At 41.0% G+C, this 72,089-nt stretch overlaps 1 protein-coding gene across 1 annotated transcript; it reads left to right on the top strand.

Moving 5' to 3' along the window:
* Window positions 1–17,997: 17,997 nt before the first annotated feature.
* THBS4 (thrombospondin 4) lies at window positions 17,998–68,031 on the top strand. Its single transcript, XM_079143566.1, has 22 exons — window positions 17,998–18,398; window positions 22,477–22,680; window positions 34,550–34,797; window positions 37,792–37,900; window positions 38,277–38,359; window positions 38,703–38,754; window positions 38,975–39,177; window positions 40,659–40,796; window positions 42,997–43,065; window positions 51,925–52,077; window positions 55,241–55,345; window positions 55,584–55,691; window positions 55,970–56,129; window positions 57,444–57,562; window positions 58,447–58,499; window positions 61,333–61,526; window positions 62,487–62,665; window positions 63,300–63,348; window positions 63,435–63,631; window positions 64,232–64,404; window positions 66,337–66,476; window positions 67,014–68,031. Exons 1-22 carry the CDS (start codon window positions 18,311–18,313, stop codon window positions 67,073–67,075), a joined length of 2,886 nt encoding a protein of 961 aa, XP_078999692.1. The 5' UTR covers window positions 17,998–18,310; the 3' UTR covers window positions 67,076–68,031.
* Window positions 68,032–72,089: the final 4,058 nt, after the last annotated feature.

Below are 72,089 nucleotides of genomic sequence, written 5' to 3'. Positions count from 1 at the left end.
TCCTTCCTGATTGACAGTCTTTCCTTAAATGTGTTAATATCTTAAATCAGGACAGGTTAATGTCAAGTCTCTGTGCTGTAGAAGATGTGTTCACCTACTGTTTTGACTCATTATGTGCGCTCAGTTGGCAAAGGGCTATTTTCTTTCATAGCCTAATTCTTGGGGTCACCCCATTGTTGCCTGCCTCCCATATAACACCTACACAGTAGTCTTAAAATGTCACTTTGTTTTATTTCATTTCACTTTTATTTTCTATGTTCTTTTGAATGTCTCCACTGATTTTTTGAGTGGGACTTCTCTGAGAAAGGATATTATTTTTAGCATAGATTGAATCAAGTGAGATGAAATCTTATAACAAATTCAACTGTTTCATTATATCAAAGGAAGGCAGGTTCTTTACCAATTATAATTTCTATTTGAGAGACAAAACTGTGTTCATCATAAAAGATGAGCAGAGAGAATACATTTATTATGGTTTAAAATTACTACCTGCCCTAAAAGTTGGTCAGTAAAGTATTGGCAGTGTGAGGTAATAAATTTTCATTTCTTTTTTTCATAATAGATTTTGCTTGTTTTGTTAGTGGTTTGCACCAATATCAGCTGCTAAAACCCAAGCATAGAGACAAACTGCTTGTAATTCCAACCTTGGACACGCTGATTCAAAAGGGGCATACCATACTGTCTGTACTGTCACTCATAAAGAAACCAAAGAACAAAAGAAAGAGCTGCTGCTTCCTAGATTTCAACCTTGCATTTGCTTTCATCATTTTATATTTATTTATTGATCCATTCAATTATAGTTTATTCTACAGAGTATTTAATACAAATGACCAGAGCACAAGATAAAAATTAATATGAGGAAAAATAAAAATAAATGTTATATGTTGAAGGGAGGAGAGTGAAGAATTAGAAAGAGATATAGGATACTAGTTCTTATATAATTCTTAAAGTAGAGGCCAGTGTTTGGACTGGCCTTCCTTATGACAAAGGCAAAAATGAAAACAATAGGTACAAAATTACCTACGATCCCTAGAGAAAAACTTCCAGAATGAGCAAAGCATTTCTTTGCACCTGGATCTGAAAGTATTTTCTTATGCATATTTTTATATAGGAAAAACTCAATGACACAACCCTACATTATAGTGTGACAGCATGCAATTCAAAACATTGTGTTTCTTTAGGAGATATTTTCATTGTTGGATTCACTCCTTCTACTGCTTTCTGAACATTATGTCCTGTTTATTTTCCTGAGGTTACCCTAAGTGTTTTAATATTTAATAAAACATAAGTTTAATCTTTTTATCTGCTCCTGAAAAATGTTAAGACTACATAAGTTGCTTCCCTCCCCACTGTAGATGCTATTTTGGTTAAGTACTTTAATTCTAAATTGTTTATTCATTTTACAAATTTTGTTAGTCAGCTTTTTATTGCTATGATCAAAAGTCCTGACACGAACAACTTAGAGGAGGAAGAGTTTATTTTGGATCAGGGTTTCAGAGGTTTAGTCCACAGTGGGCCACCTCCAGCACTGTGGGCCCAAAGTGAGGCAGAACATCATGGAGGGAGGGCATGGTGGAGGAGCACTGCTCCATTCATGGTGACCAGGAAGCAGAGAGAAAAGAGGAAAGGGGCCGTAGGGAAGATGAACCCTTCCAGAGAATGTCCCCCATGACCCTCCTCCTCTGACCTTGCCCCACCTGTCTACAGTTACCACCCAGTTAGTTCATTTAAACTAGGATGGACTGACTAGGTTACAGCTCTCATGGGCCATCATTTTACTTCCTTTAAGAGCTTTTGGGGACATCTCATATCCAAACCATAAAAAAATGGAAAATAAAATTAAAAGCAGTTATAAGTTAAACCACACATTAACAAAATTAAAGGCTAATTGGAGAAGTGTAAGATAAATCTAAAAAAATTATATAGAATATAGCACAAAAAATGAAAGTTAAAATATGAGAAGTTAAAAGAAAAGAAAAATAGAGTTCACATATCTAGTTGGAGTTCTAAAAGGAAATAGAATGAATAGAAAAAAAGACAATATTCAAAGGGGAAATGATAGATTTTTTAAAAATTGCTGAAAGATAATACACAATCCCTCCAAATTCCCAAGCACAATAAATAAAAAGAAAATCACTCTTTGTGATTATAGTGGAAGTTCAGAAAATCAAGGTCAGAAAGAGGGTTTTTTCTTCTTTTTTTTCTTTTTTCAGTGCTGGGGATCTAACCCCGGGCTTAGCACTTGCTAGCAAAGAGAGGATCTTAAAAGCAGTCAAAGATAAAAGACAAATCACCTCAAAGAAAAATAAAAATTAGAGTTACAGCAGTGTTTTCAACAGTATTAAAGGAAGCAAGGAAAACAATATTTTCAATGTGCTAAGAAAAAAATATCAATTTGAAATTCTAAAATTAGTAAAAAGATCTTTCAAATATGGGGTAAAATAAAAGACATTTTAAGACAAACAAAACATAATATAGACCCTCATAAAAGTAAATTCTAAAGAATATTCTACTTTAGACTCAAAGAAGATGAACCCAAATGGAAAGTCTGAAATGCAAGAAGAAATAGTGAGGAAAGCCATTTATAAATGAATATGTTTAAACATTGGTCACCTAAAAAAATAATGATTTTTGAATATGTTTAAACATTGGTCACCTAAAACAATAATAATGATTTTTAATTTGCTTTATGGTTTGGATGTGATGAGTTCCCCCAAATTCCTGTGTTAATGCAAGAATGTTGGATGGTGAAATTATTGGACTGTGAGAGCTGTAACCTAGTCAGTCCATCCTAGTTTAAATGAACTAACTGGGTGGTAACTGTAGGCAGGTGGGGCAAGGTCAGAGGAGGAGGGTCATGGGGGACATTCTCTGGAAAGGTTCATCTTCCCTACTGCCCCTTTCCTCTTCTCTCTCTGCTTCCTGGTCACCATGAATGGAGCAGTGCTCCTCCACCACGCCCTCCCTCCGTGATGTTCTGCCTCACTTTGCCCAGAGTGCTGGAGGTGGCCCACCGTGGACTCAACCTCTGAAACCCTGATCCAAAATAAACTCTTCCTCCTCTAAGATTTTTGTGTTGGATATTTTGGTCACAGCAATGAGAAGTCGACTAACATACTTAATAAAAGTCCCATTTCAAATATACATTCATGCTGGGGATACATTTTGAGAATGAGATGTGAGGTGATTCCAGCTCTATTCGAACATCAAAGAGCTATGCAAACTAAGACAGCCGCGACTTGCTGACAAGCATCACATGTGGGGTAGTCCACACTTTCCTGAAGCATCATGATGCAGCCCATGACTGTACTGCTTTTCTGGATACTTGTTTTTGTCCTTATTTTCAGACATCTGTTTTATTTCTCAAATCATGTTCATATATTTATTATGTAGTTTGTTTCTGGTACTTATGATACCTGAAAGTATCATGAGTGTGATTCTGTGGTCTGTTGTTTCTCCCAATTCTCATTTATTGTTATTTTTTCCTTGTGTACTTTGTCTTTTTTTCCTCACGGACTCATATTATTTGGAATATTATCTGTAGGATTTTTTTGACAACTGGGTTAAGTTTGTGTCCTCCAGAAAGGCTTTGCATTTACTTTATGTATGGGGCCACTACCATTTTCCTATTTTTTTTTCACATCATAGAGTAGCATGAATTTGGGACTGCAAATCTATAAGAAGCAACAATTAACTATAGGATATTCCTGAAAAAAATATTCATTCTGAATATAATTATTAGAAACAATTGGTCAAATTGAGAGTATGGAAGAGAATATAGGCACTCTATCTGACCTAAATTTTTCAGAAAAGTCATTTTCTGTCATATTCATTTGACATGCACAATTGTACTCTTTGAGATACACACAAAGCAAGGAATACTCTTCTAAATTAAAAGGGGCTAAAGAGACAAAACAATCAAATAACCAAATGCAGGGTATGTACTTGATTGTCTTCTACATTTGGGGGAGAGAGGAAAATTAGAATATGGACTGTATATTAAATGGCATTGTGGAATTAGTACTTCTCTTAAGTGAGATAATATTTAGGAGATGTCTTTATTCTAAGAGGTACCTGCTGAAGGGCAAAGTTTTCTATGCTTATATCTTACTTTCAAACAAACAAAAACCCTAGATATTTATCTTCACACACGCAGGGGTAGGTATAGGCATAGGTACAGGTACAGGTGTAAGAACAGTTATATAGGTATAGGACAGAAACCAGTGACTCTAAAAGAGTTATTGTGTTTTTCTTTTGACTTTTCTGTATGCTTAAAACTGCTTGAAATGTTCAAATTTTAAACTTTCATGGAAAAAAGTGCAAAAACAAATTTAAAAGCCTACATGAGTGACAGCTACAGTAACAGATAACCAAGGGGAGAGATTTCCTCCCCTATACCACAATCAAGATCCAGACAGGCAAGTATCCTTGCTCTGTCTTCCTAAGCAGTGGGTTTATTTCTAGTGTACCCTTACACTCAAGGTGTAACTCCTTGAGGTTTTTCTTCGGATGAGGGGAAGGAAGGTCCTGACAAACTCTTCACCCTAGAAGGGCCTTAGGATTTTAAAATAGACCCTTCATCCCCTGATGATGATAAGCAGAAGTTTAAGTTCCTGGTTTCACTGGATGCCTCAGGGTAAGAGCTGGCTCTGGAACTCCTCTACCAGGGTTATGCTCCTACTTTATGTCTGACCTCTATGGATTCCTTACTTTCTTTCCAGCTCAATAATTCATTTAATTTAAAAAATATTCTCTACCCTAAGTTTTAGTTGTTTCTACAAGGAGGATCATTTAGGGCATCTCCTCCCATTACCCTTCTAGAAATGGAAGTCTCAGGCAACAACAGTTTAAATAGAAGCTTAATCACAATTATTTTTCTTCCAATTCCTGCAGAGACTAAAATAGCAGTTACAAAAACAAGCAAGTTTTATTTTAAAAAAATTCCTTACTACATCACTTTTAAAAAGCCCTTGGCCCTAAGACATAAATCTAGCATATTTATCTTTAAACTATCCAGTAGAAAATATAGTTGTCTCAACACACGCAAGGTACTCTGTCTAGCCAGCCTTTCCCCCTACTTTATAAAGCTCATTTATTCAAATTATTATAATTTCACAATTCTATATCCCACACCAAAAAAATATAAATATAGGCTACATCATGAAAGAAAACCTTCCTAAAATTTCATAAATACCTTTTGTAACAAGAGTAGAAATAACAGCATTGATAAGTACCAAGCATCCCTTTTTTCATGCCTTTTTTATTTGCTAGGATTTTCTTATCTAAGGAGCAGATCACTAAAGTCATTGTTTTTGTTTTTCATGTTTTCTTTTCTTTTCTTTTCTTTTTTATTGTAGTAGGCTTAGGATTCTCAAAACCAGGCTACTAAATTCCCTTAACTCAAGCCTCCCCTTAGGATCTAGGGCAGACCCTTCCCCTACAAAACTGTTACCACCAGCTTCCTCAGTTACAGGAACACTGCCCTCCACTGATGACCAGGAACATGTTCCAAAGAAAAACAGGGCTGGGCGTGTTGTTCAGTGGCAGAGCACTTGCCTCACATTTGCGTAGCCCTGAATTCCATCCTCAACACCACAAAAATAAATAAATAAATGAAATTAAGTAAGTAGATTTTTAAAAAAAGAAAAGAAAAGAAGCAATAAGTATTCTGCAACAGGCAAATCTCGGAATCATAGCAGTCTATGATACCCCACGGCCTCTGATTATCATGGAATTTCCTAGTGTCAATTACAGGTTTAGATGGAAGACGATTTTTATCCTAGGACCTTCCTTGGCCTGAACCAACACCCTAAACTTTTTCTTTATTTTTCTCTATGTCAGTCAATAAATCTAGTTGTACCCCTTTACAGTGACCCAGGAGTGAGACAAATGTGTCACTATATGGGGTAACACAGCCTCCACCCAAGCTTGGAGCTCAGTTTTTCTTATAGGCTACAGTGGCAGCTAAAATCACTAATTTTACTTGCCACACCAACTGAAATTTCCGCTAAGCCCTAATGTCTTTCTTTTTACAAGAGGGTTGAGTTTCCCTTCCCTAAGAGAATATGTTCTACTAGTTCAAAGATTGCCATAGCAACCTATGGCTTGCCCAAATCCTCTCACTTACAAACTCTGGATAATAATATATTAATAAACACTATTACAAATGGAAATGTCTGAACCTCCACCCAAAAAAACACAATAATAGTGAAACAACCATGTGCCAGGCATTAAGTTAAAAGTGTATTCATTCTCTCAGCTGATGGCAGCCATTGGCATCTCCACTCAACTTAGGACAGGTAACACTAACATCCCCATCTTAGGAATGACACTGCAGGCTGGGGAACAGCATTAAAATGCTTCCCAGGGCCGCATAGGATGGAACCAGGATCAAATCCTGATGCACTCCCACCAGGACACTACCCCTACTTGCCTTCGTTGGCCCGTCTCAGAAACATTATCAAAACCACATGTCCAGAGTCAGTTGCAAGCCCCTGACATCAGAACCCCGAACTAGGAATAAACCCCCACCATCCATTGTGAGCTACAATAAGTCAGACCAGTCCTAGAGCTGGTTCTCAGACAACCCACAAAGTAGATATGAACCCTCCCTCCCAGTGAGGAGACTGAGACGCCCTCCCCCACTGAAAGCTTAAGCAACTTACCGATGGCTTGCAGTTAAAAGGTGGCTGGGTGGGGTCTTGGACCCAGGAGCGGCTCCCTTTGTGGCCTCTCTAGACCATAGGTAGCATGAGACAAGATGAGGCCACACTGTATTATGCTGCTGACCACAATGGGAACAGCCCTGTTGGCAAGTGCAATACATCCTTTCTTTTCATGCTTTTTTTAATTTGCTAGGATTTTTATTTTATTTTATTTGGCAATGGAATTTTAAAAGTATAGAGAAAGAAAAAGCAAATACTAGAAAACTGAGTTTGGGGTTGCACAAAATGTGTTAGAAGGAAGTAGATTATAATAACAAGACATTTGTTCTAATGACCTCAATGCACTTAGTCTACCCAGAAGCAGAGGTGTATGCACTGGCCACATGTTCATTCCCCCTAAGACAGTGCAGCAGAATGGAAGGGCACTGGGCCTGGAGACAGAAGATCTGAATTGGAGTCCAGACTCTGGAATATTCTTTGGAAAGTTTGTTCAACCTTCTTGACCTTTAGTTTTCTAATCTGTACAGTGGAAATTATAACTATGCTATCTATCTCACCTCATTGTTGTGAAGATCACGATATAAGACAGGTCAAATGTAAGGCAGGGCTCCTTATCTAAATGAGACTTTTAAGGTTGGTTATTATGATGTGGGTTGCTAATAGGTAAAAACGTACTGCATTCTACAGAAAAGGGAAGAGAATGAGTGTGTGTGTGTGTGTGTGTGTGTGTGTGTGTGTGTCCCTTCTCTGTTCTTCTCCCTAAGTCTTTTGCTGTGCTTCCTCTTTCTGGCTGTTCTGCTAAAACTTTATTGGATTTGCCACTCCTACTTTCCTTTCCCATTGGTCAATTTTTAAACATGGCAGCCAAAATAATGAACATCACTAGTAATTTTATCCATACTCAGAACTATTTTTGTGAAAAAGCATGGCAGAATTCCATAGGAAATCCCTTTCTGAGGATTATGTAAGTCACAAATTCATTTTTAACTGATGTGTGTGATGGAACACATGCTATATATCAAAGAAATTTCATGCTCAAATGGAATACTAAACTATGTTTGCAATTCACATTTCCCTGAATCCATAAAAGGAACCATATTTCCATTAGACAGATTTTTCAAGTCAGTGACCAGTTCCTTCCCACTACTTCTCTATTGATATGAAGCTGGTCTATTTTAATACCACTGGGAAAATATTATACTTACAGGAAGGAGAGGAATAGCTAATTCAATATTTATTTATGAGGAAGCAGAATGGAGAAATCTAATGCTCTGTGCCTTAATCCCTAGGTCTGAGCAGAAGACAGGAAAGTAAGGAATGACATCTCAAGAGGAGAAGCAGTCCTCTAATATCTGTTCACCCTTTCTTCCAAGGTTTACTCCTGCTTACTAATGGAGTCTGACATTAACAGACAAAGATTGCCTGGAAAATCCGTGGTCAGAAACTTTTTTCATACAGGACTAGAGATTAGATACGGCAGGCTCCTGCAGGCCATATGGACTCTGTTACAACGATCCAGCTTTGCCATTGTGCGACGAAAACAGTCGCAGACAAATGAGCCTGGCTCTGTTCCAACCAAACTTTACTTACAGACCTTGAAATTTGAATTTCACATAATTTCTGCATATCAAAAATATTGCTGTTCTTTTTATTTTGTCCCACCATTTAAAACTATAAAAAATATTCTTAGACTACTGACCCTAGAAAATAGCAAGTGGTCTCCATTTGACCTGTGGGTCATAGTTTGCCAATCCCCGGACTAGGAATTTTGTACATAAACAGCATTCTTCACGTTAAACCTTCCTCAATTAAATGACAGAAATCGAAGTCATTTTCTTTCTTTCTGTCCATCCACTTTTTACTTTTTACTTTTTTTTCTCCACACCTTTATCCCATTCTGATTTGCCAGTACATCACTTCTTTAGAGCTTCATCTACTTGTGAGCCTCACATACTTCAATTACATGAAATTATAATGTATTGCACTATAAACCTCACAGGAGAATTAGGATCAAATATTAGCCAAAGACCCACCTGTGGATACCCAGTTACTACAGCAGGCACTAAGGAATGAAAGAGCCTGTGGCTGCCCGTACTGACACAGTCAGTGACCCATTCCCTTCTCTCTTCCCACAGAGATCCACTTTCCATAATAGAACTGAAAACACTAGATTGTCACTTTTCTATCCTTCCTGGCAGACAAAGCCTGAGTATGACCCACTCCTGGACAATAAGACCTGAGGAAAAGTCTGAGAGAGGCTTTGAAAAAGAGAGAAGGAAAGAGAAAGAGAGGGAAAAAGGAAAAGCAGAAGTCCCATCCTCTCTTGGGACAGTATCATGTAAAGATATGATGTTTGGAGCTATAGCAGCCATCTTGCAACCATGAGGAAGGTTCAACAGCAGATTCAGATGCAAAATACTGTTAATTCACTGAAGAAGTTCTGAAACTCTTTCCCCCTAGACTTCATGTTATAAGAGAAATCCCCCCAGGATGGGAGTCATTATTATTTATTATATAGACAGTCTTCATTCTTGTAAAGTTTATACTGTTGAAGGGGTGATGCGATACAGGAAATGAAAAACCATAATAAAAAAAACAAAATATCAAATTTCATAGGCCACCAAATCATACTAATTATACTTTTAGGGCCTTTTGGTTAAGAAAAATTATGTATCAGTTACTCCCTCCCTGGTAGCAATATTCCACCTAAAACGTGTTCATTTATTTCTCTGATAGTTTCTCTGATAGTTTCCCTGTGCCCATCTTCCACTACACAGGCAAGCTTCTTGAGCATTAGCTACCAGGGCTGTCTCCACTGCCTACTCTGTATCCTCATTCCTCAGATGGCAATCTCTGTCTTTCTTTTCACCCACACTACTCCATCAAGCTGCTTTGGACACAGTCACCAATGACCTCTGTGTTGCTAAATCCAGAAAGAGCTTTCATTTTTTATTTACTTATTTATTTATTGGTTCTGGGGATTGAACCCAGGGCCTTGAACATGCTAAGAACATGCTCCACCACTGAGCTGCACTCCCAGCCCCTCAAGAAGAGTGTTTAATATAACCTTATGGTGATGGTACCACAGTATTTCACATTATTCGCCACACTTCCCGGACACCACTTTCCAGACTTTTCTCTTACCTCTTTCCATCTTGCTTGCTTGCTTCTTCTTCTACTGGTCTCTTAATGTTGGTGTTCCTCAGCATTCCACTCTAAACCCTCTTTTCACACACTCTTCTTAAGTGGTCTCATCTGTACTTACAGGTTTAGTTAGCACTTACGAATTAATGCTGCTCATCCCTGTAAACATCCCTCCTGAGCTACGAACCCCTGTAATGCAACGCCTCGTGGACAGCTCCATCTGAACATCTTGAAGATACCTCAAACTCAACACGGTGAGCCACATCATCAGCTCCGTTCGTGTCTCGGTGAATGGCGCTGTGATCCTCCAGGCTTCCCTGGTGGCTTTATACATATATATTAGTTGTAGAGGACACAATACTTTTATTTTACTCATTTATTTTTATGGGGTGCTGAGGATGGAACCCAGGGCTTCACGCGTGCTAGGCAAGTGCTCGACCACTGAGCCACAGCCACAGCCCCCCGGATGGCTTTATGTCGTTCCCCCTGTGGTCATGCACATTACCTGCATTCTCTTTGCTTGCAAGGCTCTCCCCAGATTTTTGTCACCTAGCACATGCTCATTTTTCCCAAGTGAAAAGCCAGCTCTTCTGGGAAGCCTTTTCTAACTCTGCAACTGCAAGTTGCTTTCTCCTCAGTACTCACTTACTTCTATGAAACATCTCCATTATGGCCTGTATCCTCTTATATACATCGCCTGTTTGCGTGAGGAGTCCATGAACAGGAGAATCCAAACTGTAGTTGGTTCATCATTGTCTGCCCATCGCCTGATGCAGTGCAGACTGTCAACAAGCATCATATCTGTTGAGAGATTAATGAATGGACACAGGGACTATTTGTGGGACAGTTGATCACAGTAAGGAGAAGAAACTCTAAAATTTCATGCTTGATAGGCCAAACGTCTTTCTGATGCAACACTCTTGTCAGTGACAAGACAGCAAAACTTAACTATCATTTTCCAGTTTAGAGTTGGAAAGAAGAGTAGGTAATCGAGTTCCGCTCCTTTATGAACTAGTGAGGGGTCATTTGTCATTAGCAGAACCAATTTTCCTGTTGACACTGAACTACTAGAATCCTTTATGTTAGTCCTTTTAGTAAGGTTAAACATACCTCCAGGTGTTCAAGTAATAGTATCCATTCAATATTATTTATTAAAATATTTACAAATTGTGAATAAAAGTTATCCCAGATCAAATCATATTAACCAAATTCTAAACTCCTTACTTCTAAATCATTGTGATATTAATGTATTTTTCAGGTTTGTTTTTGTCCTATTACTTTGTCCTCTGTATCACATTTTATTAGCAAATACATTATGACGTCTGGCACTAACTCTGTGGTCTTCCTGCACAGCAGTCGTTACAACCATTACATACTGCAGAACTCGCCAAGTGGATGGATGAGTGTATTGTCTGATGAAGGAGAGAATTAATTTAAGAGATGCGAATTATCAAAACCTTCTCTGGACTTCAGTTCAACAGACAAAATTACTAACTAATAAATATCCTCACAATTCTATTATGGTTTTTTTTTTCCCAAGGAGTTTTATATATTATTTAGTAAAGTATATTAAGGAAGCTTAATGAGAGATTTTTAATACTGAGATCCTTAGTGAGGTTGAAAATGAGTGATTTTACATACTTCTTTTCTTGCTTCACTAATCTTCAGTACCTAATTGCTAAAGCAAAATATCTTTTAAGTTTTGGGGAAAAAATTCTATTTCTAGTGGCATACAAATCGAATAACTCCTTCTTCATTTGTGTTAAGTAATTTCCAGAAAAGACATTTTCCTGTTGCTTAATCAAGCACCCATTGTTTACAGTAAACTAAACAGGAGTTCAAAGTCTGCATTTCCTAGTGCCATGGTACTAGGAAATACCTAGTAGAGAATTTCCTACTCAGAGTACGCACAGTAGAATGTTTGCCTACGCACAGTAGAATGTTTGCCATATTCCCTTCACCCATCTTTGAATGTTAATAACTATCCCCCATTTATGTTCCCTTCAAGCAGTAAGGTAAAAATTTGACATAACTAATGATAACTTTATAAATATATCAATGAACTTTATAAATATATGAATGAACAAATATAAATAAAAATTTCTACTCAGTTGTGCCCTATAGCAGTACGTGAAGAGTAACTCCTCCCATTTCTGAAGCATGGTGTTGAAGTCACCCCACAGGAGTAGGATGGAAACATCCTGTTATGGTCTGGATATGAGGTGTCCACCACCCCCTCCCCAGGCTCCTGCATTACTTCAGGAATGTGAAATGATTAGCTTGCAAGATCGGTAACCTCATCTGTCCATCCAAGTTTGAATGTGCATTCTAGTGTGCGTGGACTGGGTGGTAACTGTAGGCAGGCACATCTTCCCCACGCCACCATTCCCCCTCCCCACCCACCCTCCACCCCCTGTCTTTCTCTCTCTCTTCTTCCTCCCACAGCCAAGAGCTGGGCAGTAGTGGCCTTTGCTGGGCCCTTCCCCAATGTTGTGCTGAATTACCTAGGGCCCAAAGTAATGGAGTCAGTTGTCTGAAACCATGAGACCCAAATAAATTTTCCCTCCTCTAGTCATTCTTTTTGTTTTCTTCTTACTCATGAGTTATGCTTTATTCTGTTTTTAATTTATTCTAATTAGTTATACATGACAATAGAATGTACTTTGATACATCATACATAGATGGAGTATAATTTCTCATTCTGGTTGTACACAACGTAGAATCCCACCGGTTGTACAGTTATATATGCACATAGGGTAATAGTGTCTGATTCATTCTACTCTCGTTCCTACCTCCAGACCCCCTTCCCTCTCTTCACTCCACTCTACCTAATCTAAAGTAACTATTCTTCCCTAGACACCCCCACCACACACACACTTATTGTGAATTGACATTCACAGATCAGAGAAAACATTGGGCCTTTGGTTTTTTGGGATTGGCTTAGCACAATATTCTCCACCTCCATCCATTTACCAGCAAATGCCATAATTTCATTCTTCTTTAAGGCTGCGTAATAGTCCATCATACATGAAACATATTCTCGTCAGTGGTCACGGTGACACAAAAATTGACTAAAGCACTCCCACTCTCAAAACTGTGTTTAGGTGTCAAGATCATTGTTAATGACACAAAGGCAGCAAAAGGGTTTGAAACACTTACTGCTCACATAGTGAGGCTTTCTGGGAAGGGCAGAGTGGACTCCCAAGCTGGTCTGGAAATGGCTTGAGAGAGCAGGGAGAGGAGAATGGCTTTGGGGTCTTGTGGATGGTTGGGCCTTTGTTGAGGGCTCCCGTGAGAGGGCTAGGGTGTACACAGTTGGCACTTCCAGCAAGCACGGAAGGAAGAAGTACCCAGACATTATCAGTTTGCTCAGACATGGAGCTGAGAGGCAAGGGAGTAGCAGGGCTTGAAAGTTGTCAGCGATCAAACATCAAAAAATTAAAACGTGGGCTGGGATGTAGCTCAGTGGTAAAGCGCTTGTCTCACATACATGAAGCCCAGGGTTTGATCTCCAGTTTTAAAAAAGAAAAAACGAACAAACAAATACAAAACAAGTAAAACTAAATAAAGAAAGAAAGAAAGAAGAAGAAACAAAATTGAATCATGGGGCTGGAAGTATAGCTCAGTGGCAGAGTGCCTACCAGGATGCTGCTGCTCCACTCCATGTCTCTCTTCTTCCAGGAGGCTAGCACAGGAATGCTACCATGACAAAGGCAGAGGTATAAGAGTAATCAAGACCAATCACACAAGTACTTTTTAAGCCTCTGATTGTGAAATTTTTGTTAAAATTTCTTTGGGTAAGCAAGCCATTTTTCCAGCCTACCACACATACACACAGATTACTAACATCACAGCAACTTATCCAAGTTTACAGCACTAAGATGGAAGGTCAATATGATGATCTATTCACTCTCAAAGGTGAAGCACTGTCCTTGGAATTGGTGTTATGAAAATAAATGAGATAATCCTCAGGAGCTCAGTCTAATTTGGGGGAAAAATAAACAAATAATACTTTTTCTTCTAGTAGTCTCAGGGTCTCTGTTCTAGTGCCTAAGTCTTTGATCCACTGTGAGTTGAGTTTCATGCAGGGTGAGAGATAAGTGTTTAATTTCATTTTGTTGCATGTGGCTTTCCATTATTCCCAGCACCATTTGTTGAATGTTACCTTTTCTCCAGTAAATGTTTTTGACACCTTTGTCTAGTATGAGATACCTATATTTATGTAGGTTTGTCTCTGTGTCCTCTATTCTGTACCATTGATCTACATGTCTGTTTTGGTGCCAATACCATACTGCTTTCATTACTATAGCTTTGTAGTATAATTTGAGTTCTAGTATTGTGATGCCTCCTGCTTCACTTTTCTTGCTAAGGATTGCTTTGCCTATTCTGGGTCTCTTATTTCTCCAAATGAATTTTGTGATTGCTTTTTCTAGTTCTATGAAGAGTGTCATTGGGCTTTTAATAGGAATTGCATTAAATTTGTATAAAGCTTTTGGTAGTATGGCCATTTTGACAATATTAATTCTGCCTATCCAGGAGCATGGGAGGTCTTTCCATCTTCTAAGGTCTTCTTCAATTATTTCTTTTTTTAGTGTTCTGTAGTTTTCATTGTAGAGGTCTTTCACCTCTTTTGTTAGATTGATTCCCAAGTTGGCTTTTTTTTTTTTTTTTTTTTTTTTGAGGTGGATTGTGAATGGGGTAGTGTTCTTTATTTCTCTTTCAGTGGATTCATTACTGATGTATAGGAATGTGTTTGATTTATGGGTTTTGATTTTATATCCTGCTACTTTACTGAATTCATTTATTAGTTCTAGAAGATTTTTGGCAGAATTTTTGGATATATAAAGAACTCAAAAAAACTTAACACAAAAAACCAAAACACACAATAAATAAATGGGCTAAGGAACTGAACAGACACTTCACAGAAGATATACAAATGATTGATAAATATATGAAAAAATGTTCAACATCTCTAGCAATTAGAGAAATGCAAATCAAAACTAAGATTTCATCTCACTCGAATCATAATGGCAATTATTAAGAATACAGGCAACAATAAATGTTGGCAAGGATGTCGGGGAAAAGGTACACTCCTACATTGCTAGTGGGAGTGCAAACTGGTGCAACCATTATGGAAAGCAATATGGAGATTCCTCATAAAACTTGAAATGGAACCACTATTTGATCCAGCTATCCCACTCCTCAGCATATACCCAAAGAACTTAAAAATCAACATACTACAGTAATGTAGCCACATCAATGTTTATACCAGCTCATTTCACAATAGCTAAGCTATGGAACCAACCTAGATACCCTTCAACAGATGAATGGATAAAGAAAATGTGATACACACACACACACACACACACACACACACATATATATATCACATATATATATTACATATGATGAAATATTACTCAGCTTTAAAGAAGAATGAAATTCTGGCATTGCTGGTAAATGAATGGAATTAGAGAATGTCATGCTAAGTGAAATAAGTGAAACCCAAAAGATCAAAGGCTGAATATTTTCTCTGATATGCTAATTCACAATAAGAAAGGGGATAGGGAAGAATACTTTATACTTTCTACTTTATATTAGGTAGAAGAGAGTGAAGGGAGGGGAAGGGGTCTGGGGGAAGGAATGAGAGTAGAGTGAGACAGACATTATTACCTCATGTACATGTATGACTGCATGACTGATGTGATCCTATAATATGTATTATCAGAAAAATGAGATTACACTCTATTTATATGTAATCTATCAAAATGTATAAATTCATTCTACTGTCATGTACAGCAAACTAGAACAAATAAAATAAAATAATTTTTTTAAAAGATAAAATTCAGTGTAAGTACAACCACAGATATTTTAATGATGTGGCATAGAAATGGTATCTATCTTCAAATAACATGTAGTTTAGTCCTACTATACACATCAGGAAAACTGAAACAAATGTAGGTATTTTAAACAAAAGAAATTTAGTACAGGGAAATGGTTACGTAAGTGATAGAAGAGCTGACATGCCCAACAGGGAATCATGAGGTAGTATCTGGACCTAGGGCAGAAGGTAGGATCTGATCTTCAAGAGTCACGGTGATGCACTCATTCAGGTCAGAGAGGGTAATATTCTAGTTTCTATCTTCTATCTTCTTATCACTCTGGTCTCTCATCTCATCCAGACTGCTGGCTAGGATGCTGAGGAAGGGAGAATACTGGATGTGAGAAGAAACAGGCTACGTCTGGCACATGGTACAAGAACTCGAACAGGCATCTGTGAGACTTACTCAGTGACTCATTTAGGGAGTGGTCCTGTCTTATGTGTCAGAGTAAGCTAGAGTGCAAGATAGTATGCTAATTGTTCCTTTTGGTATTTGGTTTCCTTTGTTCCCTGTAGGCACCTAAGATGTGTTTTCTGCCCCCCCCCCCCACATTTTTAATTGGTGCATTTTAGTTATACATACTGATGAGATTTGGTTTACATATTGGTACATATACAACTAATAGGCATTTTCTTAAGCTCCCCAAGGAAATTTTGATAGACCCAATCAGTTGAGAGCCACTGAATAGTGGCTTTCAATCTTTTGAATATCCACTCTTCAAAGAAAATTTTATAAAAGTTCATTGTCTAAAACATATAAAAGCAAAGCTATTCTGCTTGAAGCACAGGACACCTGGTAACCTCCAACCCACTCAGGCTAGTCCTGGAGACACACTTTGAGGGCTTGAAGTTTCGCAAGTCTAATCCACTCTATCAGTTTATAGACACTGTATGTAGAAACACACACACCCTCTGCATCTTTTCAGGCTCTGTCAGACCTATGGTGACCCATTCCATCTAGTGACTTTAGTATAAAGTGCATTAAAATAAACCTGGAAACACCTGTTTGACCCCAAATGGAAGAGGGCTCTGAAGATAGCTCACAAAGCTCCAGATTTTTAGCTGCAAACAGAATCATAATTGGTGAGGTATTATTCTAGCATAGTTTGGGAAGATGATGGTGGGTTAACCTCCCATTTATAACAGGTAGCTTCTTCAACTTTGAAATGACATGCTTTTTAAAAGATGGGAATAGAAAAACTTCTCAGGATCCTCTCCATAATTAAGATATTACAGAGAGAAAAATTTCCTACTGGTTTTCAAATATTTTTTCCTCTAGTTAGTCCATATCATTCTTAGGAGGCTCTGTCTAGAAGAAACATTAATTACTTAGGCGCTTTCCATCTCTTATAGCTCTAGTGCCACACTTTTAAAATGTCACACAAAATCTTGAAGGAGAATGGAATAGAGGTGGGCAGACAGAGTGTTGGAAACTGGACTGAAAAGAAATTCTCCATTAAGCACTGCCCCACCATCCTATATATAGCTTTGTCTGGATGGGTTTCATGAGATGTGTTTTATTTCCATTAAAAACACAAAAACTCTCAAATGGTCACTGTTAGTGTCTCAAAACCTAGAAGAAGAAGAAAAAGAAAAAAAAAAAAAAAAAAAAAAAATCACCATTTGAAGTATTCAAGAAGAGCTTGAAGGGCCCGGCAGAGTGGCCCAGGCCTCTGATCCCAATGACTTGGTAGGATGAAGCAGGAGGATCACAAGTTCAAGGCCAGCCTCAGCAAATTAGCAACAATCTGTCTCAAAAATAAAATGTTAAAAGGGCTGGGAATGTAGCTCAGAGACAGAATGCTCCTGGGCTCAATCCCCAGCAAAACACACACATACACACACACACACACACACACCTTTAGGTAATATGAGAAACCAGTTGCTCTTCTTAAGGAGACAGAACTTTCCTGGAGAGCCTTCAGAATTATACAGAAGAGAACCCTGAAGGGCATAGGAAGCCTGTCCAAATGATACTCATTTTAGAAAACAGAAGGAATACAAGAGGAGGGGGAACCGGTGGTGCCCAAAACCAGCGGGCCAGAGTCACCGGCTTCCTCCCTCTAGCCCCTCTGCTCAGGGTCATCTCCAGCCTGTCCTACGCGAGCCTGCTCCCGCCGAGCTGCCACCTCTCCCTCCCTCCCTCCCTGCGCAGCCCCTACTGCCCACCCCGGTTCTTCCCACTCCTAAGCACGGGCGGTGCCTGCGCCCACCCCAGGACTCTGTGGGTTCGCATTCCTTCTCCTCCCACACCCACGCCTTTCCCTCTGCGGCCCACGATCCCCGCTCCGGCCGCCCCTACTCTTCCCGGCAAGAGGGGATCCTGGCCAAGGGGGCCGCCCCCGCTTCGTCCTCCCCCGCCCCGGACCGCGGGACATAAAGCTCCGGGCTGCGGCCACTGAGCCCAGCCGCCAGCGCCCCCAGCCGCGCGTGGCCAGAACTCAAGCGCCCTCCCGACGGCAGCCCGGACGCCGCGCTCGGATCACTGCGGGCACCGCGCACCCGCCACCTGTGCTGCCTGCGGGGCCCGGACCCAGGGACAGGGCGCCAATCCGGGACCCTGAGGCAGAGCCAAAACAGCTGTCACCCACTGGCCCCTCGGACAGCAGAGAGAGCCAACATGCTGGCCCTGCGTGGAGCCGCCTTCCTCCTGCTGCACCTGGTCCTGCAGCCATGGCTGGGAGCCGGCGCCCAGGCCACCCCCCAGGGTAAGTGGGTCCCAGCCCGGAGCTTGAGACCCTCACGGGTCTCTTCGCGGAGCCCACCGTCCCGTGCTCGCTGGGCGAGTGGAGGGACCAGCTCCTGCTGTTCGACCCCGTGCTTCTGGGGACTTACTCAAACACCTCTGCCCCTGTGGGACCAGAATCAAAGCACACTGTGATTGGAAGCGGTGATTGGAGCCTAGTTTTTCCTGAAATTCGATTATCCTGTGATGAGACCAATTCTCTAAACAATAGTTTGAGAGATGCAAAACTTTCAGTCTGTGCAAAGACGTGGGGTTTACTTCAGAGTTTACCGCACAGTTCTAGAACTCTTAAGTGGTGTCTGGTGTAGGGTGAAATCCAAGCTATATGAAGGCCACTTTCTGCCCCCTGTAGCCCCTTCCCTCCACTCAGCCCTGGCACCCTTAAGTCCTTCCAATTGGACCAAGCGGAAACTATGGGAAATGATAGTTCGCCCAAAACGCTAGGCCAACACCCCTGAGAAGGGCCTGGTATTTACTCCCTTGCCCTGCAGCTCGCCTTTATTCTGACTGCTTGGACCCCAGAAAGCAGAAGTTCTTTCAGAATTTGGTTTCATCACTTAATTCCTGAGATAAATAGAGAGGGGTTACAAAATTGGTCTTCTTCTATGAACAGGCAAAAATTCCATAAGCAGTTTGAAAAGATAACCTGGGTAATTCTCCAACCCCTTTATGAGATGGGATGCAGATAACCTTCGGCAGAAAGCTCTTAATGTTAAACATAATTTTGTGTGAAGATCAGAAGGAAGAAATTATTTCAACAAGAAAAGAGCTTGGGATTCTGACTGGTTATACAGTGGTTGGTGCCTGGGTTGATTTATTACCAAGGAAATAAAACTGGAAGAGATACAACTTGAAGGAAAAATTGTTATTCCTCATGAAGCCAGAACCGAGAATGTGAGGTATTCTCTACTCTCCTCACTCCTCTTTGCAGTGATCACCATTTAAACTTTGCATTTCATCAATTCATTTTGATTCCAGACCAGACGACCCAAATTGTGGTTTCACAGGATACTGTGCTAATTTTAGTTTGGGTGGAAATATTGGGAAAGCTGTAGTCTATAATATGGATTGTACTCTGAACTTCTAGGAAGGTAAGAACAGAAGTTTTTAAACACAATTCAAAAGTTTTCTTATTGCAAAAGTTATTTGGCAGGTTTGAACATATGGGTAGAATATCTTGTGTTCTATACATTCTTGACGTTTTAACACACATCTTCATGGTATGCCTTAAATATGGATTCTGTTTCTTAGACATCACAGTTTTATGGAGACTTAAATTCAGGCTACACGATCTAAATTATCTGGTTAATTTAGTTGCAGAGGATGATCTGATTAAGTCAAGTTTCTGATAGATTCTTTTATTGAGTTATCTAGTCTGCAATTATCAGCTCAGCTGCATAATTTGCTTATCTCCTTTTTCCTCTGAGCTGCATTGCTAGTCTTAAATTAGAATGTATTCGATTTACATACCATAATAGTTGGGCTCATTGATAGCAGTAATTTTACCTCTAACACTAGAGGGTTATGCTTGGATTCTGATACTTTTACTAAATGTGATAACACTAATAGAAAATGGTAGTGTCTCATTTCCTGTTCAAAACACTCTCTAAAGTCATTACTAACTAATCCCAACTCTACCTCTTGAGAGAGCAGCAAATGGATCAGATGAACCACACAGATTGAAATACAGCAAGTTTAGCTTGAGTTAAATTATGAACCTCATCAAGTTGAAGCAAGAATCCAGAGAACTATGAGTTTAGTTTTGACTGCAAATCTCATATCTTGAACATGCATCTCTTTTCTGAAAATGCCTTGTTCTGAATGAGACTTTTAAACACATTATCTTATCTCTCCTCTGCCATTGATGGAAATGTAGTTTCCTGTTTTCTGGAAATTTAAAAATCTGATTCCCCCTTTGGAATATAGTAGGCAGCTGTTTTCATGGTTTGGAGATGTGGGGCACTAGAAGGAACACAGACAGCCTGCTTTCCAACACAACTAGTATTAAATTCACTGTTGTGTAAAGTTCCCTGGTACATGTGAAAGAAAGTCTAGATTCAGTTGGAAGACAAATTGTCTTTTTAAAAAGAGTAGACATTCTTGAGTAGCTTGGGTTTTTTCCCCTCTTTGTTCTAGAACTTTTATTCATTTTTTCTCATAACAAAAGTAATGCCTATTCATCGTAGGAAAAATAGAAATTGAATAAGCAAAAAGAGAAAAAACTTATACAAACCAAAAATAGCTACTATTAATTTGAACATGTTGCTATATTGTTTTTCACTTCAAATATTTTTTCTGTGCAGATATATATTTCAAATTGGATCATGTTATAGTTTATAATGTTTATACTTCATCTATCATAAATTTTCCACATCTGTAAGTATGTAGCTGTGTTTAGAAAATAGATGATATTCTGTTTTTTTGGAAGGACCAAAATTGATGTAGCAGGATTTGTAATATAGGTCACTTAAGTTGTTTCTAGTATTTTGATATTGTGAATAGTTATTTATTGAACACTTGAGGTGTCATGGGATGGGCTTGGGTTGGTACTAACCATTCCCTTAACTTCTGTCAAGCCTTTCCTTGTTTGCTAAGGACAGGTTACATTATCATGACAAAGTCCTATATCAACAGAGCTTCAGGATTCCCATCTCTTCCATTTAGATTTTTTTTCCCTAATTCCTTCCAAAATGGAAATTCTAGATTTATCACTAATATCCTAATAACCTAAATCACTTACTGTTTTATCTACTATTCCCTAAGAAGTAAAATGGCTTGGTCAGAGAGCATGTGTGTTTAGGGCTTTTGATACTGTTATTTAAACTATCTTCAAAATGTTTCAAGTCTTACCAGGTACACAAGAGGGTTCATTTCCCTGAACAGTTGGGCATTACTGCATTTATTATTCTTCCAATTTAGTAGTGAAAATAATATCATACTGTTTAAATTATCAATTCCTTCATCATTAGATAAGCATATGAACATTTATGTATATATTTACTGGTCATTTGATTCTTTTTCTATAAATTGCCTTTTCATGTTCCTTGTCCAATTTTCTATTGTGTTGATTTGTGAGAGTTCTTTGTATATTATCAATATCACCCTTTTAGTACCCAGATTGTTGTATCTAAGAGACAGCTCTAGGTGCTGAAGTTCCCACAGCCTATGGAATTGTTCAAATCATATTTGCATAAACTAATAGAAATTATAAGTAACTTCTAGTGAAATGTGACCTTTGCCTTTTAAGTAGCTCCAGACACTCTCCCTCACAGATCCATGACCCCTATAAAACTTTACCCAAAAAGTGCTGCTTGCTTGATCTAAGGCAACTTATACAAATACGAATTCAGATTTCAGTTTTATACATCAGGAGGCAGTCAAGAAATAGAAACCACATCATTTTGTTTTGTTTCCACAATATTCCAGGGCAATATTGAAGAATTGCAAAGGCACAAAGGGAGCACTTCAGGTCTCACAAAGCTAGCAAATCATTCTGCTGGTGCTACATCTACCACACATCCACGCTCCCTGCTGGATTCTCTGTCATTTATCACTGACCGAAAAAAAATTGCAATTGGTTCTGGTCTGGGAGGTACATAAGGGACCCCACAACTAAAACTCGCTGCTCCAGGACACGAGAAAAACCCTGAACTGGAAGCTCTCACCTGCCGCGCTTGTACTTTATGCCTTTCGTGCTTTTCCTAGCGGGCATTTGCAGAGCCACTTGTTCAGCCAAATCCAATTTTGTGTTTGCAAATTTAGTCTTCTCTTAAGGGCTGTAACCAGTGATGAATATTTTGTGATATTTCTTCTACCTTGAAAGTCCAAACTTTCATTTCTTTCTACCTTGAAAGTCCATAAAAGGGACAAGGAAGAACTGGTGAGTGGGGCAATGTGAAAAAAAAATGATGAGATTAGTTTACACTATTTTGTACCTTATTGTCAGATGGCCACTTCACACGCACACACACACACAAACACACAAAGTTTACCCCAAAGTTAATCTTTCTCTGACTCCCTTCTTTTCCCCTTCTCCCCAGTCTTTGACCTTCTCCCATCCTCCAGTCAGAGACTGAACCCAAGCGCTCTGCAACCAGTCCTGACAGATCCCACCCTGAATGAGCTCTATGTGATCTCCACCTTCAAGCTACAGACTAAAAGCTCAGCTACCATCTTCGGCCTCTATTCCTCAACTGACAACAGCAAATATTTTGAATTTACTGTGATGGGGCGTTTAAACAAAGGTAAGCAAATTTGCAGAAATTATTTTCTTAAAAATTCCTTTCTCAGGCTGGGTGTTGTGGTGCAAGCCTGTAATCCCAGCAACTCAAGAGGATGAAGCAGGAGGATTACAGGTTTGAAGCCAGACTGAGCAATTTAGCAAGACCCAAAATAAAAAATTAAAAGGGGCAATCTCAGTGGCAGAGTGCCCCTCGGTTTAATCCCCAGTACCACAAAATATAAAAAAATAAATACATAAATAAATAAATCCCCTTATCCTCTTCCTTTCTCCTATTCCAGGATCTGGGGTCTACTTTGCCTAAGATGGTTCCCTTGGACAATTTTTTCCCACCCATGTTCATTTTGTTTTCAATACCATATTTTTGTACATTTACCTGTATTAGGGGGAGGTGATACTGGCAGAATGAATGAAGATCAAGGCTGGGGGGTATAACTCAATAGTAGAGTACTTGACTAGTGTGCACGAGGCCCTGGATTCTATCCCCATCATCGCCAAAAAGAAGGAGGAGAATTCTTGTGGCCAAGATTCTTTTTGGCATTGTCCCATTCTCTTGTTACTCTGAATCTGGTTCTGGAAGGGACAAGATCCAGGATAATTAGGCCATTGTCCGTAGTAAGCTCAGTCTCTTTAACAACATGTCATAGCCTTAGGTGGCTTAGACAATAGACGTTTATTTCTCACAGTTCTGGAGGCTGAGAAGTCTAAGGTCCAGGTGCCTGCAGATGTGGTTCTGTTAAGGGCCCACTTCCTGGTTTGTAGATGGCCATCTTTTCTCTGTATCCTCTTTAGTGTGGAGAGAGAGAGGTGGGGGTGGGGCGGGAGGGAGAGAGAGAGAACAAGCACTCCCTGTGTCTTCCATATAAGGACGTGAAACCCATTACAAGGGTTCCACCCTGGGGACCTAATCTAGACCTAGTTACCTTCCAAAGGCCCCACCTCCAAACACCATCACAACAGAGATTAGGACTTCAGTATATGAATGTAATGGTGAGGACACAAACATTATTCTGTAGTGACCATCCACACTACTCTTGTGTTCCCTTGGATGCCTGTGACTATGCAGACCTAATTCCCAGCTCTAAGCACCGTGCTAGCCTTGGTGGAGAAAATACCCCTCAACCAGCAGAACAGAAAGAACAGCTCTCTTTTCTGCCTGCTTGCCAGTTTACACAGGTTTGTCACCTGTTTGATCCCTCTGCTGTTATCTGTTTTGCTATCAGAGTGAGTTGCTATAAGTAGTAAGAAATGACTCCCAAAGAGAAAGGTTGCTGTTTTCTCTCTCTTCCCCTCCACCGGCGCCCTAAGGACAACACCTGTTCCTGTTTATAGAGGAATGTGACAGATAAGTGTCCTGGCTGCCTCCTGCATTTAATAAAACAGGAGGACTAGTCCTTCTTCTTGGGTTTTATATTTCTTTCATCTGGCTTTATAAAGTAGACCCTTTCTAGTACTTCAGAGACTCTTAGATTCTATTCATGATTGAACCCTTAATCTGTAGACTTACACATGAAAAAATTCCTGATTCTTAGTTTTCATAGGACTACAGTATTAAAGCAAAAAGGAAGGGGACTTGAACCCCTCCTTTTAGGTCAAGTTCCAACACTTTCCTTCCTTCCTTCCTTCCACCTGCTGCCAAGTCAGTGTCCTCTCGTGGCCTCTCAGTTCTGTGATGAGGCCTTGAATAATGATATTGTCTGGGCATATGTCAGCAGGTAGGTCAGCCATTCCTGCTCCTTTTGCCTGTCCTTTGGGCTAAAAGGTGATTTACTCACCTGTCTGCCTCATCAGATAGTCCCATCTGCCTCACTTCTATCGAAGGAACTGCTCACCTCCCCATCAGCTACTCACTGCCCTTCGGCCGGCCATAAGGCAGCAGCGTCTCACTAAACTACTTCAGATGCATTGGAAGGATTCTTTTTTTCTCAGCTCATTCAGCTTAATGGGTACAAGGTCCTCTGAACAGTGATAAACTCTGCTCCAGCTCTTCACCCTCCCTGCAGCTTGCCTTAAAACTGGCCAGTCTGTGTGAACCTCTCTGGTGGAGAGTCTATGATGCCAGGAAATACAAGGAAGCAGCTTCCTCTGAACTAATGCTCTCCATCTACTCCATAAAGGCAAGAGTAACACTAGATATATGGGCAGGTAGATAAATGAGTGAGGGACTCTTAGTGTGTTTCCTCTGGAGAATCACTGGTAATGGGTTGCAGCTGTAAATACCAGCTCCAAATACCAGATTGAAATTTTAAAGGAGAAGATGAAAAGGTTGATGAATGCCTCCTGTTACGGTTTTCTTAAATGTCCCTCAAAAGCCCATTTGCTAAGGGCTTGATTACAGCCTGTGGTTTTGTTGGGAGTTGGTGAAACATTTAGTAGGTAGGGCCCAGTGAGAGGAAGTTAGGTCACTGGGAGCATACCCCTGGGAGGATATTAAGACTCTGGCTCCTTTCTTCTTTGGTCTTTGCTGTCTGGCCATCATGAGATGACCAACTTTTGCTCCACCACACACCTGCTGTTGTGATGTTCTGCCTTACCACAGGCCCAAAAGCAATGGAGTCAACAGACCATGGACTGAAACATCTGAAACTGTGAGCCAAAATAAACCTTTCCTCCTTTTAAGTTTTTGCACCCTGATATTTTGTCACAGTGATGGAAAGCTAACACCCCCCACTCCAATTAGAGAAGATAAAAATTCTTAGAAAATATGGAGGGGAAAAAAAGAGTCCAGAATAGTCAAGAAATGAGAATTCTCAGAAAACAAAGGAATTTTTACTAGTATTAAAGCTTGGAGAGTTGAAGAATGTGCATAGAGAAGTTCTGTCACTGCAAGGGTAGGAGAAATACTAGGCAGTTCTGGGAAGGAGCAGCAGTCCATTCTGACTAGAACAATAAAGAGAAGTTGGTGGGTCCATCAGGACCAAGGAAGAGAGGTGACATGTGGTTGTGACTCCCCATTGAGGTGTCCAGTAGGGGCCATACTGACACAGTTTATGGAGGGTGGGGAGAATAGCTCCATGGTTAGTGAGCTCCAGGTGTCATTTAACTGGCTGAGGCTCAGCTGATCACCCTTGTGGTTGATTTGCTTAGAAAACAGTGAAGCAGTCAGAAGAAATCCAGAGGTGTCTCTGCTGGCTTTAAACACCTGAGTATGAAATAAATGCTTTCCGCTTAATAGACTTTAATGAGTTCATGACTTGGGAGAAAAAGGAGGGTGACTTCACCGATAGCATGTATCAAAGAGCAGGATGGAACTGTCTGGTCCCAGAGGAACAAACTAAAGTATTGCTAATGAAGATTGCAGAGAATGAGCTTGCCACTTACTCTGCTTCTACACTCACCTTTTCCAAGTCACCCCACCTATGACCACCTCATTACCGCTCACAAAACATAATTTGGGTTGGGTTACAGCTGATCCCAGAGACCATCAGTGAAAAAGGTGCAAACACCCCAAATGGGCCTTCAGGGTTTCCACTGCATGTCCCTCACCACCTTTCCATTTTGTCCCTCATGCAGTCTAGAGGGACTGGCTGTTATCCCCTGGATCCACTCATGCATCTTTCCTTCTCTATCCTTATGCTCTTGCCCCTCTGCCCTCCCCAGGACATGAGCTGCACCATCTCCAGATACCAAAATCCTACACATTCAAGACCCACCTCAACACCTTCTCATAGTTTTCCTTATATGACCTTATACATCTTAAGGAGAGTACAAGCCTTAGCTTACCCTGTATTTGACCTTTTTCTAGTTCTTCTCTCCAAAAGGTTGGGAGCTCCCTCAAGGCAGGGAGGCTCAATATCCCTCTTTTTTCCTTGTCTGTCTTTTAGTGCTACTGGGGAATTGAACCCAGGGCCTTGGGCATTAGCTAAGCAAGCACTCCACCCCTAAGCTACATCCCCAGTTTCCTTCTCCTTGTATCTGCTGCAGCACTTTGAATGTACTGTAGGGGGTCCAGGTGCAGTGCCTTGAACATGGTTCGTGAGCAGATTGGATTGAATAAATGGAGGCTGAGAAGAGCAGAGTTGTTTGTTAAAGAAGGTGTATACCACTGTGGAAATTCTGAAATTACACAGTGTCTGGTACATGGTAAGTGCTCAGAATAAGCTTTGTTAATGAATGAATGCTAAAGAACTTTTGAATGAGGATATGAGAGTATTTCTGGTACAAATGATCTGTAGTTATTAGTATTGCAGGTGATAAAATCTTGACAGAAATAAACATTCTACAGAAACCACCTGGCTGGATATGGTTGATGCTTTTCTAGTATCTGGCACGAAGACAGCTTTGCAGTTATTTTCACAGGTTTGAGTCCCAGGTAGAAATCTTACCAGCTTGTCACCCTGAGTACCACTCTGAATCTCTCTTAACCCTGGTTTTTCATCTCTAAAGTGGAGATGATGATAGCTACATCTCAGGTTGATTACAAGAACTGAATTTTGTAAGGTAAAATAATCTTCTTTAGGCTTAACTAGTTCTTAAATAGTATAGGATGAATTAATGGATAGACAGACCAATCAATGTCTGTTATTTAGGTAACTGTCTTCCAAAGAAAAAGACTTTCCTTGATGAGAGCTTTACCTTTCAGAAAAAGAAAATGGGAAGAATTGCTTCCTTATTCTTCACTCGATTGTCACGGAAGTACAATCTGAGACCGGGGAGGTGAAGGAAACCCAAGCATTTGCTGTCATGAATAGAGTCAGACTGCTCAGCCTCAGGATAGGAGATGTCAGATAGTTCAGAGTAGTGGTTCTGAAGACTGCAGGCTAAGGAAACACAGTTTGCGAGAGATGGTAGAGTTTAGAAATAAAAATCCTAGACCCAGTAATGAGTGGGGGGGAAATGAGGAGTCTCAAACATTAATAACAACTTTTATGGAGCCTTTTAAAGTGTCAGGATTATGATAAAAGCTCAAGGCTCATTTTCCCTTTTAACTTTCAAAATATTCCTATGAGATGCCCTTGAATGAGCTCAATTTTAAAGTGGTCATATGCAGAAGATGGAAAGAATTTAAAACTTGACACAAAACGATAATGATTAGGACAGAGAAGGTGCAACTTAACTGAGTCAAAGTTAGTGATTCACACATAAGATAATAATATTAAAAGGGATGTTTTTAGCTATGTTCCAAGTAGGGAGGAGTAAGGAAGGAATCAACCTACTTCTTGAACTATGCGATGCACGATTAGTAAATGATAGCAATAAGTCATAACTTTTTAGTTTCTGTCTTACCCATCAATGAAACATTCTTCAAGTTGTCAAGAATGGCTTAAAAGAAAACAAAAACCCAAACCAGATGAGGAGATAAGAAAAAAAAAAAACAAAAAAAAAAACCCCACTCCATCTCTTTAGTGAGTATAGTTGTCTGGTGAATTATATGTTGGGGTATTTAGTGAAGAAAGTGATAGTGGAGCCACTCTGGGTAACATTTAGAAATCACAGAGAATAGACTGGAGAGAGGCAAACGTTTCCCTTTTTATCAGAGAGGAAAAGTGAATTCTGAAAACCACAGGCTAGAGAACTTTAGGGCAAACCCCCAGAGGTTTGTATTATTATTCATGTATTTTAGGATTGCCTGGAAAAGAAATCTAGGATTTTTTTAAAGGCAAAATGGGGTTGCTAAGAATATGTCATACCAAACTTTTATTCAGGACAATTTCTAAGCTAATAGATCAAAAAGATGCTCTGAGCATAATGTATTTTGACTTCAGAAAAAAATCTTATAAAGTCACTCATCGTACCTTTCTGAATAATATTTTAAAAGTAAGGTAGATAATAGTACTTCTGTGGATTAATAAATCGCCTTATAGTCACATGTCTAATGACTTTTGACAGAGCTCTCTCAGGCATTGAACTTTTCAACAATGACTTAAAACAGTATTTTAAAAATAAGTATTGTTGCATTTTCACTTGGGATGAAGCTAGAAAATTGAGTTGAATGTATTGAATGCCATCATCAATATTAAGATAGTACAATGGGCCACAATCCAGCAGATGATATTTAACAAAAATATAAATCCATTAGAATTGAAAACTTACAGAACTATACAATGTGGGAGATCTAAGAGTTCAACAGCATTAAGAACCAATCCATGTTGAACCTAGTGCCTAACACATATCAGATGCTCAAAAAGGTTTGTTGAATGAACAGTGACTGTAATGCAACTGTTTTCAAATGTCTCCTTAAATGTTAGGTTTCATTAATGCACATGTGTGCCCAGGTTAAGGGGCCCACTGTGCTCTCATTATCCCAAACCACATTCATAATAGTACATCTAGTCCTGCACACATTTCACAGGGACACCAAGAGATCAGAGACTGCCTTGAGAAGAGTCACCAAAACAGTACCCATCTGGACCCTTTTTTTTTTTTTTTTATCACGTTCAAGCTGAAAAAAAAGGAACTGAAGAATAAAGAAGCCAAACAGAAAACAGGACAGATATGAAAGTTGCCTTAAAGTATTTGAAGAAAGTCATTTGAAAGGAGGATCAGCTAAATCTGTCTATAACTCTGAAGAGTAAAATTAGGACCCATTGGTGGAAGTCAGAGAAAACAGATATTGGCTCTATATTAGGAAATCTTGGAGAGCTATTCAAAAGTGAAATGGATTTCTCTGCAAAGTAATGAGTTCCTTGTTACTGGAAATGTGCTGGTAGAGGCTGCATTTTATTGAAGGGATTTGCGAAGTGAAATATTAAGCTGGATGACTTATAATGCTAATATTCTGTGATTCTTCTAAGGCTATAAATGTTCCATAGGTGCTTAAGAAATTGCTTTGCAGCTTCCTTCTATAATGTAGCCTTTAGATGCTGTGTACCTCACAGCTCTGTCACCTCCATTTAGTTGAATACTATGAGGAGACTCTCATAATTTTTCAAAACAAAAATACTTCTGCAGATGTTTATTATCATTTCTGGGTTTCCTTTCACTGGATAGTTTGTTTGCTCTGTGTGTATGTATGTATTCTGTAAACTTTATATTTGTTCAAACTGTTACAAGAAAATTTTGAAACAGGCTGCATTTATCATAGCTAGAAGTTACTTGTACTTTCAGGAAAAAATATTCTATTTACCTTTTGTATGTATTTCCAAAGTACTAAAGTCACCAAGACCTGGAGATTAGGACATAAAGATAATAAGCAAAGGCAAACAAGAATCTCCATCACAAAAGACATTAATAGCAAAAAAGGCATCTTTTTTTTAATGTTTAATTGTGTTAAAAGGGGAGGAAAGACTGACGATGATGCCATTTTTAAAAGTGTTGGAAGAGCAAAGTAATTTGCCAAGCAAAGCAGGAAGCCCCAAACTACCTTCATGAGCATGCTGCCTGTGGGCCAGGTCACTCTGAACTCCTTTGCCCAAGCAGACAAAATACTTCTATTTCAATTTTTTTAAAGCTGGCACCTTGCATCATTGCTTTGACATTCAACATTTCATAATATTTTTGACTACCAGAATCACTTTTCAAAAAGTACCTTTTAAAATTCTTTCCTGAGATAACAACACCTCAAATCTTTATTGCTTAGATTTGCTTCCTCATTCCCTGCTGGTCACAGGATTGTATTCAATCCTGGGCTGGGTTCTATGGTTCCTGTGTCAGCCTGGTGCCCTGGCATGGAAATTAGCTTTTGAACAGTGCCATAAAATTGGTCACAAAGATGCTAAATTTAGAAGTAAAGGATTTATATAAATAAAACCAATAGAAAGCACCTCTGCATTTAAAAATCAAAAAAAGATTTAATTGTGGCAAAAATCAGTGAACAAATGAATACTCTTATCTTTTTTGTTGTTCCACAGATAGTTGTATTGCTGCTCTAAGATGCTACACATATATGTAAATTAGCAAGACTTAGCAATGTGGAGGGTAATTGAGGTGGTAGAGAGATTGGGGTCAGTTCTGGGATGAGGAGTTGAGACATTGTTTAGAAACCACTAGGGAATCAGTGAAAAATTTTGTTTTGAGTGTGTGTGAACTTGCTTGAGAAGGCAATAGCTGAATCAAGAGGGTCCTAGAAGAAGCTCAATCTGTCAGTACCAAAAATCTGTGCAGAAAGAGACCCACAATGGGAAGACGAAGCAGGAATCTAACCGAGAAGAGATGGAGCAGAGAAGAGGCAGAGACACCATTGCAACCAGAGCTCCTGCTGGGTCCACAGCCTTCTGCTTCAGTCCAGTGTGGCTGCACTCTTTGTATTGGACCTGCAAGATAAGCAGGCTGGAATCACCAAGCAGACTCATTCAGCTGGTGGTGAGTGAAAATCAAGCACATGAACTAGTTGTGTTACAGCTGAAGAAACAGAAATGTACCCAGAGGTGGTTTTCCTGACCACAGCGCTCCCCAGGGTGGTGACGTGGCAGAGGTGTGGTGGTTCCAGTGTTGGGGGACTGGTTTCTCATCCTTTGCTGGAGGGGTGGAATGATGGTCTTCTCCCTCTGTGGTATTTTCTTCTGTTTTGTTCTCTCTGCTCTGTGTGTGTTGGGCTAAGATGGGGTGAGGTGAACCCTGGGAAGAGGGACTGTTGAGAAGAAGGGAACACTTCTCTTCCTCTCCCCATGGTACTGCTTCACAGGTCAGGGAAACTCCCGCCCAGCAGGCCACCGGTTCCACAGCCAGAGCTCTCGCAGTTTCCGGATTCAGTATGACTGATGCAAACATGTTGAGTTTCCTGAGCAGGGGCCTGTCTGCCCTCTGGGGTAGTCTTACTGTTCTGAGGATAAAATAAGTAGAGGCACTGAAGTAAGGAATTTGCAATAAAAAAGAAAAATGAAAAATGGAAGCCATAAGAGAAATGAGAATTATTGGATCAAGTGTGAAGAATGGTAAATGTCAAAGTACTTGATAATTTGTCTGCTAACAGAGGATGGAAGTTTCCATGACTCTTCTTTCCTTTTTTTTCCCCCTCTTGCGGTTGTCACAAGATCTAGGAGCACAAGGAATTTGTCATTTGAGTGTTGCATTGCAAAAAAAGCAAGGCAGAAGCATAGAATTCCCTTAAATGAGAATGCAAACCAAATAGTAGGTTTTGCTACCTGCAATAAATGTTGAATTGTTGAAATTAAAGCCTTTTTATTTTCAATACAAAAAGCTTTAAACACATTTAATTATTCGTTAAAAGTTTATATTCACAATACTTAATGTGCACCTGCTATATATGAAGTACTGCGCTAGTGCTATTTATAAAATTTAGCTCTGCTATTCAGTTATGAAAATAAACCATGGCCCACGTGCCCTGTGAAGGCCTGTTAACAGTAGACAGCAAGTGGACGAAAAATGTGCTTCCTTTGAATTTCACAGAAATCTCGGTTTGGGGAGGAAAATCAAGAGTATTTTTATTAAGTCCCTATGTATACCATCTTAAACTGTGGATATAGGGAACAGAACTAGTAACCATAACTAGAAAGAGGAGCCATTGAATAAATATGTGCATGACCTATTTCAAGTGTGGTGGTCCAAGTGGTATTTTTATTGGTCTATAAAAACTCCAGGCATTTGCAAAAGTGTTTTAAATGGTAAAGTAATTAAAGTTTAAAAATTTGAATTAGTGGTTATGTTTGGACTCAACTTCTCCCTCTTTTTGGTTATTATGCATGTCTCCAATTTCCAGTCAGGCAGCTACTATTATAAATTCTCAGAAATTAAACAAAAGGGTAAAAATTCTGCTGTAGCCTAGATTAGAAATACCTTAATGATTTCTTCTCCTGTCAATTTCCCCCAACCATTGTTTTCTTTCTTTTCATACGAGGTTTCTTTAGGTCTTACACTTGGGGTAACTTGCTTTTGTAACATAATCATAGAAAATCCTGTTGCTAACCTGTCCTGCCAGGTCTTCCCACTTCTTTTCTCTCAGGAAGCACATGGCAGTGACTAGGTAGACATAGGAGACTTCCTACCTGACTCCTCCTACTCTCTCTCTGTCACAGAACCTGATGCCAGCTGATGATCTTCAGACTCTGGTCAAATGGAAAAAATCAAATGAAGGGGTAGGAAAATGAACCTAGAAAGTTAAATGTGCAGAAAGCCTTTAACATACACCCTTAAAGTTTCACTGTAGATTGTTTTCTTGGGCAGTATTGCAACATAATCAGGTGTTCTTGGCTGGCTAGGTCGTGGGGCAGCACCAAGCTGGCATTCACACTCTACAGAAAAGGTACTTGAGGAAAGATGGTCTGAGTTACTTGCCACAAATCATACAGATTGACAGCAGCAGCATCTGGGTATATGCATATAATGAGTTTCCCTCCCCCCTTTTTTGTATATAAGTAATGGGTGTTTCTTGCAGAAAAATTAGATGATAAAGATGAGCAAGAGGAAAAAAATATACACTCAAGCACCCAGCAATTACCATATGTTGACATATTTTCTAATTTTATATAGGTACATATACATATATGTGAAATGTACATATACATTTTTCTGAAGGAAACTATACTGACTTACAATCCTTCTTTTTCATTTAGCTAAATCCTGGAAATGTGTTTTTGTGCTTTTAATATGTAACTGTTCCATAATATTCCATTCCATTATTCTGCCATAATTTTTAAGTAGCCAATCCTCCCTTTTTAGATATATGTTGCCCCAAATATTTCTGAAATGAATGTTCATCAGTACATCTTGGTGCTTCTTCCCCTCCACCCTCCTCATTTTAATTTTTTTAAAGTTTCAATCCCTAGAAGTGACCTTGCTGGGCCAAGGATCTGTACAATTAAAAGTATGATATATACCATTAAATTGCCCTTCAGATCAGTCCTACCAATTTCAGGCTTTTCCATTTTTGGTGGCAACTGATAGCTTTAGCTCAGACCTTTAGAACTGCAAAGATATGTTTACCACATCAGCTATCTACCATTTGTAATTGACCTCAACCTTGTAATCCCTGGGACTGTGTCTAGCAGTGAATTTGGGTTTGGGAGTAGTACCTGTGGATGGACCTGGAGGTGTTTTAGTAGTCTCACCAAGACCTCGGAAGCAAGGCCTTTAATCTTTCTGGCAAGCCTCAGTCAATAGGCTCCCTTTGCAAAGGATCAGCTTCTAGGACCAGACTATAGTTCAAGGCCCAACATGTTCAGACCAATAATGGAGTAAAAAAACCAAAATTTAAAATTCATGCCCATTTTTTATTTAGTGAGCTTAAGAAGATAGGTATAGGAAGAAGGAAAAACATAATAGAAAATAAGGTAGTAGATTTCCCTCCTATTCCTTCTTTGGGAGTCACTGATATCTTTTGTTTTCCAGATGAGCATTGTTAAATTTAGGGGTCAGCTTCTGAGGAGCCTTCCATTTGGCATATGCTTACAAAGGTCTATCCATGCCTAGTAGTGCTTTAGTCATGGAATTAACCACACTCAGGTTCAAATTCTAGTCTTGCCACTCATGTTGTCCCTGAGCAAATTTTTTCACTTATCTGAGCTTCACTTTCCTCATCTATAGTTATTTCAGTTTCATGGTTTTGCAATGAGAAGTTAAATATTTAAAACAACTAAGGATAGCACCCAGTCCTACCCATGGTAGTGCTTAGTAAATATTTGGTAAATTAATGCATTCATGCCCCAAGGAGCTTACTTGGATTTTAGTCTGCTATCTGGTAGGGTTCTACTTGCTTGCTATATTTTCCACTATCCAAGGTTGTGTTATTTTCAGATTTGCTAGTATTGTGTGTCTCCCCATCAGCACAAAACGCTCCCAGGAGGAGCATGGGCTTCTAGTGCTGCTTCCTTGCACTGCCTCTGACAGCACCTTGCATGCAAGAGATGGAGAATCAGTATTCATCAACTTGTTTGTCCTCTTTCTAGTGACCTAGCCTTGTAACCAGGAGGCTGCTCAGCATAGAACTGCCCCACTTCTCCTTATTACACCATTCATTGACCTGTGCTTGGTTCCAGCCATCCTCCGTTACCTGAAGAATGATGGGAAGATCCATTTGGTGGTTTTCAATAACCTGCAACTGGCAGATGGGAGGCGGCACAGGATGCTCCTAAGGCTGACCAATTTGCAACGAGGGGCTGGCTCTGTGGAGCTCTACCTGGACTGTTCCCAAGTAGATTCAGTTCACAATCTCCCCAGAGCCTTTTCCAGCCTCTCTCAGAATCCTGAATCCATTGAATTGAGGACTTTCCAGAGGAAGGCACAGGTAGGAACCACAAACCATTCTCTAGAATGGAAAGATGAAATGCCAAGGCCTAGGGGATGCAAAGGCATGTGTTATGGAAAATGTACTGTTGACTCATCCCTGTTCCCAGACAGTGGATCTAATGCTGGCTGTGCACTAGAGTCACCTGCAGAACTGCTAGGATCCCACCCTCAACAAATCAATCAGAATCTGTGGGGCTGGTGCCTAGGTATCAGTATCTTGAAAAATACTGATTCTAATACAAAACCAAAGCTGAGAGCTTCTGCCTCCTATGAGAAGTACAGTTTTGGGAGTCAACTTTTCATACTGTAAAGTTAGAAGGGAACAGCTAAAGTTAAAATAATTATCTTCGTGGGACAGGATTATCTGTTTCCACAATTTCTATAATATTTATTAGTTTTTATGTTTTTATGAGTGCTTTATAGTTATACACGATAGTGGAGTTCATTTTGACATGATTATACATGCATGGAATATAATTTGCTTCATTTCAGTCCCCAGTACCTCCTCCTTTCCTCTCCTATTTATTCTTTTTGAGCAAAAAGAAAGAAGATTGGTTGGAAGCCCCACATGGTGGGGCATGCCTATAACCCCAGTGACTTGGGAGGCTGAGGTTAGGAGGATCACAAGTTTGAGGACCACCTGGGCAAATCAGCAAAACCCTGTCTCAAAATAAAAATGAAAAGGGTTGGAGGTGTAGCTCAGTGGTGGAGTGCCCCCAAGTTCCGTCCCCAGTACCTAAGGGTGGAGTTCTATTCTTTAAAGAATATCCCAACCCTAAGTTTGAGTTAAGATAGCTGCCTTGGGCAGTTTAGTGAGACCCTCTTCTCAAAAAATTTCATTTTTCACAGGTCATGACAGGAAATCCACTAGCAAAAAGAAACTTAACTGCCAGCCAACTTAGATCTACTTGCTCTTAAAAAAAAAAAAAAAATCCTACCATCTGTCTTCTACACCATGCCAATGGCTCTTTTATTATTAATATTTCATTGCACTTACTGTGGAAGTTACTATATACATTTCTTTTAGAATTTTTGTCCTAGGAGATGCTTCATTTCCTACTAGTATTCTTTGTCCTTTCCAATAATTTATATCTGGCTGTATGTAGTTCTTGGATTTTATCTGGTATAGAAGTAAATGCCAAAATGAGTAACTGCATTCATTTGTTATAACCAATAATATTGTTGTCTCCTATCTCTTAATCCTCATTTTCCATTTCTATTTTATTATTTCATTATATGTGCTTTGGTTACAAGCTGCTCCACACCCTTTGTACAAAGAGCAGAGTGTAAGCAATGACTTTCATTACAAGTAGAATTTCATTACAAGTAAAGTTTTAGTAATATAAAAACTGTGAATCTGATTCTAGAATTTTGTGCTTGAATGAAAAGTAAGCATTTTTTAAGCAGAAATTCCAAGAAAGCTAAAATCTAAGCTTCTTTTGTTGTGTTTTACTTTTGTTTGGTTTTGCAGTGACTTTTGAAGGACTTTTTAATGTGGACATACATAGAGAAAAGTAATGAATAACAAGATATGTTTAACTTTGTTTCTGAATTCCTGAAATGGACCAAGTAATCAAAATGAGAGTCAGAAATTGTGTCACTGACCATTTCAGAAATTAGTGTCCACAACCAAATAAATCAGTTTCTAAAAGTCAGAACTCAACCATGACAAGGTCATCAGAATCTATACTCATTACTGAGAGGAAGAAATCAAGGAAGGGCAAAGGGATACATTATGGAGAAAAAATTTTTTTAAATCACAGGTTTCCAACAAGTTTTATTTCCAGGAAGTTCACAGGTTATGACTCCTTCTGAGTCCCAGGAACCTTCGTGTCAAATGAATCAGGACTTCCTGGGCCAGCATCTACCTCTTCCAGTTTCAGAGCGGAAGGGCTTCCGAACTCAGTCTAAAAACCTCAACTCTGTAAGGCCCAAGTCACCCTTCCAGAGGCAACCCACTCACGTGTCCTAAAGTCTATATTTTCTGTCTTTCTAATAAACTCCTGCTTGTTAAAAAAAAAAAGAAAAGAAAAGAAAAAGAAAAAAGAATCTATACTCATTAGAATTTTCTCAAAAGCTCTGCTTCTTGAACTATCAGCAGGGACCACAGAGGCCTGGTTTTTGTACTCACCTTCTCACTCATTCAAAATTAATTAGTCAATGAATAGCATGTTCTAGTCATTGGGGATTCTGTGCTGGACAGAACCAGTTGTGGTTCTGTCTCCATGGAGCTTAGAGTATGATGTCCAACACAGTTTCTGTTACACAGCATGTGTTGCATTGATCTTAGCCAAATCAAAAATTTCTCTGAAAATCCTTAGCATACTCATTTCTAAAATAAGAATGATGACTTTACATTAACAACTAACACAAACCGTTTCTGTCATATAGAGATATAGTAAAAGTGAGTATAATTAAAAATTACGAGATAAAGGGAAGAGTAAATTGACTTTGTGACTAACAAGGAATGATTGGATATCAACTAGTAATATAAAAATATGGTACCAACTACCTAATTATCATAGAATATAGTGCTTGTTCATTCTCCTAGCCCAAGGAAATCAGAGGCTTTGCAAAATCCTGTAGCCAAGACATCCTAAAAACAATACTGTTTAAAATTGGGATCAACAGCTTATTATAGTCTAAAGTTGATAAACAAATTCCAGACAGTTCTTAAGAAGCTCCTGCCACAAAGTAATGCATTTACCATGATGGAAAACATCCCTTCTTCTCCTCAGCCACCCTGATGGAATCTCAGAACAAGTTTGATGCCAGTGTTTTCATAGGCGACTGACTGCTTCCATATTTGCTTCAATCAAAAGGATAAGACTGACAAGTTTTAGGAAAAATATGAACCTACAAAATTATGTAAGATGTTGGCATCCAGGTATACAGGGCTGCTCTTTTATGAAAATTGTATGAGTCTGCAAGCACATTGGCTTTTGAACAGTGGCAGCAATCTGTGGTATGAATGTGATTTTTTTTTTTCCAGGACTTCTTGGAAGAACTGAAGCTGGTGGTAAGAGGCTCACTGTTCCAGGTGGCCAGCCTGCAAGACTGCTTCCTGCAACAGAGTGAGCCACTGGCCGCCACAAGCACAGGTGTGGGCTCCCAGGCAGTTTTCACGATCTCCAAGACCCCCCAAGTGGGCTGGATTCTGTGGCTGAAAGGTGGACGGTCATCAGAGCAACCCAACAGAATGCATCTGCAGAAATTAGACTTTTGGGAAAAATCAAGGGCAAGAAATCTTTTCATTGCCCTTTTATTTTTGTAACTCACACAAATTCCAACTAACCAGAGGATGATTGTCATTATTTTGTTAGATGAATTAGATAAATTGCTCCAAATTAAATGCAGATACCCAAGTTTTTGAATCTTGTTATGATGATTCTCTGGGTGGGGAATCATTTGACTTTTGAGTCACTTAGAAATAACTGTCACTGGATGAGTACTCCTTACCTTTTGCTGTTCCTACAGGAGACTTTAATCGTCAGTTCTTGGGTCAAATGGCACAACTAAACCAACTTCTGGGAGAAGTGAAGGATCTTCTGAGACAGCAGGTAACGAACAGGACAGATCATGAGAAAGCCAAAGTCTTATCAGAGCAGTTCTCTGCACAAGCCAGCGAGCTGCAGGCTTGCACAGGCAGGGAGAGAGCCAGGCCCTAAGTTACACCTCAGGTGTCCTCACACAGCCTGCCAGCCCAGGGCCTAGCCAGAGGGCTCTGCAAATGGGGGACACCCTAGCAATGAACACACCATGGCTCCAGGCAGAGTGGGAGCCAGCAAAGTCGCCTTGAGCACGACTGTAAGAAGTACTTAGACAGCTACACATGGATACTTTCTTCCTGGATTTTTTTCAGGTCTTTCTTTTCAATCTATTTCCCCCTTCCCATTTCTAAAGGTCAAGGAAACATCATTTTTGAGAAATACCATCTCCGAATGCCAGGCTTGTGGTAAGTGCGTCCCTGGTGACTGGCCCATTCTGAGTTAGGTGATCCAGACTGATGGAGGGTGTCACATGACCTTCGTTTCCAGCACAGAGTTGCGCATTGTTTCCAGTCTGCATAGAGTTGGATGGAAGGGAAGAAAAGCTTATTGGGAAACCAAATTGCATTTTGTATATTATATATTCCCCAGTGGTGAATAAGCCTACTGATTATTATTTTTCTCTAGGTCCTCTCAGCTTTCAGTCTCCAACCCCAAACACACTGGTGCCCCCGGCACCCCCAGCTCCCCCAACACGCCCAACACGCCGGTGTGACTCCAACCCATGTTTCCGAGGCGTTCGATGTACTGACACTAGAGATGGCTTCCAGTGCGGGCCCTGCCCTGAGGGCTACATGGGGAACGGGATCACCTGCTCTGATATTGATGAGGTACGAGTACAGTTAGACAGCAGGGGCGCCCTAAGCTTTGTCCACACCCTACAACTTCTGGCAAAAGAAGCCCTGCTATGATTAAAGGATGACTCAGGTTGTCCTCCAGTCTCCATCACAAACTACTTCCTTATGAATCCTTGAGACCTTGAGACCCAGTAAGCATCAGGAGAAAGGAGGCACCGGCCAGGCCACAGTTGGTGGCCATAGCTGTCATATCTCCTGTTTCCAACTTGCCTACCAGTCCGTTTGCTGCAATGCTGTAATTTCTGCTTTCTGCTCCCACATCTGCATTGATTATTTCTCCTAAGCAGTCTGATAGAAATTTGCTTTCCTCATGCTTTTGGAAATGTGGGAGGGGAGGATCTGTGTAAGGGTATATTTCAGGAGTTATAATGGTTTTCTTCAGGCCTCTTAAAATAGAGGAGCAGAGGGAATCTCATGCCAAGATCTCTCTGGGAGGCCTGTAGCCTGTGATTAGCCAGAAGTGCTCAGAGAGGGAGCCAGGGAGAACGTGTACAGCCAATACAGGCTGTTTGACCAGCAGACGGAACCTGAGAAGAGATTATTTCAGGACCAAGGTTAGCTGGTCACTAGTCCCATTGCAAAGCTGTGTACACAGAAGGGAGCAAGGCTACCACCAAAATGCGCCTTCCCCACGCACCAGCCAGAAGAAAGCCGAAAGGAGAGGTAGAGGGGACAGGGAAATGCAGGGAACCACAGAGACACAGCTGCACCCTGGGCTCCCCCAGGCTCATGATAGCATCAGCTCATTACCTCCCCAGATGTGAGCCGCTAAGACGGTCTCTAGTAATCCCTCAACTGGAGAAGCATCTGCATGCTTTTCACAGAACTGCATCTGGCTTTTATCTGTGAGCTGGAATTTTCCTCCTTTTTGAAAGGGCAGGAAGTGGTCATGTTTTTTACATTAGTTGAAGTGTTCTTTTTTTTTTTAAAAAAAAAAGGTCTCGGAATCAATCTCGTAGACCACAAAGGCCTTGGAATGACACTGCACTTCTTAACAGGGCATGAAGGCAGGCAGACTCTGGAGGATCACATCTTATTGAAGAAGCATCTGCCCTAGCACTGTCGTCTCAAGGTCTTTCCATTTGAACTGCTTAGCTAATGCCTTTGGAGTCATCTAACAGCCAGCTGACAAGTAATCCAGGGACACAGTCCTTTCTCAGGGATTTGTAAACTCCATGTTAGAACTCCAGGAATAGACTGGTTAATGTTAAGGAACTCTTGACTTGGATGTGCATTATTCTGTGATACAGCAAAGCCCACAAAAGGCAACCCCAGATTGGGAAGGTCAGGGATCCAATGAGTAACTCTGAAGATAGAAGCCTTAATTTCATTTTATCATTTTTTCCACCAAAAAAAATTAAATGAATTAATAAACATATAAAGACAGGTGAAGGAAAGTTGGAGAGTGTTTTCTCTATGTAGTTAAATACAATGATTTTTTTTTTTTCTTCCAGTGCAAATACCATCCCTGCTACCCAGGTGTCCGCTGTGTGAACTTGGCTCCTGGCTTCAGATGTGAGGCCTGCCCTGTGGGCTTCACAGGGCCCGTGGTACAGGGTGTTGGGATCAGTTTTGCCAAGACAAACAAGCAGGTGGGTTGAAGTTACAGTTTTTATTCATTCTTCATCTTATGAGAACAATTTCCCAATTCTTCTGTATGACCCTTTACCTCCTTAAACAGCCAGTGCCCACCAAATGTCATGGAGCACAATGAGAAAGTTAGAGGGTCTTCAACTCATTTCTGAGGTTTTATGTTCATAAAGTCTAGAAGGGAAGAAGCTGTTAAAGTTGGAATCAGAGACTGAGGATATGTGGCATGATTGCAGACTTATTTTGTTGGTAGCCTTTGGACATTTTGTCCTGCAGAATAACTTGAGAATCAGAGAACAAATAAAAGCTTTGGAAAATTAGGTCCCCTTTATTGAGCCATTGATGCCAATCAGAAGCCGTTTTGGAGATGAGAGGATTTCAAGAGTAAAAATAATTCCCTGAGGAAACCTACCCTTTTTCTTATATAAGCTATAAATTGTCATAAAACACTTGAGTACTTCATGACAGTCTCCATTTATTTCCAAATGTTCTACTATATCCTGGTCATTATTTAACAGACTGACTGTGAAATTCTTTTTGATGTTTTCAGCCCTTAAAAATGGTTGATCTATAAATATGTTTTACTACCTTAGGGAAATGATTAGCTTTGAAGAAGGGCAGGGTTTCATTATTTCCTAGATGCCTATCAAAGGATTCTAGAGGGCATCAGTTTTTAGATGAGAAAAAGGCAAGCGAGACGCAGCACAACGACAAGGGGACACTAGAAGAAGGATTCCAAGGTTTTCTTCTTGTCCTCTAATGACGAAATCTCCAAGACTAAACCAAAGAAAGTAGGCAAAATGAAATGTAACGCTTGATGTGAGCTGGTAAGGACACTTCCCGGTGGATTCCCAGCAATATGGTAGGCCATACTGAAGTAGAAGGGAGCCAGCTTGCAAATTTTATGACAAGTTTATAGAGTTACCAAGGTCAAAAGGAAGCAAGGGAAATGGTGCCGGTTCCAGAGACAGGGAAAACCAGAGCTGTGAGTGGAAACTGATGCCGCAGCAGCCCATGGGTGGTGGGAGTGGAGTGTGAGTGCCAGTAATGGGGAGCTGGGGCTTTAATAGCCACTCAGGAGGCTGAGGCAGGAGGGTCACAAGCTTGAGGCCAGCCTGGACAATTCAGGGAGACCCTATCTCAAAATAAAAAGGACTGGAGTGGGGTCAGATGGAGCTTTGTGGTAGAGCACCCCTGGGTTTAGTTGCTAGAACCAAAATCAAAAACAAAAATGAATTTCCAGGTTTGTACCACATGAGCTATGAGCTCCCATATCTATGCACATATAATACAGAAACACACCAATAAAAGCCAGACCTAGAGCAATAAAATCATGAGGACCCTGGCTAGTCAAAGGCATACCACTGTGTGAAAACATCCCAGAATTCAGGGCCAGTGGAATGCCCTAGGTCTAATCAGGGCTACTAAGGATTTGCTCGTAAACAAAAATGGCAATTCATATGAAGATAGTACTGTGAGGAAGTTTGGTAAATACAAAACCAAATTTAAAGGGTAAAGAGATTGAAGAAGGAATAGATAACCATAATTATAGAATGGGACATTGTAAAAAAGAGTTTGAAAGATGGGTAAATAAACCTTTTATCAATAAAAATATAATCATTGAACTTAAAAACTCAATAGGTGAGTGAAACAGATTCACCACAGCTAAAAGAATTCATAGACTCAGGTTATTCTAAGGAAATCTTCCAGAATGGAGCACAGAGCAAGGAAGATATGAAAAATATAAGCAAGAAGGTAGAGATCAAAAGAAGATATTAATGAGAAAGCCCAACATTTGTCTATTGGTAGTTCCAAAGAAAAACTAAAAATGGAAAGAAGGTGAGAATATTCTAGAATTAAAGAAAGATAGGAATCCTTAGATAGAAATACAGTGAGGTCCCAAGTAGGATTAAAAAGAAAAGAAAAACTTTCCTGACTAAAAAAGTGTGGAACAGATGAGTTGTACAAATTGTCTTTTCTGAACAACTTTAAATACCATGAAGGCAATTCTCACTTGCAATTAGGTTAAGTACAGACTGGCACAAACGCCTAGAGACAGATAAAATAACCCATAGTTACCATTTTACCTGAAATTCTGTGCATCTTTGCTTCACACGGAGATATCAAAACAGAGGAAAATGTATTCGCATTTCTATTTAAGCAGCAGGTCTCTCTAACCCTTCTTTAAACTTCTCTGCTTAGGTGTGCACTGATATTGACGAGTGTCTGAATGGAGCATGTGTACTGAATTCCATTTGTATCAACACGTTGGTGAGTATTTCTCATAGCTTTTGCACCAAAGCAAAACTGTTATGGAAGTGAGGATGTGTTCATAGATCATGACCCCAAACATTTAGAACACGGGGAAATAATACATTTGATTGGCAAAATCAGGGCGAAAGCTTGTGCTACAAATGTGTTTATTATAAGAATTATTTTACAAGTCAGATTCTAAATAGGAAAATTTTAAATGCCAGGTTTGTTCTTTTTCTTCTATCAAAGTTGCAACATTGGGCCTTTGGATAACTTCATTGGATAACTTACTGCCATCCTTGTACTTTAAAAATATGAAGTACTTCTTAGTTTATATTACCAGTTTAGTATTATTCTGGTGATTACTCAATCCCCAAACAGCATTATTTTCATAAAACTTTGCAAAAGTCATTTATATTAAATGAAAATGCTTAACACTTAAAGGAGTCTATAATTTAATATTCAGATATGGGTTTTATTTCTTTTTTGTTTGTTTTTTTGCGGTGCTGGGGATTGCTTGCAAGGCAAGCACCCTACCAACTGAGCTATATCCCCAGCCCTGGGTTTTATTTCTTTAGTTTTATTTCTTTTAGTTCCTTTCACCTGTATTAAGGTGAAAGATGTAGCAGGGTAAACAATCAACAAAAAAAGTACCAATTCTATTTATGGCCATTTCCAACTTACTGGCCATCCCTGGGAAAGTTGTTTAATCTTAGTTTTTGAATGTCCTTACAAGTAAAAGTTCTTTACAAATATCAAGTCATTTATTTTAACGATCACAACAGCCCTATGCATAGGCACTATTATTATCCCCATTTTACAGTTGAAGAGATTGAGATACAGGAGCATTGCATAAGAGCTGAGTTCACACTTTCCCCTACACTTCCAGGCTGGCTACAGAGCTCAAGTTCTTCTCCCATGATGCTATATGGCTTAGGAATGTACTAAGATTTATTGCTTCTTAGCTTTCTTCAAAAAATATGACTTATTTATTTTTTTTAATTTATTTTTATTGTAAACAAATGGGATACATGTTGTTTCTGTTTGTACATGGAGTAACAGCATACCATTTGCATATTCATAAATTTACATAGAGTAATGATGTTTGATTCATTCCATTATTTTTTTCCTTCCCCCCCACCCTTCCCACCTCTCTTTTCCCTCTATACAGTCCCTCCTTCCTCCATTCTTGTCCCCCTCCCACTCCCCATTAAGTGACATCATCTGCTTATCAGTGAGATCATTCCTCTTTTGGATTTTTGAGATTGGCTTATCTCACTTAACATGATATTCTCCAATTTCATCCATTTGCCTGCAAATTCCATAATTTTATTATTCTTTATAGCTGAGTAATAATCCATTGTATATATATACCACAGTTTCTTTATCCATTCATCAATTGAAGGGCATCTAGGTTGGTTCCATAGTCTGGCTATTGTGAATTGAGCCGCTATGAACATTGATGTGGCTGTATCTCTGTAGTATGCTGATTTTAAGTCCTTTGGGTATAGGCCAAGGAGTGGGATAGCTGGGTCAAATGGTAGGTCCATTCCAAGTTTTCTAAGGAATCTTCACACTGTTTTCCAGAGTGGCTGCACTAATTTGCAGTCCCACCAGCAATGTATGAGTGTACCTTTTTCCCCACATCCTCGCCAACACCTATTGTTGCTTGTGTTCTTGATAATCGCCATTCTAATTGGGGTGAGATGGAATCTTAGTGTACTTTTGATTTGCATTTCTCTTATTACTAAAGATGTTGAACACTTTTTCATATATCTGTTGATTGCTTGTACATCATCTTCTGTGAAGTGTCTGTTCATTTCCTTAGCCCATTCGTTGATTGGGTTATTTGTATTCTTGGTGTAGAGATTTTTGAGTTCTTTATATATTCTGGAAATTAGTGCTCTATCTGAAGTATGAGTGGCAAAGATATTCTCCCACTCTGTAGGCTCTCTCTTCGCATTGCTGATAGTTTCCTTTGCTGAGAGAAAGCTATTTAGTTTGAATCTATCCCAGTTATTGATTCTTGCTTTTATTTCTTGTGCTATGGGAGTCCTGTTAAGGAAATCTGATCCTAAGCCAACAAGGTGAAGATTTGGACCTACTTTTTCTTCTATAAGATGCAGGGTCTCTGGTCTGATTTCAAGGTCCTTGATCCATTGTGAGTTGAGTTTTGTGCAGGGTGAGAGATAGGGGTTTAATTTCATTCTGTTGCATATGGATTTCCAGTTTTCCCAGCACCATTTGTTGAAGAGGCTATCTTTTCTCCATTGCATATTTTTGGCCCCTTTGTTTAGTATGAGAAAATTGTATATATTTGGGTTTGTGTCCATGTCCTCTATTCTGTACCATTGATCTACCTGTCTATTTTGGTGCCAATACCATGCCGTTTTTGTTACTATTGCTTTGTAGTAGAGTTGAAGTTCTGGTATTGCGATACCCCCTGTTTCTTTCTTCCTGCTAAGGTTTGCTTTAGCTATTCTGGGTTTCTTATTCTTCCAGATGAATTTCATGATTGCTTGCTCTATTTCTGTGAGGTACATCATTGGGATTTTAATTGGAATTGCATTGAATCTATATAGCACTTTTGGTAGTATGGCCATTTTGACAATATTAATTCTTCCTATACAAGAACACGAGAGATCTTTCCATCTTCTAAGGTCTTCCTTAATTTCTTTCTTCAGTGTTTTGTAGTTTTCATTGTAGAGATCTTTTACCTCTTTGGTTAGATTGATACCCAAGTATTTTATTTTTTTTGAGGCTATTGCAAATGGAGTTGTTTTCCTCATTTCCCTTTCAGCTGTTTCATCGCTTGCATATAAAAATGCTGTAGATTTATGCGTGTTGATTTTATAGCCTGCTATTTTGTTGAATTCATTGATGAGGTCTAGAAGTTTTCTGGAGGAGGTTTTTGGATCCTCTAAATATAGAATCATGTCATCCGCAAATAGTGACAGCTTAAGTTCCTCTTTTCCTATTCGTATCCCTTTAATTTCTTTAGTCTGCCTAATTGCTCTGGCTAGAGTTTCGAGGACAATGTTGAATAGAAGTGGTGAAAGAGGACATCCCTGTCTTGTTCCTGTTTTTAAAGGGAATGGTTTCAGTTTTTCTCCATTAAGAATGATGTTGGCCATGGGCTTAGCATAAATAGCCTTTACAATGTTCAGGTATGTTCCTACTATCCCTATTTTTTCTAGTGTTTTCAGCATGAAGGGGTGTTGTATATTGTCAAATGCTTTTTCTGCGCCAATTGAAATAACCATATGATTCTTATCCTTAAGTCTATTGACATGATGGATTACGTTTATTGATTTATGGATGTTAAACCATCCTTGCATTCCAGGAATGAACCCCACTTGATCGTTGTTGCACAATTTTCTTAATATGTTTTTGGATACGGTTTGCCAATATTTTGTTAAGGATCTTAGCATCTATATTCATCAAGGATATTGGTCTAAAATTTTCTTTCCTTGATGTGTCTTTTCCTGGTTTGGGTATGAGGGTGATATTAGCTTCATAGAATGAGTTCGGTAGGGTACCCTCCTTTTCTATTTCCTGGAATACTTTGAGAAGTATTGGAATGAGCTCTTCTTTGAAGGTCTTGTAGAACTCGGCTGAGAATCCGTCTGGTCCTGGGCTTTTCTTGGATGGTAGATTTTTAATGGCTTCTTCTATTTCATTGCTTGATATTGATATTAAATCGTGTATGTCCTCCTGGTTCAGTTTGGGAGGAGCATATGTCTCTAGAAATTTGTCAATGTCTTCGGTACTTTCTATTTTGTTGGAATACAGATTTTCAAAGTAGCTTCTCATTATGTTCTGTATCTCAGTGGTGTCTGTTGTGATATTTCCTTTTGCATCATGTATTTTAGTAATTTGAGTCTTCTCTCTCCTTCTCTTTGTTAGTGTGGCTCAGGGTTTATCTATTGTGTTTACTTTCTCAAAGAACCAACTTTTTGTTATGTCAATTTTTTGAATAGTTTCTTTTGTTTCAATTTCATTGATTTCAGCTCTGATTTTAATTATTTCATGTCTTCTACTACTTTTGCTGTTATTCTGTTCTTCTTTTTCTAGGGCTTTGAGCTGTAATGTTAGGTCATTTAATTGTTGACTTTTCATTCTTTTCTAGAATGCGCTCCATGCAATGAATTTTCCTCTTAGTACCACTTTCATAGTGTCCCAGAGATTTTGATATGTTGTATTATCATTCTCATTGACCTCTAAGAATTTTTTAATCTCCTCCCTGATGTTTTTTGTTATCCATGTTTCATTCAATAGCATATTATTTAGTCTCCAAGTGTTGGAGTAATTTCCTTTTTTTACTATGTCATTGATTTCTACTCTCAGTCCATTATGATCTGATAGAACACAAGGCAGTATCTCTATTTTTTTGCATATCCTAAGGGCTGCTTTGTGGCATAACATATGGTCTATTTTTGAGAAGGTTCCATGTGCTGCTGAGAAGAAAGTGTATCCACTCGTTGATGGATGGAATATTCTATATATGTCTATTAAGTCTAGGTTATTGATTGTGTTATTGAGTTCTATGGTTTCTTTGGTTGGACTTTGTTTGGAAGATCAAGTGGTGACAGTGGTGCGTTAAAGTCGCCCAGAATTATTGTGTTGTAGTCTATGTGATTCTTGAAATTGAGAAGGATTTGTTTGATGTACAGTGATGCACCATTGTTTGGGGCATAAATATTTACTATTGTTTTGTCTTCCTGATTTATGGTTCCCTTAAGCAGTATGAAATGTCCTTCTTTATCCCTTCTGACTAACTTTGGCTTGAAGTCCACTTTATCTGATATAAGGATGGAAACCCCCGCTTTTTTACTGGGTCCATGTGCGTGGTAGGTTTTTTCCCATCCTTTCACCTTGAGTCTGTGGATGTCTTTTTCTATGAGATGAGTCTCTTGCAGGCAGCATGTTGTTGGGTCTTTCTTTTTAATCCATTCTGCCAGTCTATGTCTTTTGATTGATGAGTTTAGGCCATTAACGTTCAGGGTTATTATTGAGAAATGATTTGTATTCCCAGTCATTTGGCTTATTTTTGGTTTTTAAGTTGGCTTGGTTTCTCCTTTGAGTGGTTTTTCTTTAAGGTAGTTCCTCCCTTTGCTGACCTCCATTGTTGTTTTTCATTTCCTCCTCATGGAATATTTTGTTGAGAACATTCTGTAGTGCAGGCTTTCTATTTGTAAATTCTTTTAACTTTTGTTTATCATGGAAGGATTTTATTTCATCTTCAAATCTGAAGGTTAGTTTTCTGGGTATAGGATTCTTGGTTGGCAACCATGTTCTTTCAGAGCTTGAAATATGTTAGTCCAGGCCCTTCTAGCTTTTAGAGTTTCGGTTAAGAAGTCTGCTGCTATCTGTATTGGTCTCCCCCATATGTAATCTGATGCTTTTCTCTCGCGGCCTTCAAAATCCTATCTTTATTTTGAATGTTAGGCATTTTCATTATAATGTGCCTTGGTGTGGATCTGTTGTGATTCTGTGCATTTGGTGTTCTGTAAGCCTCTTGTATTTGATTTTCCATTTCATTCTTCAGGTTTGGGAATTTTTCTGATATTATTTCATTGAATAGGTTGTTCATTCCTTTGGTTTGTATCTCTGTGCCTTCCTTAATCCCAATAATTCTTAAATTTGGTCTTTTCGTGATATCCCACAGTTCTTGGAGATTCTGTTCATGACTTCTTACCATCTTCTCTGTTTGGGTGACTTTATTTTCAAGATTAAATATTTTGTCTTCATTGTCTGAGGTTCTGTCTTCCAAGTAGTCTAGTCTGTTGGTGATGCTTTCCATTGAGTTTTTTATTTGGTTTATTGTCTCCTTCATTTCAAGGATTTTCGTTTGGTTTTTTTTTTTTTTGAGAATCTCTATCTCTTTGTTGAAATGATCTTTTGCTTCCTGCAGGTGCTCTTTCAGCTTATTGGTATTATCATTCATTGCCTGCATTTGCTCTCTTATCTCATCCTTTGCTTCACGAATCATCTTAATCATGTATAATCTGAAGTCCTTTTCTGACATTTCTTCTACCATTCTGTCATTGGATTCTATTACTATAGAATCTAGATTTGTTTGGATCATTTTCTTCCCTTGTTTTTTCATGTTGTTCATGTATCTTCCCCTCTAGCGCTGCAGATCTGGGGTATTGCAGATTTCCCCCTATAGGCTTATAGTGGCCCCCATAGGTTTCCAAAACCCTTTCTTTAAGGGGAAATCAATATTAGCAGTGCCCAAACCAGATACTATGCAATCCTAGCCCAAATAGCCCCTATGGGTACAATAACATCATGTAAATAAGGGAGAAAGTGACTCTGAGGGAACAGGTAAACAGAAGGAAAAGACAGCAAGAAACGTAAAGAAATAAAAACTTAAATTTTTTTTTTAAAAAGGAGAAAAAAGAAAATCTACTGTATAACAGTCATATTGTAATGAAACCTCCCAGTGTTCAGTAGCCCGATGTATGAGAGGTACCTGAGAATGAGCTTCAAGCCTCTAGCATGCGTCTCAGGATGGGATTTGCCCCACCCGAAGATCGGAGCTACGGCTTCCAGGATTATCCAAGATGGCTGCTCTGGCTTCAAAATGTGTTGGCAAATGGGGAGCTGCAGCTCAGGGGTGGAAGTGGTCAGCTGGAGGTCCTGGAGACGGGATGCAGTTGGTCCTGCAGGGGTCCTGGAGGTCGTGTGTGTTTGGTGTGGTTGTGGGATCCTGGAGGCCGGGTGCAAGCAGTCGGTCTGGGGTCCCGGTGATAGGGCGCAGTCAGTTGGTTTGGGGGTCCTGGCAGCAGGGAGCAGTCAGTTGATATGAGGGCCCCAGAGGCAGGGAGTTTGGTTGGGCTGAGGGATCCTGGAGACGGGACTCAGTCAGTCCGGCCAGGGGTCCTACAGGGCCTGGCTGTTGTCTCAAAATGGCAGCAGCCACATGTAATCAAACCTGCAGGTACTGTGACAGTGAACTTCCAGGCAGCAGCAGGCAGCTGGTTCTCCACTGGCGGTCTGTGGTCAGTCTGCTGTCAGCTGTCGGAGGATCGGGAGATGAACCTCGAGCGTTGGGTGATGGATAGGGGTAAGGCAGGCGATGGACAGGCAAGAGGCAGGCAAATGGCGGATGATAGATGCCTGACAGTGAGCCTATTTTGTTTCATATAATGTACATGACAGAAGAACAATATAAGACCAGTTCTAATAGGATCAATGAAATTATTCCTTCTCTCCACTTTAAACAGTTGCTCAATAGCTATACTATTGGAGGACATAGCCTTAAGAAGTCTTTTTTTAAAATTTATTTTATTCTTTTTAAATATACCTGACAATAGAGTGTATTTTGACAAATTATACATACATGGAGTATAACTTCCCATTCTCATGGTTGAACATAATGTGGAGTTACACTAATCGTATACTCATATATGAACATAGGAAAGTCATGTCCAATTCATTCTATTATCATTCCCATTCCCACCTGCCCTCCTTTCCCTTCATTCCCCTTTGTCTAATCCAATGAACTTCTATACTTCCCTCCTGCCCCCTTATTGTGTATTAGCATGCACATATCAGAGAGAATATTCAGGCTTTGGTTTGGGTGGATTGGCTTATTTCACTTAGCATGATAGTCTCCAGTTTCATCCATTTACCAGCAAATGTCATGATTTCATTCTTCTTTATAGCTGAGTAATATTCCATTGTGTAGCTTCTTAGCTCTTTACCAGGCCTAAGCTGGTCTGCAGAAACAGATTTGGGAAACTTTGGTAGGAAGGTAATAACAGAAGCCACCCATAGAGAGGAAAAATAGACAATGGATAGAACTTCAGGGAACCCAAACAATGAAGGAGTAGGCAAGGACAGAAACAGAAGTCAAGAAGAGGAATGAGAGGGTAGCATGCCCATTGAGGCTGACAGGTCATGAAAAATCATTGCAAAGCATCCTTCAGACTTGCCATTTAAAAGGTCCTGAGTGACCACAGTTATTCAACAGCCTACTTTATATTGGTATCTTTTAGGGTATGTAATTTTATCTCAGTAAACCTGTATAAGATGCATAAGCTCTGAGGATCTATTGAACAGCATAGGGACTGTAGTTAATAAAACTATACTGTATCTGTGAAATTTGCTAAGAGTAGATTTTATATATTCTCAAAGAAAAAAACCTATACGAGGTAACAAGTGTCTTGATTGTGATAATCACCTCACAGTATATATATATATTAAACCATCATGCTGTGGACTTTAAAGACATACAGTTTTGTCAGTTATCCCTCAATAAAGTTAAAATATTTGTTAAGCTGCTAAAAAAATGTCAAAAGAGATCCTGTCTGTCCCTGGAAGTGCCACTGTGGTGCAGCTGATGGCTTGTTTGCCAGTTTCTTCTTCCACAGCAAGCTACCACATCAAGAATTTTTGATGCAAGCCACCAACATTTCTCTTTGTGCCTGTTTCTTTTGTCATTCAATTATAAAAGAGCCAAAGGAATATTTAAAAAAAAAAAAAAAAAAAAAAAGCACTTTCTAATCAAATCATCTCCCTGTCTCCAGGGCAAAGCTCCTTACTCCACCTCTCAGGACTCCATTTGAACTTTCCACCTTTCCTCCTTCACCTCTGCAGTGCAGCTGGCAGGTCAGAGTGCTGCTGGGCCACCCTTGAGCCTTCCCTCCCTTCAGTTCTGACCTTCATTGTCTGCATGGCCCACTGCTGTATCTGATCTGATGGTGTTTTCACCAGCATTTCACTTGACTGTCTCAGACATACCTGCAAACAGACAGGCCTGGGCCCCACTTAATCCTGGTATCACTGAGTGTATATTTAAAGAAACGGCAATACCTTTGTTCACAGATTTGAACCCCTGGTTCATCCTCTCATCTTTGTCCCTTACAGGGATCTTACCGCTGTGGGCCTTGCAAACCAGGGTACACTGGTGACCAGACAAGGGGATGCAAAACCGAAAGAAACTGCAGAAATCCAGAGCTGAACCCTTGCAGTGTGAATGCACAGTGCATTGAAGAGAGGCAGGGGGATGTGACATGCGTGGTAAGTTGTTTGTTTACTTGCTTTGTTTTTCTTCTTCCATTTCAAACATGACCTCCCTCCAGTTTTGCTTGCATCCAGGTAAAAGTGCTCCAAAATGAAAACGTTGCCACCAAAATGAGCACAGGATGTAAAAGTAACGTGGCAACTGGGTTTGTGGGGAGCAGTTGAAAGCCTATCTAACCTTCAGCTATCTTTTCTTTCCCTCCTGGCCATGGGGCAACAGCATTAAGTTGGTCACCTGGTTGGTGGATCCCTATCTCCCAAGCACCTTCTGTGGACAGACCTAAGAATCCAGTGGCTGGGAGGCTCCTTCACCTCCTCCCCTTTCCTTCTTCTGCCCTGTCCACTTGTTTGTGTATTGAAAAGCATACCTTTTGCTATTTCTAATTGTCCTCACCCTTAAGAACTCTTATGTCCATTCTCGGGGGGATCACAGTGCAGAAGTGAGGGATGTTGGAAGCCCTCAGGAGAAACTTCCCTTACACAGTGAGTGTAAGTGGAGGACAGTGCCATTCTTTGTGTCCTCCTCAGCCCCAATACAGGGACAGGTCAGTGAATGGTCATGTTTCCTGTCCATTTCTAGTTCTGGAGCCAGTCTGGGCAGGAGGAACCTGGGCAGATAGCAGAGCACCCACAGCTGACATGGCTTCATACTGAACCTGGAGTGGGCCCTTTGTGAAGAACCACCTATTCCCAAATCCCAGGATCCAGAGTTCCTAGGGACTGTGGGTACTAACAAGTCAGCCAACCTTGGCTACTTACTTCCTCCTCACTTCCTGGGTGCCAGGCCCCAGCAGGTGGCCCTTTGGTCAGTCTGAGGGTCATGGTGAGCACCCCTGGGCAACAGCATGGATCCTGGGAGAACATGTCCTCCTCTTCATACCTCAAACTTAGACTTCTTTGTCTTTATTCCTGGAAGTTTTTCTGCAATTATCATATCACTTTTCAAATGGGAAAAATAAGAAAAGTCAAAAATAAGTAAAAGAAGTAAGTATGATAGTCGTTCTTCCCTGGCAGTACAGATATTCTGGAAAAAAGTTCAGGATGAAGGGATGTGCTATTGTCATAAGGGGGAAAACCCCAGCAAGCTCCCTAATTCCTGTTGATTGGGCATGTTTATTACCAAAAAAATTTTAAAAAGTCATTGGGAAGCAAGTATATATCTGTGTTTAAGTCCTCAATTTCTGTGAACAAATTGATGACTCCCCTAGGATGGTGGGTGATGGGCTTTTAATATGTTTTTGAATTTGTAATAAGGCACAACGACAGATGGTAAAGGATTAATAAACTTGGTGTGACTACTAAAATAATTTAATCTGCCAGAAAATGGCTCATTAAAAATGTATTTGTTCCTAGAGGAAATTTTTCCTCATTAAAATGAGTCAAGGACCATACCCCATGGCTAAACTCTCCAGGTCTTCCAAAGGCACTGCTGAAGCGATTGAGCGGGGATTGGTGAGCTCCGGGAGGGTTCTCTTTGGAATCCAGCCTTCTCAATGTCTGGCTGCAGGGGGAGAGAGCGGATGATAAGAACAGGCAGGCTGCTGCTCAGGAAACCACTGCTCCGAAAGCACCTTATTTTGATTACAGAGGCCAGGAAATTTCACATTTGCTCATGTAGAGTTTGTTTCCCGTTGGCCCAGACTTTCTCCCTCAGATTCCTTCCCTGTCTGTCTTTATGCCTCCTGCCACAGGTCCATTTTTCCTCTCCCTGCCTTTCTAGTTCTGTACATTTTTTATGGCTCCTTTTCCTCTCTTCCTTCCCACTGTCCTGCCTGTTCCTCCTCAGGGGAGCCCATCCTGCTCCATCTCTCACCCAGGAACCTTCTGGAAAGGTTTCCTTTCTCCTCAGTGTGTTGTCATCCTTTAACTAGGCCTCCTCAGATGTAGATTATCAGAAGAACTCAAAAGTGCACACTAACCACATATAAATGGCAAAAGTCACTGGAATCAGACAGACTTGAGGTCACATTTCCCAGCTCTGAGCTCAGGCAAGGCACTGAGCCAGCCTGAGCTTACCTGGCTCTTCTGTGGAAAAGAATGACGACCTTGCAACACCATTGTAAAGATAGGAGAACGTGTTTCTAAAGAGTCTGCTACAGTACAGTTGTTAACCTCACACTGAGGCGAAGACTTACCTTTGCCCCTGGTGCAGCAGGATCCTCAGGTACACATCTCCGGTTAGGTAGAGACACTGATCCAGCACTGCACCTGTGGGATCCTTCTACTAAAAGAAAAGGGTGTGAGAAGAAATAAAGCACCTTGGGAGTTTCCCCCTTTGGTGGAAATTGAGCCAGAAGACAAATTCAGAGATGAGACTGTGGCTCAAGAATGATAAGGAAAATGCCACAGGAACCACTTCACCCACTCATTTGTTTTCAGGGGATGAATAAATTGGACAATCACATTAAAAACATTGTGACCCTAATTCAAAATTACAAATACAGATACCCTTTGAACCAGAAATTCCATGCAGTGAAACTAGTACACACACAAAATGACTAATGTGCCAGAATTATTTGTGGCAGCATTGTTAGCAACAAGAGAGACTGTTAGAAGCCTGACGCCCACCAGTGGAAAACTAGTTGAATTAATTGAGGTGCATCCAGACAATCTTATGTGTGATATGTCTGCAGCCATTAAAAAGAATTGCATGAATCTACATGGAACAATATGGAAAGAGCTCCAAGATAGACTGTGGAGTTCAAAAACATTCAAAGTACAGAACAGGTATGTGTGTGTGTGTGTGTGTGTGTGTGTGTGTGTGTGTGCGCGCGTGTGTGTGTAGATATACAAACAATTGTATGTGTGTGTGTGCGTATATACACACAATTGTACAAAAGGACAAAAAGAGACTAATGGCTTGTCTGCACAGACTGTCTCTGACAGTGTGTATGAGAATGGATTCCCTTGATTGCCTGAGCCATGGGAACAGGAACAAGAAGGCTAGTTTTTAGTATTCATTTCTCTTTGTGTCTCTTGAATTTTGAACCATTAGACTATTCAAATGCAATTAAATACTTTTTAAATCTCATCTAACAAAGCTGCTGGGCTTCAGGCCCTTCCTCTGGGGATGCTCGCACAGGGGCAGAGGTCCTAGTCGGCTACCTACCTCCCTGCCAGGCTCAGCCTCCCAGGTCTCTAACTGACTTTCCTTTCACAGTGCGGAGTTGGGTGGGCTGGTGATGGCTATGTCTGTGGAAAGGATGTGGACATCGACAGTTACCCTGATGAAGAACTGCCATGCTCTTCCAGGAACTGCAGGAAGGTAACCAGGGGAATCGAGGGAAACACACGCAAGCGCACACCTTGACTTTACAAAACTCCATCTCATATGGGGGAAACATTCTGCAGATCCCATTTAAAATTGTAGGTTTAGAGTAGTTGCATCTCAAATGAAGCAAAACAGCCACCAGTGATAAAGTCAGCTACAGTTGGTCTTGAGATCAGAGTCAGTTTTGACGTAAGACAGGATGTAGGATGTCACTGAGCTGTTTCCTCCTTAGGACAACTGCAAGTATGTGCCAAACTCTGGCCAGGAAGACGCAGATAGAGATGGCATTGGAGATGCTTGTGATGAGGATGCTGATGGAGATGGGATCCTGAATGAGCAGGTACCTATTTTGTGGGGAGGGCCCATGAACTATACCACATGTTGCCAAACACCCAGGATGATGGAAGAGAGCCCCACCAACTATTTATATTGATCATCCCAAATATCAGTTGCCATGCTGTGTCCCCATAGCATTGTAACTTTTTATTTTAAAAGATTTGCAAATGCTTAAAAAATAAAATTGGCAGACTCGGGCCACCGGAGTTTGACCTCTCCTTAGAGTGGGGGAAGTGGATTTGGTGAAATTCCGAGTAAATGTCCCCTCATCTCGTCTTTTAGGATAACTGTGTCTTGACTCACAATGTGGACCAAAGGAACAGTGATAAAGATATCTTTGGTGATGCCTGTGACAACTGCCGGACCGTCTTAAATAATGACCAGAAAGACACTGATGGGGATGGAAGAGGAGATGCCTGTGACGATGACATGGACGGAGATGGTAGGTTTGATTTCCTCCATCATTTATTTGGGATTCATTGGTCCTTTTGTCCTTGCCCTCTCTCTAGAATAGGAATAGAATTGCTGACTCAGGGCCTCCTACTCTGGTGGTTCACTGTAACCTGGAGGCCCAAGGCTGACGTTTCTGTAGGAGACGCCACAGCCAATGCCCCTACTTAATAACCCTGAGTGTTTCTGGAACTCTATATCATTGCCAGGAACTTAGTGAAAACCCCTTCCAGCAGAGTCATGTCAGGGCTGTGTCCTGTCAAACATCTCCCTTCCCTGATTGTACTTTTCCCACCACCTTTCTCCACCTGGAAAAGGAGAATTGAACTTTGAGCAGAGTCACAGGCTACACCCTCTGGGGCAGACTTCTGAGAGCCAGGCACTTCAGGGAAATATGGTCATCCTCTGCCTGTTCTGAGTAGGGCTGTGGAAGCAGGGTGACGGCACTGCCCAGCTCTGGGGACTCGCCTGCAGGGACTACATGTGAGTGCATGTGAGGGACATCTCCTGGAGTTATCCAGCTCTGGAGCCTCATGAGACTTGAGGGAGGTCTTTCAATTCTGTATGACTCCCATGACATAGAGATGACTAGCACTGAAGGATAGTCTGGATCTGGTAGTTTCTGGAAAACATACCAAAACACAGAGAACTGGGAGAAAACCCGTTAGAAATACCACATGTATGCACACACACACACACACACACACACACACACACACACACACACACAGACTACTCAGAATATCCATATCTCCCTAAAACATGACCTCACCTTCTATGAGCCCAGCTGATGCTCCTGACCCAGTGGTGCACTGGCAAACCAACTCAACAAAACAAAACAAAGAAAGCCCCAATTTTTCAATTCAACAATATTACTACCCCCATCATCTTCAATTTCAAGCTACCAATATGATGCCATCCAATGCAAAATTGGCACAAGAGGGACTTGGTGGGCCTGACTCCAGCACTCCACTGTCCAGAGCCCTGGACTGTTATAACGTCCTCCTCCTCCAGGGTCAGCCCAACAAGCCATCACGCCCCCACTTCTCTGTCCTATCCCTTGATATCTGGAAGAAATCCCAAGTCAGTGGAAAAATGCCTCTAAGAGCTATTCCTTTTCTATGTCTCCCCAAATCCTTCCTTTGAAATGAACTCCAGATAGTTGCTGAAAAGGGTAATGACTATGTGACAAAGGCCCAGCAGGAGTAGCTGACAATGGGCCCTATCTCTATATCACCTAGAAGCTGGTGTGTCCCATCCCCTCTGTCATGTTTTCCTGAACTAAGATAGCTTTCTTTTCTTGCAGGAATAAAAAACATTTTGGACAACTGCCCCAAAGCTCCCAATCGTGACCAGAGGGACAAGGACGGTGATGGTGTGGGAGATGCTTGTGATAGCTGTCCTGATGTCAGCAACCCTAACCAGGTTAGCAGGATTCAGGGGAATTCAAACTCTAGGGTGAACTGTCCTAGGCAAAGATTCATCTAAGAGCAATGTCTCGTGACCAGCTCTTGCCCGTTGCCACTTATGTAACAGAGCACAGGAGGAGAAATGACACACATCAGGCTTGAGGATGGTGGCAGGAACACTACAAGAATCTGGCTGGGGTCTTCTGAGGCCCTTGGGATAAGTCTCACAGCTGAAGAGTGGTGCTGATGTTAGTAACTTGAGCTCAATGATGCCCAAAATAAATTTTTTCTTCTAAAAGGAAAATGGAACATGGAAATTAACCATTGAGAGACGACTCATGTGTCCTGTTAGTCCCCAGATCCCTGCACAGCCTATGTATGGACATTTCAGGTTAAGTTCAGTCAGTGACGTGTTGAATTTCCCTTCACACGCCCCCTCCCTGTCTGGATAATTGGGTATGATGTGTCATTTGTTTCTGGAACCCTGAGAGAGGGGAGTCATTGTTGCCCTCTGTGACTCACCATTTTGACTGCATTCCAAAATATAGAAGCAAAGCAAAGTCAATTTGCTTTGTCCTCATGCCTATGGCTGGCTCCCTTCCAACTCATGCCAGAGCTCTGCATCTCCACCTGCCACCATGCTAGCCAGGCACCCTTTCCCAATCAGCTCATCTGGTGTGTAGGCAGCCCATCCATGCAGCTTGATATTTTAGAAGGCTTTTTTGAAAATTCCGCATTGTGCCTACACCAATATGGTGTTGTCCTTTTGCAGTTTTGTACCATCCCAGTTCCAGAGAAATAATTCCTGAAATCCAGTGATGATGGGTGAGGTCTGCCTTCTCTGGAACATTCTGTACATGCAGGCCCAGGGATAAATAACATGTTCTGTTCTCTTTGCAGTCTGATGTGGATAATGATTTGGTTGGGGACTCCTGTGACACCAATCAGGACAGGTATGGCATATGTCCTGCTGCAGAAGGGCAGATGCAAAAATCTGGAAAGAGTTTTAATTTTTAGAGCTTTGTAGATAGCAGGCTTTAGGATCTCTGTAGGTGGATTGGGCAGCAACTGGGACAGCTCTGTCTCTTGTCAGGGCCACCACTCCTCTCTAGAAGTGCTGTGTGGAGATGACAGTGTTAGGATAGGCCACTGGACACTCCAGCAAGGAAGCTCTCTTGCAGGAAAGGCATAGAGATACCATGCCCTACGGGCAGATTCTGAAGTGACAGCTAGAACTAAGTCACTAAGTCTTACAAGGTGGTCAATCTTAAATTAGTTACCTAATCTCTCTGTGCCTCAATTTCTCATCTGTAAAGTGGGGATGACAATAGATCTAGCTCAAAGTACTTAGCATGGTTTCTGTTGTAAATCTAGCATTTGGTAGATATTAGCTCTTTTGTTATTATATTATTTCAATTCAGGAAAACTCTACCATCATCCCAAAACAGAAGGTTGTTAGTTTGCTGAGGGATGACTATTATTTTATTGTCTTTCACGTTTTTAAATTCAGTTTCTTATTTGAGTTAAATTGTTATGTGCAAGCAAATTTTGCCAACCCTCCTAGCCCAACACAACGGAGTCCCACATTAAGACTAGGCCTGGCTGCAGACGTAGCTCAGTGATAGAGTATTTGCTTAGCATGCTCAAGGGCCTAGGTTCCATCCCCAGCACTGCAATTAAAGGAAAAAAAAGATGCTGTAGGAACATTACAAAAGAAACATAGCCATGTGCCACTCATCCCTGGAGACACCTGCTATCCAAGGCTCGGACCCTTGCTTTCCTTCAGGAATTTTTAGAGAGGCACTCAGGACCAAGCAGAGCAAAGAGGGCAAGGATGCTATAAGGCAAAACAGTAGGAGACACAGCTTCTTTCCTAGTACCTGGATCACAGGTTGCCCTGCAGACTCAGTTCTCCATCCATATCTTTCTCAAAAATAGCTCCTTCAGTATGTTCCATGTCCTCATTGCCAAGTGCATACAAAGTTAAGTGGTTTGAACATATTCCTCAGTCTCTTAGGGTCTCAATTTCTTCATCTGTAAAGTAGAAATAATCACATCTTACAGGTCATGGTGAAAATTCAAGACATCGCAGGTAAGGCTCCCAGCGCAGCTCTGGCCCTCAATCAGTATACAGAAAATGGTAGCTACTGTTGTTGGTATCACAGCACAGGAGGGGCGAGTCAGCAACAGAGACTGACATCAGATACCTCTCTCCCTTTCAGAGTGGAAGGTGGGACTGGCAACCTGGCAACCCTCCTAAAAGATATATACCAAGGATGTTCCTTGTTACAGGTCAACCTGTACTCTGATTACCAGCTATAGTAATTTCTAAAATATGCTATCCCACCAGCCTCTAGATATTTGCCTAAAACAAATGACTCATTCTGCCACATTTTAATTCCCACAAATGTGAACCTTGAGGGAGAGGACAGGAACTGCTTGTTTTTTGCATATAAATGTTCAGGGCTCTGTAGAATAGTTGCTGCTAATGGAAATAGCTCAATGGCGTGTTTAAAAAAGCAGCCCTAGTGCATGCACAGGAATTCTGCCATTTGAGCCAGTCTTCTGTTTGTCCAGGTTGGACTGACTTCTGTCCCCACTGAAGCCATCTGGAATGACTGGTCCCTGGCTTCCCTTCCATGTAGTGTAGGGGCAGTTCCTTGTCCAGAGGAGGCCACAGAAGGGATAGGGTGAAAGGAGAATCTGCTCTGATCTGAAGTAGCCATGGACGTGTCAAGAGACGCCGAGGTGGGCTGGGGAGATAGCTCAGTCGGTAGAGTGCTTGCCTTGTAAGCATAAGGCCCTGGGTTCAATCCCCAGCACCAAAAAAAAAAAAAAAAGAGAGAGAGAGAGAGACTCCGAGGAGACAGTTCAGACTCATCCTCAGTTGGCTATTCAGGCTGAAAAGTGCAAGAGTGGTGGGTCAAGAATGAGAGCCCCGAGAAGTCCTGTGCCCACCTCTCAGGAAGGGGCAGCTGTATTCTCTGCCAGTCTCCCTGTGGCATTCAGGTCTGGCTCCTCATTGTGTCCATGGACCAGGGATTATAGAATGTAAGAAACAGAACACGCTGTAGGATTTTTCCTTAAGAGTCAGTCACGTGGGGGTTGGGGCTGTGGGCTCAGTGGTAGAGTGCTTGCCTCTAACCCTCAGTGTGTGAGGCCCTGGGTTCAAGCCTCAGCATCACACACAAAGATTTTTTAAAAATCCAGCTATTGTGTCTACCTACAACTAAAAAAGTATTAAAAAAAAAAGAATCAGGCACTTGGAAGTGCTTTCTCATCTATTAAAATTTAATTGTGCAAAACTCTGATCATTTACTCATATATTCTTCATAACAATCCTAGGAGGTTAGGGACTGTTACTGTCCCCACCTAAGAGATGAGGACACTGAACCACAGAGGTGGAATATCAGGCATAAGGTCTCCTGCTGGTCAGGGTGGCTAGGCCAGAACTCACTTGGGACTGGCTGGCTCCACTGCCTCTCACTCTGTGCCCTTCACGTGTCCTCAGAGTCAGGGATCATGTAATAGTCCCCAGGCACGAGAGGAGCCTTTAGTCACAAATCACAGAAACAGACTCTTATCTTAAGTAGGAAATGACTGTCTTGTTTTAAAAGGTTGAAGAAGTGGGGAAATTGTCTCTGCAGCCCATAAGGCAGCCTTATCAAAGGAAACGAATTAGTGGGTTTGATAAACTCCAAGGCTATTAAAATCCCCCAACCCAGACTCTCCTTCCTGAGAGCCAATGTTCCTGTTCCCTGCTGAACTGAAATCTTTTCCCCACAGTGATGGAGATGGCCACCAGGACAGCACAGACAACTGCCCCACGGTCATTAACAGTGCCCAGCTGGACACTGATAAGGATGGAATTGGGGATGAGTGTGATGACGACGATGACAATGATGGCATCCCAGACCTGGTGCCCCCGGGACCAGACAACTGCCGGCTGGTCCCTAACCCAGGCCAGGAGGATAGCAACAGTAAGCAGGCCCAGCCCAGGTTGCCTGAGACCCCACTCTGGCCAGGCACGCTGGTGCACACCTCTCAGGGCACTGAGGACTCAAAGCTTTCCCGCCTCCCAGGAACTATATGTCAAACCCAGTTTCTCTGCACACTCTTGTGTGGACAGTAGGCATCTGGTAGACAACAGTCTCCAACTCAGAGTTGATCACTTTGCAGCCAAGCAGCCCTAGAATGAGATCACACCGATCAGGGCCACAGCCGCATGCTCAGCTCAGTCCCCCAGGGGCTGGGAGAGTGAGTCCACCATCTTGCTTCCTCCTTCCACTCACTGGGAGTCCCAGGAAAGAAGGGCACAAGCAGAAAAGGATAAGCTGGATTCCCAAACTCAGATGCTTGCAGGGGCCAGGCAGTGACATGGACATGCGTGCACCAAATCAGATATGAGATGACAGGGAGTGGTGGAGACTGGGGTAAACTAGAGGCCTCATTTCCAGTGATGCAAATTCAAATGTTTCAAATGTCATCTCAGCTAAACAAAATGTACTTGTGGGCCAGATCCAACTGAGGGACCACCAGAAGTTAGTCTTAGAAAGATTCTGGTGACAGTAATTTCCTGGCTTTTTGCACATTATAATCCAGAAAATGTTGTAGATATTTGCTTACATTAGGTCAGGCTTAAGATCCCGCAATTGGGAACCCAACCATATATCCTGGGGATACAGTGGAGGGCTACTGTTAAAATTGACCTTACAGGAAACATTGGGTGCCACCTGAGGGCTGGTCTGATTGCCCATCAGTAAGATCCAGGATGAAGTCTAGGACCAACCCCAACCTCCTCTCCTGACACTGGTGAAAATCATAGCCCTGGTGGTGGGAACTTGGGCTCATCTTCTGTCCCCTGTCCAGCCCCTTTTCTGCTAAGGAGTGATAAACATGGGCATTATCGAGCTCCTGTCCCCTTTCTTCACCCCACTCAGGTGACGGGGTGGGAGACATCTGCGAGACCGACTTTGACCAGGACCAAGTCATTGACCGGATTGACGTCTGCCCTGAGAATGCAGAAATCACCCTGACGGACTTCAGAGCCTACCAGACCGTGGTCCTGGACCCTGAAGGAGATGCCCAGATCGACCCCAACTGGGTGGTCCTGAACCAGGTGAGTGTATCAGAGTTGGCAACAGCTCAGCTTTGTCTTTTCTGATCGTGGAAGGCGACATTTAGAGGTGCTGACTGAACTGGAAGCTATTCACGTGTTCCTCATAATAGCCCTTAGACAAAGTGCTTTCATCATGCCCATTTTATCCTTGATAAAATTGATTCTCCTACGGCTTGAGGACTGCTCATGATAGCACTGCAGTAAGCGGCTAAGATGGCTGGAATTGGAACCCAGACCAGTCACGCTCCTGATCCAATAATCAGCTTCCTGCTTGTCTTCCTCACTGCATAGCTAAGAAAGAATGGCACAGAGAGATTTAGTAGATGTTCCAGAGTCACAGAGAAAATCATATTAGAAGTTTATGTTGTACGTTCCCCAATTAAGGGGAATCGCCCTAAGTGACAATCTTAGAAAAATTATTTCTATTCAGCAGTGAGCTTTGTTTAAACCTTCTTTGCCATTTTGTGCTTTCTTTGAACTCATAAAAAGACACAACAAGTACTCAGATAATGAAACCTTTGCATGGAGGTCACACATCACCAGCCTGTCACTCATGGTGCCCGAGGTTCTGGGCTCCCCAAGTTTACTCAGCCCACTTTGAGATTGCTCTGAACTTCCTCAACTCTTTCCACAGGGCATGGAGATTGTGCAGACCATGAACAGTGATCCTGGCCTGGCAGTGGGTATGTCTAGATCCTCAGTTAGCACTTGTACAGAATTTGCCAGCTGACAACGAGTCTGTTTTTCTCATCATAACTGATCTCTACAGGGTACACAGCTTTTAATGGTGTTGACTTCGAAGGGACCTTCCATGTAAACACCCAGACAGATGATGACTATGCAGGCTTTATCTTTGGTTACCAAGATAGCTCCAGCTTCTATGTGGTCATGTGGAAGCAGACGGAACAGACGTACTGGCAAGCCACACCCTTCCGAGCCGTCGCAGAACCTGGTATCCAGCTCAAGGTAATGGTGGTCAAAGTTCCTCATCTTTTTCTGTCCCTTTGCCATCCCTTTAAATCTCAGGCTCTCCCAAATGACATGTAGATAATCTAAGAAATGGATGCTTTCATGCCAACGATAAAGTCAGAGGATGAGAGCCGACCCAGGGCTTCACCTTCACGCCCATATACCAGCTACACTCAGATCTCTGGGTGACTGTCATGGTAATGTCAGGCTGCATGGGGTCAGGTAGGTTGGAAAGGTTTGGGGTGCATCTTCAGGTATACTGTGTTGGAAACTAGCTAAGGTGTTTGGTCAGTAGGGCCAACTGTGTACAGGAGGTCTGGTGGGCAGAAGGCAAATTCGGTAGCCAGACATTTGGTGGGAGCCCTCATGGGGCAGATGTGGGGAGAAATGGACTTAACGTAAGAAAAGTATGGAATGAGTAGTGCAGTATTATTCCCTGCTTAGTACTAAGGAGCTGGGGTCACCTCAGTAGAAATGACACCTATTTATGTTTTTGGACAGGTTCAAGGAAGCCCAATTGTAACCACCTCAGTTCTAGGAAATGGAAAAGATGGTCTTTCCGTCCTTTTCTAACATCTTCCTCATGTCCTTGTCCAGGCTGTAAAGTCTAAGACGGGCCCAGGAGAACATCTCCGGAACTCCCTGTGGCACACAGGAGACACCAGCGACCAGGTCAGGCTGCTGTGGAAGGACTCCAGGAACGTGGGGTGGAAGGACAAGGTGTCTTATCGCTGGTTCCTGCAGCACAGACCCCAGGTGGGGTACATCAGGTAGGTGGTGGTCACTTCTCCTGCCCTGGCACACTCCATTCTGTATCCCAGAGCCTTTGCCCCCATGAGTGGTCCTGACCTGGGATTGTCCTCAAGGATCTGCCAGGATTTCCATGACCTCAGACCAGGACACCCAGAAAAGAGGTGGGAGGAAGACACACAGGCTCACACTGACACCAGGGCCAAGCGTGGCATTACAGGAGCTTCTGGGGGAGGTCTTGGGGAACCTGTGCAAATTTGGATGGTGGTGCCCTTCTGCTGTGCCCTTAGCAAAGCCTGAGAGCGGACCTGCTGACAGGTGGGGGGTAAGAAGTGTGACTGGGATGCCTGCACACATTCTGCCCTGAGGCTCCTCTGGGCCCTGTATAGTCACTTAGAGTGCACAGGGTCCCTGTGGTCTGTCCTCACTGCTGGACTTAAACTCCAGGAGGGCAGCACCTGTATCTTTTTTTTTTTTTTTTTTTTCTTTGTCTCCCCAGTGCTTAGAATGATGCCTGGCATGTACCATGTGTGGTGCAAACTGTTCATGTAAGCAATGTGATCTGCCTCATTTCTTTATAGGAGTGTTTTAACTAGTCTCAGGAGTTACAGTGGCCTACATCTTTGAAATTTAGACAATATACTCTTTTAGTTCTCAAACTTACATATCAATACCCATGCCAGCTTACACAGTAACTTTAGGAACTAGTACAGATTACATTCTCCCAAACAGGTCAGGAAAGCAACCTAGTAGGAAAAAGAAGGTTATCTGAACTAATTCATTTTGTTTTCTATGACATTATGTCAAATGGACTCTGTTGGCCTCGCAATAATGTCCTATCATGTTTTCAGCCTCGTTAAGCCCAGTACCCCTTTAAGACAAACATGTTGAAATGCTCCCTCTTCTGTCCCAAAATGAAATCATAGAAAATATACCAATATTATTTTATGAAAGTCAATCTGAGCTCTAATAGTAGAGAAATAATAAATTAATACAACAAAATAATGTATATGCTTGGGCACAATCATACCAGAAGATAAAATGAAGTACAGAGTAGCATCCATACCTAGAATCACTGTGAAAGTGACATTCTAATACAGATGGGTGTTTCGGTGACAAGTTATATTACAATGGTATTGCCAAAGGTGATGTGAAGTTGTAAAATGATACACAATTCTTAATTTTCAACCAAAACAAAAATACTCAGTAGTTTCCCAATTTACCCTGGAAACTTCAGCTTACATTAAAATCAGTATAAAATATATCTAATGTTGGCGAGTAAAAGGGTATTAAGTTCTAGGTCCCAGTCATTATAAACAGGCGGTTCAGCTTCTGTGTATCTGGAGAAACACTCCAAACGTGCATAGGATCAGGAGCAACTTTGACCAGTCTCTCCGGGGCATTGTAAGCCACCCAGCTTCCCTAACTTCTGTCACTCAATGCCACTGTGACAACCAAAAATGCCCTGCAGGTTTCTAAACCTCTACTTAGGGAGTGCTGTCACCTGTTGTGAATTGTGGCTCTGGGAGTCTTTGCACGACATCGACTAGAACTGCAGAAGAGTGGAAGCTGTAAGCATGTGTCCAGACGAGGTCACTCACAAGATAAGCCACAGGGCCTCTAGCCCACGACATCAGGCTATATCTTTTTAATTCATCAGCAAATACCTATCAAGTTTACTGTGTTCCAACATTGTGTTGGGTTTTTTGTCCCAATACAATCTCCCTGCTCCTGGCTGGGAAGACATGGACGCACATGTCCTGCCCTCAAAGGGTTTCCAGTCTCATAGGGAAGGGAGACCAACTAGAGCACAACCCAGGTGAGTGGAAAATGAGTGTCAAAGAGAGAATGGAGGCAGGTATGTGAATAAGATGTGAGACCCTGGGTCTCACCAGGGGCACTTCGCCCTGCAGTGGGACTCATGGAGACCTGTTTGCCTGTGTTGTCTGCAGGGTGCGATTTTATGAAGGCTCCGAGTTGGTGGCTGACTCTGGGGTCACCATAGACACCACCATGCGTGGGGGCCGACTTGGCGTGTTTTGCTTCTCTCAAGAAAACATCATCTGGTCCAATCTCAAGTATCGCTGCAATGGTAATGTACATCCTGTTACTGTACAATGTTACTATTAGAATTAATCAGACCACGCTTCCTTATTTTTATAGCACATTTTTATTTCCCCACTAAAGCCCAAAGTTCATGCTACATGCTCATTAAAACCAGATAGCCCCTGTGTAACAGAAAAAAGTGGATCTCATTTTTTCCTGTTTTATAAATTTGGAAATTGAGACCCACAGAATTTAACTGCATGGTTTAGGATTTGGGGTTCAGTGAGAAATTCAGTCAGGTTTAATTTACAGGCAGCCTTAATTTTCATATGGCTCAAACATAATCACAGACTCAAAAGCCACTCTGCCTGCTAATTTTCTTCAGGGCTATGAATGAGCGTTGCTGGGCTTTCAGCCAACAATTTGCAAAGCAGCCTGAAGTAGAAAATGGCTGCCGGGGCCTGTGGGCCTCTTGGGCAAGCTGACAGTGCCCCCTACAGGAGTCCTGCATGACATGCAAAATGGACTTGGATTCCAGGTGGAAGGATCCTAACTAACCAGCCTATGCCCATTCTCTTTGCAGACACCATCCCAGAGGACTTCCAGGAGTTTCAAACCCAGATTTTTGATCGCTTGGATAATTAAACAGAGGAGACAGTCTATAACTGCTTTTCCAAATGCTAAAACCATATATTTTTTGACTTCCTATAATTTTCTTTGTATTTACTGTTGCCTTCTTTTACAGCCCAAATATATCAGAACTTTTTATATGAATGTAGAAATAAAGGAGAAGATATCATTTCTGAAACCCTGCTACTCAGACGTTGCTTACACGTGGCTCAGTTTGATGGCGAATGGTGTTCTCCGAGGGTCCCCACATTGCAGGGTGATTTTTTTCCTCAGGCCCAGTAGTCTGTGAAACTGAGCATGAGCATGAATTAGAAGGCCAAGGCAAAGGGTCTCCTCTGGGTCATCCCAATCAGCTTCACACAAATGACCTAACAGTTCTGTGTGTACCTTAAGCAGTCTCCTCAGTCTAGGTAGGGAGGCCCAGAAATACCTGCCCAGGGGCACCTTGCCAATTAAGATACATTATGACCAACCCTAGGACAGATTTGCCCGATTCCTTCAGATACTCTCCCCTCACCCCACACACACCTTCCACAGACTATTATTAACACAGTTCTTAAGCTTATTTATATATTTGGCTCCCCCTAGTGGAATGTAAATTTGTTGAAAATAATCATGACTTAACAGTGTCCCCTAGTACCTGATGTGTAGTAGATATCCAATAAATGTTTGCTGAATGGATAAATGAATGAATACCTCCTAAATAATCAGGACAATAGAGTATTAATGGATCTTATAAACCGTCCTATGACTCAAAAGCTGCCTACAACCATGTTATGTGCTAGTACTGTTAACTATATATAGGCAGAAATTTGCCTTTCTTACCTTCCAGTTTAAGCCAAATATCCAGGAAAATTTTATAAATGCCCTAGAAATTTAGTTCCAAAGAATATTACTATGTAGTAATATATTCTTTTATTCCAGAATTCCCCAAATAACTTAAACCATAAATAAAGGATTAAACACTCCTACCACAGTTTTACCATGATTTTGTTAGTCAGAAGTTACAATTGTGCCTGCCAATAAGAGACATGGAGAATTTCCAGCATCTTCCTTAGGTGTAAAGTGGAGAGGTACGTGTTGCCTTATAATTCAGAATGTCTGATCTGCATCATTTCCAATTGGTGAAGAGAACTTGCACCTGTTCACCAGTTATTACCACTGCTGACTAGTCTCTTGGGGCAACCTGCTACAGGAACAGCTTTCCAAGGAGCTCTGGGCCACATTCTGCCACAGATGAGTCTGTAGTCTTCTCCGTCTATGGCTGAAATTTCCACATCTACAAATCCTTCCCAATTTTAAAACCCCAGGGAAGAGAAGCACATTTATTTAGTTGTTCTCTATCTTCCCTGTTTTCTTCACCTTATATACTTACTGAAAAGTTATTTCCTGAGTTCCTAATTCCTCGAAAACCCCTCTGGCCCTTTGGTCCTCCACCTACTCTATGGTACAAGTAGGCTATACCATAATTTATAGCTATTTTAATGACCTTTTCCTGGAGCTCTTAACACCTTACTAACCAGTCTGTATGTAAGGAAAGTTACAGATCCTCTTCTTGAATTTTCATTCTGATCACTGAAGCACATCAAGTCCTATACACAAAAATATACTAAGCCAACCAGGTACAGTGGCACATGCCTGTAATCCCAGTGGCTCCGGAGGCTGAGGAAGGAGGATCATGAGTTCAAAGCCAGCCTCAGCAAAAGTAAGGTGCTGAAAAATTCATTAAGACCCTGTCTCTCAATAAAATACAAAATAGGGCTGGGGATGTGGCTCAGTGGTCACATGCCCCTGAGTTCAATTTCTAGTACCAAAAAAAATTAAAGATAAAATAAAAATACTAACCCAGGAGGAAAGTGTGTTGGTTGATTGGATCTGGTTGGGATTCTGAGCTTAATAGTATCCAGGTCTGATTTCAGAGAGCCTACTTCCTTATCAAAAGTTTCCAATGTCTCCCATATTCTCCTATGTACCCTGAGGCTGATGGAAAGAGGAGGCAGCCTACTCCCATCCCAATACAATCTCCCTGCTACTGGCTGGGAAGTTGCCCCAAGACAACAGTTTGTCCACAGGAAATGGGCTCCCAAACTTAATCTTTTTTTTTTTTGTCTATAACCATGCTAGGTCCATGAGCCCATCAGGAGATCTAGAATATAATTCCACCCCTTATGGAGCATTTGGGGGCAAACAAAACTTTATATATGCAAAGCAGTCAGAACAAATAGAAGTACTTACCAACTGCTCAACTTTTAGGAATTCAGGGAATTGCTTGTTTAACTGAATATAGTTTGAAATTGGTCAGAGTTGGAGCATTTACACCACTGAAACTGGTAAACACTACTTACAAACCAGAGTCCCACCGAGCTGGTTGTCAAACATTCATCAGCACACAGCTGGGTGCATTGCCTTGTCCTACCTAGTTGTCTCTCCTCTCCTTGAAGTTGAAACAGAAAGGTTGGAGCTTTCAGAAAACTTTAAAAGAAGTAAAGAAGTGGGGGGCTGGGGAGATAGCTCAGTCAGAGTGCCTGCCTCACAAGCCCAAGGCCCTGGGTTCGATCCCCAGTAAAGAAGTGGAAAAAACAAAATCAAGAAGCACTTGATACCAGATAAAGATTCTGAGAACAGGATAGCTCACTTCCAAGTCACTTTCTGGGTTTCTTGAACAATCTTTATACTCAATGTGGTAACTCAAATGATATTAGAGTTCCTCTGGGTAAGATCCTCATTTAAATCTAACTTGAAACTAATGGCCCCAAGAGTTAGAGTAGACATCAGTCACTCACCAAGTGGTATGAGTTCATTTCAATGCCTATGCTCTTCTCACATCACTGGGGTTAATGAGAGAATGGCAAAGAGAAGGAGCCTGTCCCTATGGGGGAAAAAAAGACAATGCCTCAGGAGAATCCCACAGAATGCTGGGGAGAGCTCTTGGGGTGGAGGAAAGGATGGGAGACCATCAGGAAAGATTAAGGTCCTGGAAACAGGCACAGGAGAGCCAACACATTCTGCTTCTGAAATAAAGAAAGAGGAAAACCAACATTGGCAGTACATACCTATAATCCCAGCTACATGAGGCTGAGGCAGGAGGATTGCAAGTTCAATGCCAGACTCAGCAACTTAGCAAGACCCTGTCTCAAAATAATACTTTTTTTAAAAAAGATTGGGGTTGTAGTTCAGTGGTAGAGTGCTTGCTTAGCATGCACGAGGCCCTGGGCTCAATCCCCAGTACCACAAAAAGAGAGAGAAAAGAAGCTTTCTTCTCCCTACCCAGTCCTATATTTCAGCATTACTATAGTGATTGTGCAGAGTTGAATTTTGGAGATGGGCTTTAGAGTCAAAAAGAATTAGAGAGATACAGAGTTCAGTCACCTATTGTTTAAATTCCTGTGTTTTCTTATGTCTAGGAAGATAACTGAGAGTATAAGTAGAAAAAAGAAAAGCTGATCCAGAGGTGAGGCAAAATGAGAACTAGATAATTGGTCACATGTATCAAAGAGTGAGACATGAGGCACCCTGTTTGGAAGTGTACACTCAGGGTCTTAGTAACATTGGGACTATAAAAAGTGACTCAATCATTTATTCAGAGTAAGGAGAAAATTCCCTTCAGTGTCCAAAGCTCCAAATCTTACATCCTTGCTCAAATCTGTGGTTAATAAACAACTTCAGGGGCTGGGGTTGTGGCTCAGTGGTAGAGCGCTTGCCTAGCATGTGTGAGGCACTGGGTTCAATTCTCAGCACTACATAGATATAAATAAAATAAAGGTCCATTGACAACTAAAAAATAAAAATAAAAAATAAACTTCAGCCCACTGAGAAGTTCAGCCCACATTTCTTGAGATAGTATAATTTCCTTTATTGTAAAGATCTTTTGTTCCTGAGAAAACTTAGAAACAATTATAGATATTGAAATAAATTGGGCCCATCATCTTAATATTTTGTGTGATATTTGAGAATTGTACTAGCTTTCCATCACTATAACAAAATACCTGAGATAATTTTTAAAAAATCAAAGAAGAAGAAGTTAATTTTGACTCAGTTTCAGAGATTTCAGTTCATGGTCCCTTGGCACTGTTGCTTTAGGCCTTTGATGACACAGTACATCATAGCAGGAACATGTGGTAGAGGAGACCTGTTCTCTTCATAGTGGCCAGGAAGGGAAGAGGGAGACAAGAGGGGTTAGGGTCCCAAAATCCCCTTCAAAATATGCCACAATGACCGAACTGCCTTCCACTAGGCCCCACCTCCTAAAGGTTCTACCACTTCCCAGTAGTGCCACAGATAGTGACTGAACCTTTGGGGGATAGCAGGAGTTATCTTTGAATGTGTGGAATTTAAAGCATTTGAAATATTTAAGAGAATTTGGCATATTAGAAAATCTAATAAATTGTAATTCCAATTGAATATGTATAGCTGAGTACCTAATTTTAGACTGTGCTTTTTAGTTAAAAGATATAAGAGAATTTGGCCAAATATATAAATGATATAATGGTTAAGATAATTTATAACTCCCCATATTTGTAAATTGGCTGTATTTACAAGAATTATTTAAGTAGGTAGGCTTTGTCAAACAAATGACAGAAAGATTAAACATTAGATTTATAAATATAATTTAAAATGTTTAAAGAAATTCAAGTTTGCAAATGGCACCAAACAGACATCAAAAGTGGAAAAGTGATTATAAATTTTGCTACAGAATGGCAAAGAGAAGGAGCCTATCCCTATGGGGAAAAAAAAAGACCATGCCTCAGTAGAATCCCACTGAATGCTGGGAAGAGCTCTTGGGGTGGAGGAAGGGATGGGAGACCATCAGGAAAGATTAGGGTCCTGGAAACAGGCACAGGAGAGCCGACACATTCTGCTTCTGAAATAAAGAAAGAGGAAAACCAACATTGGCAGTACATACCTATAATCCCAGCTACACGTGAGGCTGAGGATTACAAAAGTAGTTTTGTATGCTCACAGAGTAGAGAAACTATTTTTTGGTTGAACTTATAAACTTATTACAATTTGGAACTTTAATTAATTAAAT

This window comes from Sciurus vulgaris (assembly GCF_902686455.1).
Source record: "Sciurus vulgaris genome assembly, chromosome: 6".
Classification (NCBI taxonomy): domain Eukaryota; kingdom Metazoa; phylum Chordata; class Mammalia; order Rodentia; family Sciuridae; genus Sciurus; species Sciurus vulgaris.
This window is presented reverse-complemented; position numbering and strand designations above follow the sequence as displayed.

Bases quoted from the DNA above. Each gene is read 5' to 3' on its own strand.
- THBS4 (XM_079143566.1), top strand. From the start codon at position 18,311: ATGCTGGCCCTGCGTGGAGCCGCCTTCCTCCTGCTGCACCTGGTCCTG. The intron at 18,399-22,476 runs GTAAGTGGGTCC...CCTTCTCCCCAG, and splicing joins CGCCCAGGCCACCCCCCAGG to TCTTTGACCTTCTCCCATCC. The intron at 63,632-64,231 runs GTAATGGTGGTC...GTCCTTGTCCAG, and splicing joins AACCTGGTATCCAGCTCAAG to GCTGTAAAGTCTAAGACGGG.